Consider the following 71,414-nt stretch of genomic DNA (forward strand, 5'->3'; position numbering starts at 1 on the left):
TTTCAAAGTAAAGATTCTTATTATAATGCATTACCTTTTAGTCTAAAACACAATCTCTTGCCCTGAAACAGTGTTTAAGGCGACTACAAAGCTGTTTCCTAGTGTGAAAAAGGTAAAGAACAGAGTTTCAAAGTAAAGATTCTTATTATAATGCATTACCTTTTAGTCTAAAACACAATCTCTTGCCCTGAAACAGTGTTTAAGGTGACTACAAAGCTGTTTCATAGTGTGAAAAAGGTAAAGAACAGTTTCAAAGTAAAGATTCTTCTTATAAAGGATTAAGTTTTAGTCTAAAACACAATCTCTTGCCCTGAAACAGTGTTTAAGGCGAATACAAAGCTGTTTCATTGTGTGAAAAAGGTAAAGAACAGACTTTCAAAGTAAAGTTTCTTCTTATAATGCATTACCTTTTAGTCTAAAACACAATCTCTTGCCCTGAAACAGTGTTTAAGGTGACTACAAAGCTGTTTCATAGTGTGAAAAAGGTAAAGAACAGTTTCAAAGTAAAGATTCTTCTTATAAAGCATTAAGTTTTAGTCTAAAACACAATCTCTTGACCTGAAACAGTGTTTAAGGTGAATACAAAGCTGTTTCGTAGTGTGAAAAAGGTAAAGAACAGTTTCAAAGTAAAGATTCTTCTTATAATGCATTAAGTTTTAGTCTAAAACACAATCTCTTGCCCTGCAACAGTGTTTAAGGCGACTACAAAGATGTGTCCTACTGTGAAAAAGGTAAAGAACAGAGTTTCAAAGTAAAGATTCTTCTTATAATGCATTACCTTTTAGTCTAAAACACAATCTCTTGCCCTGAAACAGTGTTTAAGGCAAATACAAAGCTGTTTCATAGTGTGAAAAAGGTAAAGAACAGAGTTTCAAAGTAAAGATTCTTCTTATAATGCATTAAGTTTTAGTCTAAAACACAATTTCTTTCCCTGAAACAGTGATTGAGGCGACTACAAAGCTGTTTTCTAGTGTGAAAAAGGTAAAGAACAGAGTTTCAAAGTAAAGATTCTTATTATAATGCATTACCTTTTAGTCTAAAACACAATCTCTTGCCCTGAAACAGTGCTTAAGGTGACTACAAAGCTGTTTCATAGTGTGAAATAGGTAAAGAACAGTTTCAAAGTAAAGATTCTTCTTATAATGCATTACCTTTAAGTCTAAAACACAATCTCTTGCCCTGAAACAGTGTTTAAGGTGAATAGAAAGCTGTTTCATTGTGTGAAAAAGGTAAAGAACAGAGTTTCAAAGTAAAGATTCTTCTTATAAAGCATTAAGTTTTAGTCTAAAACACAATCTCTTGACCTGAAACAGTGTTTAAGGTGAATACAAAGCTGTTTCGTAGTGTGAAAAAGGTAAAGAACAGTTTCAAAGTAAAGATTCTTCTTATAAAGCATTAAGTTTTAGTCTAAAACAAAATCTCTTGCCCTGAAACAGTGTTTAAGGCGAATACAAAGCTGTTTCATTGTGTGAAAAAGGTAAAGAACAGAGTTTCAAAGTAAAGATTCTTCTTATAATGCATTAAGTTTTAGTCTAAAACACAATCTCTTGCCCTGCAACAGTGTTTAAGGCGACTACAAAGCTGTGTCCTACTGTGAAAAAGGTAAAGAACAGAGTTTCAAAGTAAAGATTCTTCTTATAATGCATTACCTTTTAGTCTAAAACACAATCTCTTGCCCTGAAACAGTGTTTAAGGCGAATACAAAGCTGTTTCATAGTGTGAAAAAGGTAAAGAACAGAGTTTCAAAGTAAAGATTCTTCTTATAATGCATTCCCTTTTAGTCTAAAACACAATTTCTTTCCCTGAAACAGTGATTAAGGCGACTACAAAGCTGTTTTCTAGTGTGAAAAAGGTAAAGAACAGAGTTTCAAAGTAAAGATTCTTATTATAATGCATTACCTTTTAGTCTAAAACACAATCTCTTGCCCTGAAACAGTGTTTAAGGTGACTACAAAGCTGTTTCATAGTGTGAAATAGGTAAAGAACAGTTTCAAAGTAAAGATTCTTTTATAAAGGATTAAGTTTTAGTGTAAAACACAATCTCTTGTCCTGAAACAGTGTTTAAGGCGACTACAAAGCTGTTTCCTAGTGTGAAAAAGGTAAAGAACAGAGTTTCAAAGTAAAGATTCTTATTATAATGCATTACCTTTTAGTCTAAAACACAATCTCTTGCCCTGAAACAGTGTTTAAGGTGACTACAAAGCTGTTTCATAGTGTGAAAAAGGTAAAGAACAGTTTCAAAGTAAAGATTCTTCTTATAAAGGATTAAGTTTTAGTCTAAAACACAATCTCTTGCCCTGAAACAGTGTTTAAGGCGAATACAAAGCTGTTTCATTGTGTGAAAAAGGTAAAGAACAGACTTTCAAAGTAAAGTTTCTTCTTATAATGCATTACCTTTTAGTCTAAAACACAATCTCTTGCCCTGAAACAGTGTTTAAGGTGACTACAAAGCTGTTTCATAGTGTGAAAAAGGTAAAGAACAGTTTCAAAGTAAAGATTCTTCTTATAAAGCATTAAGTTTTAGTCTAAAACACAATCTCTTGACCTGAAACAGTGTTTAAGGTGAATACAAAGCTGTTTCGTAGTGTGAAAAAGGTAAAGAACAGTTTCAAAGTAAAGATTCTTCTTATAATGCATTAAGTTTTAGTCTAAAACACAATCTCTTGCCCTGCAACAGTGTTTAAGGCGACTACAAAGATGTGTCCTACTGTGAAAAAGGTAAAGAACAGAGTTTCAAAGTAAAGATTCTTCTTATAATGCATTACCTTTTAGTCTAAAACACAATCTCTTGCCCTGAAACAGTGTTTAAGGCAAATACAAAGCTGTTTCATAGTGTGAAAAAGGTAAAGAACAGAGTTTCAAAGTAAAGATTCTTCTTATAATGCATTAAGTTTTAGTCTAAAACACAATTTCTTTCCCTGAAACAGTGATTGAGGCGACTACAAAGCTGTTTTCTAGTGTGAAAAAGGTAAAGAACAGAGTTTCAAAGTAAAGATTCTTATTATAATGCATTACCTTTTAGTCTAAAACACAATCTCTTGCCCTGAAACAGTGCTTAAGGTGACTACAAAGCTGTTTCATAGTGTGAAATAGGTAAAGAACAGTTTCAAAGTAAAGATTCTTCTTATAATGCATTACCTTTAAGTCTAAAACACAATCTCTTGCCCTGAAACAGTGTTTAAGGTGAATAGAAAGCTGTTTCATTGTGTGAAAAAGGTAAAGAACAGAGTTTCAAAGTAAAGATTCTTCTTATAAAGCATTAAGTTTTAGTCTAAAACACAATCTCTTGACCTGAAACAGTGTTTAAGGTGAATACAAAGCTGTTTCGTAGTGTGAAAAAGGTAAAGAACAGTTTCAAAGTAAAGATTCTTCTTATAAAGCATTAAGTTTTAGTCTAAAACAAAATCTCTTGCCCTGAAACAGTGTTTAAGGCGAATACAAAGCTGTTTCATTGTGTGAAAAAGGTAAAGAACAGAGTTTCAAAGTAAAGATTCTTCTTATAATGCATTAAGTTTTAGTCTAAAACACAATCTCTTGCCCTGCAACAGTGTTTAAGGCGACTACAAAGCTGTGTCCTACTGTGAAAAAGGTAAAGAACAGAGTTTCAAAGTAAAGATTCTTCTTATAATGCATTACCTTTTAGTCTAAAACACAATCTCTTGCCCTGAAACAGTGTTTAAGGCGAATACAAAGCTGTTTCATAGTGTGAAAAAGGTAAAGAACAGAGTTTCAAAGTAAAGATTCTTCTTATAATGCATTCCCTTTTAGTCTAAAACACAATTTCTTTCCCTGAAACAGTGATTAAGGCGACTACAAAGCTGTTTTCTAGTGTGAAAAAGGTAAAGAACAGAGTTTCAAAGTAAAGATTCTTATTATAATGCATTACCTTTTAGTCTAAAACACAATCTCTTGCCCTGAAACAGTGTTTAAGGTGACTACAAAGCTGTTTCATAGTGTGAAATAGGTAAAGAACAGTTTCAAAGTAAAGATTCTTTTATAAAGGATTAAGTTTTAGTGTAAAACACAATCTCTTGTCCTGAAACAGTGTTTAAGGCGACTACAAAGCTGTTTCCTAGTGTGAAAAAGGTAAAGAACAGAGTTTCAAAGTAAAGATTCTTATTATAATGCATTACCTTTTAGTCTAAAACACAATCTCTTGCCCTGAAACAGTGTTTAAGGTGACTACAAAGCTGTTTCATAGTGTGAAAAAGGTAAAGAACAGTTTCAAAGTAAAGATTCTTCTTATAAAGGATTAAGTTTTAGTCTAAAACACAATCTCTTGCCCTGAAACAGTGTTTAAGGCGAATACAAAGCTGTTTCATTGTGTGAAAAAGGTAAAGAACAGACTTTCAAAGTAAAGTTTCTTCTTTTAATGCGTTAAGTTTTAGTCTAAAACACAATCTCTTGCCCTGAAACAGTGTTTAAGGCGACTACAAAGCTGTTTCCTAGTGTGAAAAAGGTAAAGAACAGAGTTTCAAAGTAAAGATTCTTATTATAATGCATTACCTTTTAGTCTAAAACACAATCTCTTGCCCTGAATCAGTGTTTAAGGTGAATAGAAAGCTGTTTCATTGCGTGAAAAAGGTAAAGAATAGTTTCAAAGTAAAGATTCTTCTTATAAAGCATTAAATTTTAGTCTAAAACACAATCTCTTGCCCTGAAACAGTGTTTAAGGCGAATACAAAGCTGTTTCCTAGTATGAAAAAGGTATAGAACAGAGTATCAAAGTAAAGATTCTTCTTATAATGCATTACCTTTAAGTCTAAAACACAATCTCTTGCCCTGAAACAGTGTTTAAGGCAAATACAAAGCTGTTTCATAGTGTGAAAAAGGTAAAGAACAGTTTCAAAGTAAAGATTCTTCTTATAAAGGATTAAGTTTTAGTCTAAAACACAATCTCTTGCCCTGAAACAGTGTTTAAGGTGACTACAAAGCTGTTTCATAGTGTGAAAAAGGTAAAGAACAGTTTCAAAGTAAAGATGCTTCTTATAAAGGATTAAGTTTTAGTCTAAAACACAATCTCTTGCCCTGAAACAGTGTTTAAGACGAATACAAAGCTGTTTCATTGTGTGAAAAAGGTAAAGAACAGACTTTCAAAGTAAAGTTTCTTCTTATAATGCGTTAAGTTTTAGACTAAAACACAATCTCTTGCCCTGAAACAGTGTTTAAGGCGACTACAAAGCTGTTTCCTAGTGTGAAAAAGGTAAAGAACAGAGTTTCAAAGTAAAGATTCTTCTTATAATGCATTACCTTTAAGTCTAAAACACAATCTCTTGCCCTGAAACAGTGTTTAAGGCAAATACAAAGCTGTTTCGTAGTGTGAAAAAGGTAAAGAACAGAGTTTCAAAGTAAAGATTCTTCTTATAAACCATTAAGTTTTAGTCTAAAACACAATCTCTTGCCCTGAAACTGTTTAAGGTGACTACAAAGCTGTTTCATTGTGTGAAAAAGGTAAAGAACAGAGTTTCAAAGTAAAGTTTCTTCTTTTAAAGGATTAAGTTTTAGTCTAAAACACAATCTCTTGCCCTGAAACAGTGTTTAAGACGAATACAAAGCTGTTTCATTGTGTGAAAAAGGTAAAGAACAGAATTTCAAAGTAAAGTTTCTTCTTATAATGCGTTAAGTTTTAGTCTAAAACACAATCTCTTGCCCTGAAACAGTGTTTAAGGCGACTACAAAGCTGTTTCCTAGTGTGAAAAAGGTAAAGAACAGAGTTTCAAAGTAAAGATTCTTCTTATAATGCAATACCTTTAAGTCTAAAACACAATCTCTTGCCCTGAAACAGTGTTTAAGGCAAATACAAAGCTGTTTCGTAGTGTGAAAAAGGTAAAGAACAGAGTTTCAAAGTAAAGATTCTTCTTATAAACCATTAAGTTTTAGTCTAAAACACAATCTCTTGCCCTGAAACTGTTTAAGGTGACTACAAAGCTGTTTCATTGTGTGAAAAAGGTAAAGAACAGAGTTTCAAAGTAAAGTTTCTTCTTTTAAAGGATTAAGTTTTAGTCTAAAACACAATCTCTTGCCCTGAAACAGTGTTTAAGGTGAATACAAAGCTGTTTCATTGTGTGAAAAAGGTAAAGAACAGAGTTTCAAAGTAAAGATTCTTCTTATAATGCATTACCTTTTAGTCTAAAACACAATCTCTTGCCCTGAAACAGTGCTTAAGGTGACTACAAAGCTGTTTCATAGTGTGAAATAGGTAAAGAACAGTTTCAAAGTAAAGATTCTTCTTATAATGCATTACCTTTAAGTCTAAAACACAATCTCTTGCCCTGAAACAGTGTTTAAGGTGAATAGAAAGCTGTTTCATTGTGTGAAAAAGGTAAAGAACAGAGTTTCAAAGTAAAGATTCTTCTTATAAAGCATTAAGTTTTAGTCTAAAACACAATCTCTTGACCTGAAACAGTGTTTAAGGTGAATACAAAGCTGTTTCGTAGTGTGAAAAAGGTAAAGAACAGTTTCAAAGTAAAGATTCTTCTTATAAAGCATTAAGTTTTAGTCTAAAACAAAATCTCTTGCCCTGAAACAGTGTTTAAGGCGAATACAAAGCTGCTTCATTGTGTGAAAAAGGTAAAGAACAGAGTTTCAAAGTAAAGATTCTTCTTATAATGCATTAAGTTTTAGTCTAAAACACAATCTCTTGCCCTGCAACAGTGTTTAAGGCGACTACAAAGCTGTGTCCTACTGTGAAAAAGGTAAAGAACAGAGTTTCAAAGTAAAGATTCTTCTTATAATGCATTACCTTTTAGTCTAAAACACAATCTCTTGCCCTGAAACAGTGTTTAAGGCGAATACAAAGCTGTTTCATAGTGTGAAAAAGGTAAAGAACAGAGTTTCAAAGTAAAGATTCTTCTTATAATGCATTCCCTTTTAGTCTAAAACACAATTTCTTTCCCTGAAACAGTGATTAAGGCGACTACAAAGCTGTTTTCTAGTGTGAAAAAGGTAAAGAACAGAGTTTCAAAGTAAAGATTCTTATTATAATGCATTACCTTTTAGTCTAAAACACAATCTCTTGCCCTGAAACAGTGTTTAAGGTGACTACAAAGCTGTTTCATAGTGTGAAATAGGTAAAGAACAGTTTCAAAGTAAAGATTCTTTTATAAAGGATTAAGTTTTAGTCTAAAACACAATCTCTTGCCCTGAAACAGTGTTTAAGGCGACTACAAAGCTGTTTCCTAGTGTGAAAAAGGTAAAGAACAGAGTTTCAAAGTAAAGATTCTTATTATAATGCATTACCTTTTAGTCTAAAACACAATCTCTTGCCCTGAAACAGTGTTTAAGGTGACTACAAAGCTGTTTCATAGTGTGAAAAAGGTAAAGAACAGTTTCAAAGTAAAGATTCTTCTTATAAAGGATTAAGTTTTAGTCTAAAACACAATCTCTTGCCCTGAAACAGTGTTTAAGGCGAATACAAAGCTGTTTCATTGTGTGAAAAAGGTAAAGAACAGACTTTCAAAGTAAAGTTTCTTCTTATAATGCGTTAAGTTTTAGTCTAAAACACAATCTCTTGCCCTGAAACAGTGTTTAAGGCGACTACAAAGCTGTTTCCTAGTGTGAAAAAGGTAAAGAACAGAGTTTCAAAGTAAAGATTCTTATTATAATGCATTACCTTTTAGTCTAAAACACAATCTCTTGCCCTGAATCAGTGTTTAAGGTGAATAGAAAGCTGTTTCATTGCGTGAAAAAGGTAAAGAATAGTTTCAAAGTAAAGATTCTTCTTATAAAGCATTAAATTTTAGTCTAAAACACAATCTCTTGCCCTGAAACAGTGTTTAAGGCGAATACAAAGCTGTTTCCTAGTATGAAAAAGGTATAGAACAGAGTATCAAAGTAAAGATTCTTCTTATAATGCATTACCTTTAAGTCTAAAACACAATCTCTTGCCCTGAAACAGTGTTTAAGGCAAATACAAAGCTGTTTCATAGTGTGAAAAAGGTAAAGAACAGTTTCAAAGTAAAGATTCTTCTTATAAAGGATTAAGTTTTAGTCTAAAACACAATCTCTTGCCCTGAAACAGTGTTTAAGGTGACTACAAAGCTGTTTCCTAGTGTGAAAAAGGTAAAGAACAGTTTCAAAGTAAAGATTCTTCTTATAAAGGATTAAGTTTTAGTCTAAAACACAATCTCTTGCCCTGAAACAGTGTTTAAGACGAATACAAAGCTGTTTCATTGTGTGAAAAAGGTAAAGAACAGACTTTCAAAGTAAAGTTTCTTCTTATAATGCGTTAAGTTTTAGTCTAAAACACAATCTCTTGCCCTGAAACAGTGTTTAAGGCGACTACAAAGCTGTTTCCTAGTGTGAAAAAGGTAAAGAACAGAGTTTCAAAGTAAAGATTCTTCTTATAATGCATTACCTTTAAGTCTAAAACACAATCTCTTGCCCTGAAACTGTTTAAGGTGACTACAAAGCTGTTTCATTGTGTGAAAAAGGTAAAGAACAGAGTTTCAAAGTAAAGTTTCTTCTTTTAAAGGATTAAGTTTTAGTCTAAAACACAATCTCTTGCCCTGAAACAGTGTTTAAGACGAATACAAAGCTGTTTCATTGTGTGAAAAAGGTAAAGAACAGAATTTCAAAGTAAAGTTTCTTCTTATAATGCGTTAAGTTTTAGTCTAAAACACAATCTCTTGCCCTGAAACAGTGTTTAAGGCGACTACAAAGCTGTTTCCTAGTGTGAAAAAGGTAAAGAACAGAGTTTCAAAGTAAAGATTCTTCTTATAATGCATTACCTTTTAGTCTAAAACACAATCTCTTGCCCTGAAACAGTGTTTAAGTTAAATATAAAGCTGTTTCATAGTGTGAAAAAGGTAAAGAACAGAGTTTCAAAGTAAAGATTCTTCTTATAATGCATTACCTTTAAGTCTAAAACACAATCTCTTGCCCTGAAACAGTGTTTAAGGTGAATAGAAAGCTGTTTCATTGTGTGAAAAAGGTAAAGAACAGAGTTTCAAAGTAAAGATTCTTCTTATAAAGCATTAAGTTTTAGTCTAAAGCACAATCTCTTGACCTGAAACAGTGTTTAAGGCGAATACAAAGCTGTTTCGTAGTGTGAAAAAGGTAAAGAACAGTTTCAAAGTAAAGATTCTTCTTATAAAGCATTAAGTTTTAGTCTAAAACAAAATCTCTTGCCCTGAAACAGTGTTTAAGGCGAATACAAAGCTGTTTCATTGTGTGAAAAAGGTAAAGAACAGAGTTTCAAAGTAAAGATTCTTCTTATAAACCATTAAGTTTTAGTCTAAAACACAATCTCTTGCCCTGAAACTGTTTAAGGTGACTACAAAGCTGTTTCCTAGTGTGAAAAAGGTAAAGAACAGAGTTTCAAAGTAAAGATTCTTATTATAATGCATTACCTTTTAGTCTAAAACACAATCTCTTGCCCTGAAACAGTGTTTAAGGCGACTACAAAGCTGTTTCCTAGTGTGAAAAAGGTAAAGAACAGAGTTTCAAAGTAAAGATTCTTCTTATAATGCATTATCTTTAGGTCTAAAACACAATCTATTGCCCTGAAACAGTGTTTAAGGTGAATACAAAGCTGTTTCATTGTGTGAAAAAGGTAAAGAAGAGAGTTTCAAAGTAAAGTTTCTTCTTTTAAAGGATTAAGTTTTAGTCTAAAACACAATCTCTTGCCCTGAAACAGTGTTTAAGGTGAATACAAAGCTGTTTCATTGTGTGAAAAAGGTAAAGAACAGAGTTTCAAAGTAAAGATTCTTCTTATAATGCATTACCTTTTAGTCTAAAACACAATCTCTTGCCCTGAAACAGTGTTTAAGTTAAATATAAAGCTGTTTCATAGTGTGAAAAAGATAAAGAACAGAGTTTCAAAGTAAAGATTCTTCTTATAATGCATTACCTTTAAGTCTAAAACACAATCTCTTGCCCTGAAACAGTGTTTAAGGTGAATAGAAAGCTGTTTCATTGTGTGAAAAAGGTAAAGAACAGAGTTTCAAAGTAAAGATTCTTCTTATAAAGCATTAAGTTTTAGTCTAAAACACAATCTCTTGACCTGAAACAGTGTTTAAGGCGAATACAAAGCTGTTTCGTAGTGTGAAAAAGGTAAAGAACAGTTTCAAAGTAAAGATTCTTCTTATAAAGCATTAAGTTTTAGTCTAAAACAAAATCTCTTGCCCTGAAACAGTGTTTAAGGCGAATACAAAGCTGTTTCATTGTGTGAAAAAGGTAAAGAACAGAGTTTCAAAGTAAAGATTCTTCTTATAATGCATTACCTTTTAGTCTAAAACACAATCTCTTGCCCTGAAACAGTGTTTAAGGTGACTACAAAGCTGTTTCATAGTGTGAAATAGGTAAAGAACAGTTTCAAAGTAAAGATTCTTCTTATAAAGGATTAACTTTTAGTCTAAAACACAATCTCTTGCCCTGAAACAGTGTTTAAGGTGAATACAAAGCTGTTTCATTGTGTGAAAAAGGTAAAGAACAGAGTTTCAAAGTAAAGATTCTTATTATAATGCATTACCTTTTAGTCTAAAACACAATCTCTTGCCCTGAAACAGTGTTTAAGGCGACTACAAAGCTGTTTCCTAGTGTGAAAAAGGTAAAGAACAGAGTTTCAAAGTAAAGATTCTTATTATAATGCATTACCTTTTAGTCTAAAACACAATCTCTTGCCCTGAAACAGTGTTTAAGGTGACTACAAAGCTGTTTCATAGTGTGAAAAAGGTAAAGAACAGTTTCAAAGTAAAGATTCTTCTTATAAAGGATTAAGTTTTAGTCTAAAACACAATCTCTTGCCCTGAAACAGTGTTTAAGGCGAATACAAAGCTGTTTCATTGTGTGAAAAAGGTAAAGAACAGACTTTCAAAGTAAAGTTTCTTCTTATAATGCATTACCTTTTAGTCTAAAACACAATCTCTTGCCCTGAAACAGTGTTTAAGGTGACTACAAAGCTGTTTCATAGTGTGAAAAAGGTAAAGAACAGTTTCAAAGTAAAGATTCTTCTTATAAAGGATTAAGTTTTAGTCTAAAACACAATCTCTTGCCCTGAAACAGTGTTTAAGGCGAATACAAAGCTGTTTCATTGTGTGAAAAAGGTAAAGAACAGACTTTCAAAGTAAAGTTTCTTCTTATAATGCGTTAAGTTTTACTCTAAAACACAATCTCTTGCCCTGAAACAGTGTTTAAGGCGACTACAAAGCTGTTTCCTAGTGTGAAAAAGGTAAAGAACAGAGTTTCAAAGTAAAGATTCTTATTATAATGCATTACCTTTTAGTCTAAAACACAATCTCTTGCCCTGAATCAGTGTTTAAGGTGAATAGAAAGCTGTTTCATTGCGTGAAAAAGGTAAAGAATAGTTTCAAAGTAAAGATTCTTCTTATAAAGCATTAAATTTTAGTCTAAAACACAATCTCTTGCCCTGAAACAGTGTTTAAGGCGAATACAAAGCTGTTTCCTAGTATGAAAAAGGTATAGAACAGAGTATCAAAGTAAAGATTCTTCTTATAATGCATTAAGTTTTAGTCTAAAACACAATCTCTTGACCTGAAACAGTGTTTAAGGTGAATACAAAGCTGTTTCGTAGTGTGAAAAAGGTAAAGAACAGTTTCAAAGTAAAGATTCTTCTTATAAAGCATTAAGTTTTAGTCTAAAACAAAATCTCTTGCCCTGAAACAGTGTTTAAGGCGAATACAAAGCTGTTTCATTGTGTGAAAAAGGTAAAGAACAGAGTTTCAAAGTAAAGATTCTTCTTATAATGCATTAAGTTTTAGTCTAAAACACAATCTCTTGCCCTGCAACAGTGTTTAAGGCGACTACAAAGCTGTGTCCTACTGTGAAAAAGGTAAAGAACAGAGTTTCAAAGTAAAGATTCTTCTTATAATGCATTACCTTTTAGTCTAAAACACAATCTCTTGCCCTGAAACAGTGTTTAAGGCGAATACAAAGCTGTTTCATAGTGTGAAAAAGGTAAAGAACAGAGTTTCAAAGTAAAGATTCTTCTTATAATGCATTCCCTTTTAGTCTAAAACACAATTTCTTTCCCTGAAACAGTGATTAAGGCGACTACAAAGCTGTTTTCTAGTGTGAAAAAGGTAAAGAACAGAGTTTCAAAGTAAAGATTCTTATTATAATGCATTACCTTTTAGTCTAAAACACAATCTCTTGCCCTGAAACAGTGTTTAAGGTGACTACAAAGCTGTTTCATAGTGTGAAATAGGTAAAGAACAGTTTCAAAGTAAAGATTCTTTTATAAAGGATTAAGTTTTAGTCTAAAACACAATCTCTTGCCCTGAAACAGTGTTTAAGGCGACTACAAAGCTGTTTCCTAGTGTGAAAAAGGTAAAGAACAGAGTTTCAAAGTAAAGATTCTTATTATAATGCATTACCTTTTAGTCTAAAACACAATCTCTTGCCCTGAAACAGTGTTTAAGGTGACTACAAAGCTGTTTCATAGTGTGAAAAAGGTAAAGAACAGTTTCAAAGTAAAGATTCTTCTTATAAAGGATTAAGTTTTAGTCTAAAACACAATCTCTTGCCCTGAAACAGTGTTTAAGGCGAATACAAAGCTGTTTCATTGTGTGAAAAAGGTAAAGAACAGACTTTCAAAGTAAAGTTTCTTCTTATAATGCGTTAAGTTTTAGTCTAAAACACAATCTCTTGCCCTGAAACAGTGTTTAAGGCGACTACAAAGCTGTTTCCTAGTGTGAAAAAGGTAAAGAACAGAGTTTCAAAGTAAAGATTCTTATTATAATGCATTACCTTTTAGTCTAAAACACAATCTCTTGCCCTGAATCAGTGTTTAAGGTGAATAGAAAGCTGTTTCATTGCGTGAAAAAGGTAAAGAATAGTTTCAAAGTAAAGATTCTTCTTATAAAGCATTAAATTTTAGTCTAAAACACAATCTCTTGCCCTGAAACAGTGTTTAAGGCGAATACAAAGCTGTTTCCTAGTATGAAAAAGGTATAGAACAGAGTATCAAAGTAAAGATTCTTCTTATAATGCATTACCTTTAAGTCTAAAACACAATCTCTTGCCCTGAAACAGTGTTTAAGGCAAATACAAAGCTGTTTCATAGTGTGAAAAAGGTAAAGAACAGTTTCAAAGTAAAGATTCTTCTTATAAAGGATTAAGTTTTAGTCTAAAACACAATCTCTTGCCCTGAAACAGTGTTTAAGGTGACTACAAAGCTGTTTCCTAGTGTGAAAAAGGTAAAGAACAGTTTCAAAGTAAAGATTCTTCTTATAAAGGATTAAGTTTTAGTCTAAAACACAATCTCTTGCCCTGAAACAGTGTTTAAGACGAATACAAAGCTGTTTCATTGTGTGAAAAAGGTAAAGAACAGACTTTCAAAGTAAAGTTTCTTCTTATAATGCGTTAAGTTTTAGTCTAAAACACAATCTCTTGCCCTGAAACAGTGTTTAAGGCGACTACAAAGCTGTTTCCTAGTGTGAAAAAGGTAAAGAACAGAGTTTCAAAGTAAAGATTCTTCTTATAATGCATTACCTTTAAGTCTAAAACACAATCTCTTGCCCTGAAACTGTTTAAGGTGACTACAAAGCTGTTTCATTGTGTGAAAAAGGTAAAGAACAGAGTTTCAAAGTAAAGTTTCTTCTTTTAAAGGATTAAGTTTTAGTCTAAAACACAATCTCTTGCCCTGAAACAGTGTTTAAGACGAATACAAAGCTGTTTCATTGTGTGAAAAAGGTAAAGAACAGAATTTCAAAGTAAAGTTTCTTCTTATAATGCGTTAAGTTTTAGTCTAAAACACAATCTCTTGCCCTGAAACAGTGTTTAAGGCGACTACAAAGCTGTTTCCTAGTGTGAAAAAGGTAAAGAACAGAGTTTCAAAGTAAAGATTCTTCTTATAATGCAATACCTTTAAGTCTAAAACACAATCTCTTGCCCTGAAACAGTGTTTAAGGCAAATACAAAGCTGTTTCGTAGTGTGAAAAAGGTAAAGAACAGAGTTTCAAAGTAAAGATTCTTCTTATAAACCATTAAGTTTTAGTCTAAAACACAATCTCTTGCCCTGAAACTGTTTAAGGTGACTACAAAGCTGTTTCATTGTGTGAAAAAGGTAAAGAACAGAGTTTCAAAGTAAAGTTTCTTCTTTTAAAGGATTAAGTTTTAGTCTAAAACACAATCTCTTGCCCTGAAACAGTGTTTAAGGTGAATACAAAGCTGTTTCATTGTGTGAAAAAGGTAAAGAACAGAGTTTCAAAGTAAAGATTCTTCTTATAATGCATTACCTTTTAGTCTAAAACACAATCTCTTGCCCTGAAACAGTGTTTAAGTTAAATATAAAGCTGTTTCATAGTGTGAAAAAGGTAAAGAACAAAGTTTCAAAGTAAAGATTCTTCTTATAATGCATTACCTTTAAGTCTAAAACACAATCTCTTGCCCTGAAACAGTGTTTAAGGTGAATAGAAAGCTGTTTCATTGTGTGAAAAAGGTAAAGAACAGAGTTTCAAAGTAAAGATTCTTCTTATAAAGCATTAAGTTTTAGTCTAAAGCACAATCTCTTGACCTGAAACAGTGTTTAAGGCGAATACAAAGCTGTTTCGTAGTGTGAAAAAGGTAAAGAACAGTTTCAAAGTAAAGATTCTTCTTATAAAGCATTAAGTTTTAGTCTAAAACAAAATCTCTTGCCCTGAAACAGTGTTTAAGGTGAATACAAAGCTGTTTCATTGTTTGAAAAAGGTAAAGAACAGAGTTTCAAAGTAAAGATTCTTCTTATAAACCATTAAGTTTTAGTCTAAAACACAATCTCTTGCCCTGAAACTGTTTAAGGTGACTACAAAGCTGTTTCCTAGTGTGAAAAAGGTAAAGAACAGAGTTTCAAAGTAAAGATTCTTATTATAATGCATTACCTTTTAGTCTAAAACACAATCTCTTGCCCTGAAACAGTGTTTAAGGCGACTACAAAGCTGTTTCCTAGTGTGAAAAAGGTAAAGAACAGAGTTTCAAAGTAAAGATTCTTCTTATAATGCATTATCTTTAGGTCTAAAACACAATCTCTTGCCCTGAAACAGTGTTTAAGGTGAATACAAAGCTGTTTCATTGTGTGAAAAAGGTAAAGAACAGAGTTTCAAAGTAAAGATTCTTCTTATAATGCATTACCTTTTAGTCTAAAACACAATCTCTTGCCCTGAAACAGTGTTTAAGTTAAATATAAAGCTGTTTCATAGTGTGAAAAAGATAAAGAACAGAGTTTCAAAGTAAAGATTCTTCTTATAATGCATTACCTTTAAGTCTAAAACACAATCTCTTGCCCTGAAACAGTGTTTAAGGTGAATAGAAAGCTGTTTCATTGTGTGAAAAAGGTAAAGAACAGAGTTTCAAAGTAAAGATTCTTCTTATAAAGCATTAAGTTTTAGTCTAAAACACAATCTCTTGACCTGAAACAGTGTTTAAGGCGAATACAAAGCTGTTTCGTAGTGTGAAAAAGGTAAAGAACAGTTTCAAAGTAAAGATTCTTCTTATAAAGCATTAAGTTTTAGTCTAAAACAAAATCTCTTGCCCTGAAACAGTGTTTAAGGCGAATACAAAGCTGTTTCATTGTGTGAAAAAGGTAAAGAACAGAGTTTCAAAGTAAAGATTCTTCTTATAATGCATTACCTTTTAGTCTAAAACACAATCTCTTGCCCTGAAACAGTGTTTAAGGTGACTACAAAGCTGTTTCATAGTGTGAAATAGGTAAAGAACAGTTTCAAAGTAAAGATTCTTCTTATAAAGGATTAACTTTTAGTCTAAAACACAATCTCTTGCCCTGAAACAGTGTTTAAGGTGAATACAAAGCTGTTTCATTGTGTGAAAAAGGTAAAGAACAGAGTTTCAAAGTAAAGATTCTTATTATAATGCATTACCTTTTAGTCTAAAACACAATCTCTTGCCCTGAAACAGTGTTTAAGGCGACTACAAAGCTGTTTCCTAGTGTGAAAAAGGTAAAGAACAGAGTTTCAAAGTAAAGATTCTTATTATAATGCATTACCTTTTAGTCTAAAACACAATCTCTTGCCCTGAAACAGTGTTTAAGGTGACTACAAAGCTGTTTCATAGTGTGAAAAAGGTAAAGAACAGTTTCAAAGTAAAGATTCTTCTTATAAAGGATTAAGTTTTAGTCTAAAACACAATCTCTTGCCCTGAAACAGTGTTTAAGGCGAATACAAAGCTGTTTCATTGTGTGAAAAAGGTAAAGAACAGACTTTCAAAGTAAAGTTTCTTCTTATAATGCATTACCTTTTAGTCTAAAACACAATCTCTTGCCCTGAAACAGTGTTTAAGGTGACTACAAAGCTGTTTCATAGTGTGAAAAAGGTAAAGAACAGTTTCAAAGTAAAGATTCTTCTTATAAAGGATTAAGTTTTAGTCTAAAACACAATCTCTTGCCCTGAAACAGTGTTTAAGGCGAATACAAAGCTGTTTCATTGTGTGAAAAAGGTAAAGAACAGACTTTCAAAGTAAAGTTTCTTCTTATAATGCGTTAAGTTTTAGTCTAAAACACAATCTCTTGCCCTGAAACAGTGTTTAAGGCGACTACAAAGCTGTTTCCTAGTGTGAAAAAGGTAAAGAACAGAGTTTCAAAGTAAAGATTCTTATTATAATGCATTACCTTTTAGTCTAAAACACAATCTCTTGCCCTGAATCAGTGTTTAAGGTGAATAGAAAGCTGTTTCATTGCGTGAAAAAGGTAAAGAATAGTTTCAAAGTAAAGATTCTTCTTATAAAGCATTAAATTTTAGTCTAAAACACAATCTCTTGCCCTGAAACAGTGTTTAAGGCGAATACAAAGCTGTTTCCTAGTATGAAAAAGGTATAGAACAGAGTATCAAAGTAAAGATTCTTCTTATAATGCATTACCTTTAAGTCTAAAACACAATCTCTTGCCCTGAAACAGTGTTTAAGGCAAATACAAAGCTGTTTCATAGTGTGAAAAAGGTAAAGAACAGTTTCAAAGTAAAGATTCTTCTTATAAAGGATTAAGTTTTAGTCTAAAACACAATCTCTTGCCCTGAAACAGTGTTTAAGGTGACTACAAAGCTGTTTCATAGTGTGAAAAAGGTAAAGAACAGTTTCAAAGTAAAGATTCTTCTTATAAAGGATTAAGTTTTAGTCTAAAACACAATCTCTTGCCCTGAAACAGTGTTTAAGACGAATACAAAGCTGTTTCATTGTGTGAAAAAGGTAAAGAACAGAGTTTCAAAGAAAAGATTCTTCTTATAATGCATTACCTTTTAGTCTAAAACACAATCTCTTGCCCTGAAACACTGTTTAAGGCGAATACAAAGCTGTTTCATTGTGTGAAAAAGGTAAAGAACAGAGTTTCAAAGTAAAGATTCTTCTTATAATGCATTCCGTTTTAGTCTAAAACACAATTTCTTTCCCTGAAACAGTGATTAAGGCGACTACAAAGCTGTTTCCTAGTGTGAAAAAGGTAAAGAACAGAGTTTCAAAGTAAAGATTCTTATTATAATGCATTACCTTTTAGTCTAAAACACAATCTCTTGCCCTGAAACAGTGTTTAAGGTGACTACAAAGCTGTTTTATAGTGTGAAATAGGTAAAGAACAGTTTCAAAGTAAAGATTCTTCTTATAAAGGATTAAGTTTTAGTCTAAAACACAATCTCTTGCCCTGAAACAGTGTTTAAGGTGAATACAAAGCTGTTTCCTAGTGTGAAAAAGGTAAAGAACAGAGTTTCAAAGTAAAGATTCTTATTATAATGCATTACCTTTTAGTCTAAAACACAATCTCTTGCCCTGAAACAGTGTTTAAGGTGAATACAAAGCTGTTTCATTGTGTGAAAAAGGTAAAGAACAGAGTTTCAAAGTAAAGATTCTTCTTATAATGCATTACCTTTTAGTCTAAAACACAATCTCTTGCCCTGAAACAGTGTTTATGTTAAATATAAAGCTGTTTCATAGTGTGAAAAAGGTAAAGAACAGAGTTTCAAAGTAAAGATTCTTCTTATAATGCATTACCTTTAAGTCTAAAACACAATCTCTTGCCCTGAAACAGTGTTTAAGGTGAATAGAAAGCTGTTTCATTGTGTGAAAAAGGTAAAGAACAGAGTTTCAAAGTAAAGATTCTTCTTATAAAGCATTAAGTTTTAGTCTAAAACACAATCTCTTGACCTGAAACAGTGTTTAAGGTGAATACAAAGCTGTTTCGTAGTGTGAAAAAGGTAAAGAACAGTTTCAAAGTAAAGATTCTTCTTATAAAGCATTAAGTTTTAGTCTAAAACAAAATCTCTTGCCCTGAAACAGTGTTTAAGGCGAATACAAAGCTGTTTCATTGTGTGAAAAAGGTAAAGAACAGAGGTTCAAAGTAAAGATTCTTCTTATAATGCATTAAGTTTTAGTCTAAAACACAATTTCTTTCCCTGAAACAGTGATTGAGGCGACTACAAAGCTGTTTTCTAGTGTGAAAAAGGTAAAGAACAGAGTTTCAAAGTAAAGATTCTTATTATAATGCATTACCTTTTAGTCTAAAACACAATCTCTTGCCCTGAAACAGTGCTTAAGGTGACTACAAAGCTGTTTCATAGTGTGAAATAGGTAAAGAACAGTTTCAAAGTAAAGATTCTTCTTATAAAGCATTAAGTTTTAGTCTAAAACACAATCTCTTGACCTGAAACAGTGTTTAAGGTGAATACAAAGCTGTTTCGTAGTGTGAAAAAGGTAAAGAACAGTTTCAAAGTAAAGATTCTTCTTATAAAGCATTAAGTTTTAGTCTAAAACAAAATCTCTTGCCCTGAAACAGTGTTTAAGGCGAATACAAAGCTGTTTCATTGTGTGAAAAAGGTAAAGAACAGAGTTTCAAAGTAAAGATTCTTCTTATAATGCATTAAGTTTTAGTCTAAAACACAATCTCTTGCCCTGCAACAGTGTTTAAGGCGACTACAAAGCTGTGTCCTACTGTGAAAAAGGTAAAGAACAGAGTTTCAAAGTAAAGATTCTTCTTATAATGCATTACCTTTTAGTCTAAAACACAATCTCTTGCCCTGAAACAGTGTTTAAGGCGAATACAAAGCTGTTTCATAGTGTGAAAAAGGTAAAGAACAGAGTTTCAAAGTAAAGATTCTTCTTATAATGCATTCCCTTTTAGTCTAAAACACAATTTCTTTCCCTGAAACAGTGATTAAGGCGACTACAAAGCTGTTTTCTAGTGTGAAAAAGGTAAAGAACAGAGTTTCAAAGTAAAGATTCTTATTATAATGCATTACCTTTTAGTCTAAAACACAATCTCTTGCCCTGAAACAGTGTTTAAGGTGACTACAAAGCTGTTTCATAGTGTGAAATAGGTAAAGAACAGTTTCAAAGTAAAGATTCTTCTTATAAAGGATTAAGTTTTAGTCTAAAACACAATCTCTTGCCCTGAAACAGTGTTTAAGGCGACTACAAAGCTGTTTCCTAGTGTGAAAAAGGTAAAGAACAGAGTTTCAAAGTAAAGATTCTTATTATAATGCATTACCTTTTAGTCTAAAACACAATCTCTTGCCCTGAAACAGTGTTTAAGGTGACTACAAAGCTGTTTCATAGTGTGAAAAAGGTAAAGAACAGTTTCAAAGTAAAGATTCTTCTTATAAAGGATTAAGTTTTAGTCTAAAACACAATCTCTTGCCCTGAAACAGTGTTTAAGGCGAATACAAAGCTGTTTCATTGTGTGAAAAAGGTAAAGAACAGACTTTCAAAGTAAAGTTTCTTCTTATAATGCGTTAAGTTTTAGTCTAAAACACAATCTCTTGCCCTGAAACAGTGTTTAAGGCGACTACAAAGCTGTTTCCTAGTGTGAAAAAGGTAAAGAACAGAGTTTCAAAGTAAAGATTCTTATTATAATGCATTACCTTTTAGTCTAAAACACAATCTCTTGCCCTGAATCAGTGTTTAAGGTGAATAGAAAGCTGTTTCATTGCGTGAAAAAGGTAAAGAATAGTTTCAAAGTAAAGATTCTTCTTATAAAGCATTAAATTTTAGTCTAAAACACAATCTCTTGCCCTGAAACAGTGTTTAAGGCGAATACAAAGCTGTTTCCTAGTATGAAAAAGGTATAGAACAGAGTATCAAAGTAAAGATTCTTCTTATAATGCATTACCTTTAAGTCTAAAACACAATCTCTTGCCCTGAAACAGTGTTTAAGGCAAATACAAAGCATTTTCATAGTGTGAAAAAGGTAAAGAACAGTTTCAAAGTAAAGATTCTTCTTATAAAGGATTAAGTTTTAGTCTAAAACACAATCTCTTGCCCTGAAACAGTGTTTAAGGTGACTACAAAGCTGTTTCATAGTGTGAAAAAGGTAAAGAACAGTTTCAAAGTAAAGATTCTTCTTATAAAGCATTAAGTTTTAGTCTAAAACACAATCTCTTGCCCTGAAACAGTGTTTAAGGTGAATACAAAGCTGTTTCATTGTGTGAAAAAGGTAAAGAACAGAGTTTCAAAGTAAAGATTCTTCTTATAATGCATTACCTTTTAGTCTAAAACACAATCTCTTGCCCTGAAACAGTGTTTAAGTTAAATATAAAGCTGTTTCATAGTGTGAAAAAGATAAAGAACAGAGTTTCAAAGTAAAGATTCTTCTTATAATGCATTACCTTTAAGTCTAAAACACAATCTCTTGCCCTGAAACAGTGTTTAAGGTGAATAGAAAGCTGTTTCATTGTGTGAAAAAGGTAAAGAACAGAGTTTCAAAGTAAAGATTCTTCTTATAAAGCATTAAGTTTTAGTCTAAAACACAATCTCTTGACCTGAAACAGTGTTTAAGGCGAATACAAAGCTGTTTCGTAGTGTGAAAAAGGTAAAGAACAGTTTCAAAGTAAAGATTCTTCTTATAAAGCATTAAGTTTTAGTCTAAAACAAAATCTCTTGCCCTGAAACAGTGTTTAAGGCGAATACAAAGCTGTTTCATTGTGTGAAAAAGGTAAAGAACAGAGTTTCAAAGTAAAGATTCTTCTTATAATGCATTACCTTTTAGTCTAAAACACAATCTCTTGCCCTGAAACAGTGTTTAAGGTGACTACAAAGCTGTTTCATAGTGTGAAATAGGTAAAGAACAGTTTCAAAGTAAAGATTCTTCTTATAAAGGATTAACTTTTAGTCTAAAACACAATCTCTTGCCCTGAAACAGTGTTTAAGGTGAATACAAAGCTGTTTCATTGTGTGAAAAAGGTAAAGAACAGAGTTTCAAAGTAAAGATTCTTATTATAATGCATTACCTTTTAGTCTAAAACACAATCTCTTGCCCTGAAACAGTGTTTAAGGCGACTACAAAGCTGTTTCCTAGTGTGAAAAAGGTAAAGAACAGAGTTTCAAAGTAAAGATTCTTATTATAATGCATTACCTTTTAGTCTAAAACACAATCTCTTGCCCTGAAACAGTGTTTAAGGTGACTACAAAGCTGTTTCATAGTGTGAAAAAGGTAAAGAACAGTTTCAAAGTAAAGATTCTTCTTATAAAGGATTAAGTTTTAGTCTAAAACACAATCTCTTGCCCTGAAACAGTGTTTAAGGCGAATACAAAGCTGTTTCATTGTGTGAAAAAGGTAAAGAACAGACTTTCAAAGTAAAGTTTCTTCTTATAATGCGTTAAGTTTTAGTCTAAAACACAATCTCTTGCCCTGAAACAGTGTTTAAGGCGACTACAAAGCTGTTTCCTAGTGTGAAAAAGGTAAAGAACAGAGTTTCAAAGTAAAGATTCTTATTATAATGCATTACCTTTTAGTCTAAAACACAATCTCTTGCCCTGAATCAGTGTTTAAGGTGAATAGAAAGCTGTTTCATTGCGTGAAAAAGGTAAAGAATAGTTTCAAAGTAAAGATTCTTCTTATAAAGCATTAAATTTTAGTCTAAAACACAATCTCTTGCCCTGAAACAGTGTTTAAGGCGAATACAAAGCTGTTTCCTAGTATGAAAAAGGTATAGAACAGAGTATCAAAGTAAAGATTCTTCTTATAATGCATTACCTTTAAGTCTAAAACACAATCTCTTGCCCTGAAACAGTGTTTAAGGCAAATACAAAGCATTTTCATAGTGTGAAAAAGGTAAAGAACAGTTTCAAAGTAAAGATTCTTCTTATAAAGGATTAAGTTTTAGTCTAAAACACAATCTCTTGCCCTGAAACAGTGTTTAAGGTGACTACAAAGCTGTTTCATAGTGTGAAAAAGGTAAAGAACAGTTTCAAAGTAAAGATTCTTCTTATAAAGCATTAAGTTTTAGTCTAAAACACAATCTCTTGCCCTGAAACAGTGTTTAAGGTGAATACAAAGCTGTTTCATTGTGTGAAAAAGGTAAAGAACAGAGTTTCAAAGTAAAGATTCTTCTTATAATGCATTACCTTTTAGTCTAAAACACAATCTCTTGCCCTGAAACAGTGTTTAAGTTAAATATAAAGCTGTTTCATAGTGTGAAAAAGATAAAGAACAGAGTTTCAAAGTAAAGATTCTTCTTATAATGCATTACCTTTAAGTCTAAAACACAATCTCTTGCCCTGAAACAGTGTTTAAGGTGAATAGAAAGCTGTTTCATTGTGTGAAAAAGGTAAAGAACAGAGTTTCAAAGTAAAGATTCTTCTTATAAAGCATTAAGTTTTAGTCTAAAACACAATCTCTTGACCTGAAACAGTGTTTAAGGCGAATACAAAGCTGTTTCGTAGTGTGAAAAAGGTAAAGAACAGTTTCAAAGTAAAGATTCTTCTTATAAAGCATTAAGTTTTAGTCTAAAACAAAATCTCTTGCCCTGAAACAGTGTTTAAGGCGAATACAAAGCTGTTTCATTGTGTGAAAAAGGTAAAGAACAGAGTTTCAAAGTAAAGATTCTTCTTATAATGCATTACCTTTTAGTCTAAAACACAATCTCTTGCCCTGAAACAGTGTTTAAGGTGACTACAAAGCTGTTTCATAGTGTGAAATAGGTAAAGAACAGTTTCAAAGTAAAGATTCTTCTTATAAAGGATTAACTTTTAGTCTAAAACACAATCTCTTGCCCTGAAACAGTGTTTAAGGTGAATACAAAGCTGTTTCATTGTGTGAAAAAGGTAAAGAACAGAGTTTCAAAGTAAAGATTCTTATTATAATGCATTACCTTTTAGTCTAAAACACAATCTCTTGCCCTGAAACAGTGTTTAAGGCGACTACAAAGCTGTTTCCTAGTGTGAAAAAGGTAAAGAACAGAGTTTCAAAGTAAAGATTCTTATTATAATGCATTACCTTTTAGTCTAAAACACAATCTCTTGCCCTGAAACAGTGTTTAAGGTGACTACAAAGCTGTTTCATAGTGTGAAAAAGGTAAAGAACAGTTTCAAAGTAAAGATTCTTCTTATAAAGGATTAAGTTTTAGTCTAAAACACAATCTCTTGCCCTGAAACAGTGTTTAAGGTGAATACAAAGCTGTTTCATTGTGTGAAAAAGGTAAAGAACAGACTTTCAAAGTAAAGTTTCTTCTTATAATGCGTTAAGTTTTAGTCTAAAACACAATCTCTTGCCCTAAAACAGTGTTTAAGGCGACTACAAAGCTGTTTCCTAGTGTGAAAAAGGTAAAGAACAGAGTTTCAAAGTAAAGATTCTTATTATAATGCATTACCTTTTAGTCTAAAACACAATCTCTTGCCCTGAATCAGTGTTTAAGGTGAATAGAAAGCTGTTTCATTGCGTGAAAAAGGTAAAGAATAGTTTCAAAGTAAAGATTCTTCTTATAAAGCATTAAGTTTTAGTCTAAAACACAATCTCTTGCCCTGAAACAGTGTTTAAGGCGAATACAAAGCTGTTTCCTAGTATGAAAAAGGTATAGAACAGAGTATCAAAGTAAAGATTCTTCTTATAATGCATTACCTTTAAGTCTAAAACACAATCTCTTGCCCTGAAACAGTGTTTAAGGCAAATACAAAGCTGTTTCATAGTGTGAAAAAGGTAAAGAACAGTTTCAAAGTAAAGATTCTTCTTATAAAGGATTAAGTTTTAGTCTAAAACACAATCTCTTGCCCTGAAACAGTGTTTAAGGCGACTACAAAGCTGTTTCCTAGTGTGAAAAAGGTAAAGAACAGTTTCAAAGTAAAGATTCTTCTTATAAAGCATTAAGTTTTAGTCTAAAACACAATCTCTTGCCCTGAAACAGTGTTTAAGGTGAATACAAAGCTGTTTCATTGTGTGAAAAAGGTAAAGAACAGAGTTTCAAAGTAAAGATTCTTCTTATAATGCATTACCTTTTAGTCTAAAACACAATCTCTTGCCCTGAAACAGTGTTTAAGTTAAATATAAAGCTGTTTCATAGTGTGAAAAAGATAAAGAACAGAGTTTCAAAGTAAAGATTCTTCTTATAAAGCATTAAGTTTTAGTCTAAAACACAATCTCTTGACCTGAAACAGTGTTTAAGGCGAATACAAAGCTGTTTCGTAGTGTGAAAAAGGTAAAGAACAGTTTCAAAGTAAAGATTCTTCTTATAAAGGATTAAGTTTTAGTCTAAAACACAATCTCTTGCCCTGAAACAGTGTTTAAGACGAATACAAAGCTGTTTCATTGTGTGAAAAAGGTAAAGAACAGAGTTTCAAAGAAAAGATTCTTCTTATAATGCATTACCTTTTAGTCTAAAACACAATCTCTTGCCCTGAAACACTGTTTAAGGCGAATACAAAGCTGTTTCATTGTGTGAAAAAGGTAAAGAACAGAGTTTCAAAGTAAAGATTCTTCTTATAATGCATTCCGTTTTAGTCTAAAACACAATTTCTTTCCCTGAAACAGTGATTAAGGCGACTACAAAGCTGTTTCCTAGTGTGAAAAAGGTAAAGAACAGAGTTTCAAAGTAAAGATTCTTATTATAATGCATTACCTTTTAGTCTAAAACACAATCTCTTGCCCTGAAACAGTGTTTAAGGTGACTACAAAGCTGTTTTATAGTGTGAAATAGGTAAAGAACAGTTTCAAAGTAAAGATTCTTCTTATAAAGGATTAAGTTTTAGTCTAAAACACAATCTCTTGCCCTGAAACAGTGTTTAAGGTGAATACAAAGCTGTTTCCTAGTGTGAAAAAGGTAAAGAACAGAGTTTCAAAGTAAAGATTCTTATTATAATGCATTACCTTTTAGTCTAAAACACAATCTCTTGCCCTGAAACAGTGTTTAAGGTGAATACAAAGCTGTTTCATTGTGTGAAAAAGGTAAAGAACAGAGTTTCAAAGTAAAGATTCTTCTTATAATGCATTACCTTTTAGTCTAAAACACAATCTCTTGCCCTGAAACAGTGTTTATGTTAAATATAAAGCTGTTTCATAGTGTGAAAAAGGTAAAGAACAGAGTTTCAAAGTAAAGATTCTTCTTATAATGCATTACCTTTAAGTCTAAAACACAATCTCTTGCCCTGAAACAGTGTTTAAGGTGAATAGAAAGCTGTTTCATTGTGTGAAAAAGGTAAAGAACAGAGTTTCAAAGTAAAGATTCTTCTTATAAAGCATTAAGTTTTAGTCTAAAACACAATCTCTTGACCTGAAACAGTGTTTAAGGTGAATACAAAGCTGTTTCGTAGTGTGAAAAAGGTAAAGAACAGTTTCAAAGTAAAGATTCTTCTTATAAAGCATTAAGTTTTAGTCTAAAACAAAATCTCTTGCCCTGAAACAGTGTTTAAGGCGAATACAAAGCTGTTTCATTGTGTGAAAAAGGTAAAGAACAGAGGTTCAAAGTAAAGATTCTTCTTATAATGCATTAAGTTTTAGTCTAAAACACAATTTCTTTCCCTGAAACAGTGATTGAGGCGACTACAAAGCTGTTTTCTAGTGTGAAAAAGGTAAAGAACAGAGTTTCAAAGTAAAGATTCTTATTATAATGCATTACCTTTTAGTCTAAAACACAATCTCTTGCCCTGAAACAGTGCTTAAGGTGACTACAAAGCTGTTTCATAGTGTGAAATAGGTAAAGAACAGTTTCAAAGTAAAGATTCTTCTTATAAAGCATTAAGTTTTAGTCTAAAACACAATCTCTTGACCTGAAACAGTGTTTAAGGTGAATACAAAGCTGTTTTGTAGTGTGAAAAAGGTAAAGAACAGTTTCAAAGTAAAGATTCTTCTTATAAAGCATTAAGTTTTAGTCTAAAACAAAATCTCTTGCCCTGAAACAGTGTTTAAGGCGAATACAAAGCTGTTTCATTGTGTGAAAAAGGTAAAGAACAGAGTTTCAAAGTAAAGATTCTTCTTATAATGCATTAAGTTTTAGTCTAAAACACAATCTCTTGCCCTGTAACAGTGTTTAAGGCGACTACAAAGCTGTGTCCTACTGTGAAAAAGGTAAAGAACAGAGTTTCAAAGTAAAGATTCTTCTTATAATGCATTACCTTTTAGTCTAAAACACAATCTCTTGCCCTGAAACAGTGTTTAAGGCGAATACAAAGCTGTTTCATAGTGTGAAAAAGGTAAAGAACAGAGTTTCAAAGTAAAGATTCTTCTTATAATGCATTCCCTTTTAGTCTAAAACACAATTTCTTTCCCTGAAACAGTGATTAAGGCGACTACAAAGCTGTTTTCTAGTGTGAAAAAGGTAAAGAACAGAGTTTCAAAGTAAAGATTCTTATTATAATGCATTACCTTTTAGTCTAAAACACAATCTCTTGCCCTGAAACAGTGTTTAAGGTGACTACAAAGCTGTTTCATAGTGTGAAATAGGTAAAGAACAGTTTCAAAGTAAAGATTCTTCTTATAAAGGATTAAGTTTTAGTCTAAAACACAATCTCTTGCCCTGAAACAGTGTTTAAGGCGACTACAAAGCTGTTTCCTAGTGTGAAAAAGGTAAAGAACAGAGTTTCAAAGTAAAGATTCTTATTATAATGCATTACCTTTTAGTCTAAAACACAATCTCTTGCCCTGAAACAGTGTTTAAGGTGACTACAAAGCTGTTTCATAGTGTGAAAAAGGTAAAGAACAGTTTCAAAGTAAAGATTCTTCTTATAAAGGATTAAGTTTTAGTCTAAAACACAATCTCTTGCCCTGAAACAGTGTTTAAGGCGAATACAAAGCTGTTTCATTGTGTGAAAAAGGTAAAGAACAGACTTTCAAAGTAAAGTTTCTTCTTATAATGCGTTAAGTTTTAGTCTAAAACACAATCTCTTGCCCTGAAACAGTGTTTAAGGCGACTACAAAGCTGTTTCCTAGTGTGAAAAAGGTAAAGAACAGAGTTTCAAAGTAAAGATTCTTATTATAATGCATTACCTTTTAGTCTAAAACACAATCTCTTGCCCTGAATCAGTGTTTAAGGTGAATAGAAAGCTGTTTCATTGCGTGAAAAAGGTAAAGAATAGTTTCAAAGTAAAGATTCTTCTTATAAAGCATTAAATTTTAGTCTAAAACACAATCTCTTGCCCTGAAACAGTGTTTAAGGCGAATACAAAGCTGTTTCCTAGTATGAAAAAGGTATAGAACAGAGTATCAAAGTAAAGATTCTTCTTATAATGCATTACCTTTAAGTCTAAAACACAATCTCTTGCCCTGAAACAGTGTTTAAGGCAAATACAAAGCTGTTTCATAGTGTGAAAAAGGTAAAGAACAGTTTCAAAGTAAAGATTCTTCTTATAAAGGATTAAGTTTTAGTCTAAAACACAATCTCTTGCCCTGAAACAGTGTTTAAGGTGACTACAAAGCTGTTTCATAGTGTGAAAAAGGTAAAGAACAGTTTCAAAGTAAAGATTCTTCTTATAAAGCATTAAGTTTTAGTCTAAAACACAATCTCTTGCCCTGAAACAGTGTTTAAGGTGAATACAAAGCTGTTTCATTGTGTGAAAAAGGTAAAGAACAGAGTTTCAAAGTAAAGATTCTTCTTATAATGCATTACCTTTTAGTCTAAAACACAATCTCTTGCCCTGAAACAGTGTTTAAGTTAAATATAAAGCTGTTTCATAGTGTGAAAAAGATAAAGAACAGAGTTTCAAAGTAAAGATTCTTCTTATAATGCATTACCTTTAAGTCTAAAACACAATCTCTTGCCCTGAAACAGTGTTTAAGGTGAATAGAAAGCTGTTTCATTGTGTGAAAAAGGTAAAGAACAGAGTTTCAAAGTAAAGATTCTTCTTATAAAGCATTAAGTTTTAGTCTAAAACACAATCTCTTGACCTGAAACAGTGTTTAAGGCGAATACAAAGCTGTTTCGTAGTGTGAAAAAGGTAAAGAACAGTTTCAAAGTAAAGATTCTTCTTATAAAGCATTAAGTTTTAGTCTAAAACAAAATCTCTTGCCCTGAAACAGTGTTTAAGGCGAATACAAAGCTGTTTCATTGTGTGAAAAAGGTAAAGAACAGAGTTTCAAAGTAAAGATTCTTCTTATAATGCATTACCTTTTAGTCTAAAACACAATCTCTTGCCCTGAAACAGTGTTTAAGGTGACTACAAAGCTGTTTCATAGTGTGAAATAGGTAAAGAACAGTTTCAAAGTAAAGATTCTTCTTATAAAGGATTAACTTTTAGTCTAAAACACAATCTCTTGCCCTGAAACAGTGTTTAAGGTGAATACAAAGCTGTTTCATTGTGTGAAAAAGGTAAAGAACAGAGTTTCAAAGTAAAGATTCTTATTATAATGCATTACCTTTTAGTCTAAAACACAATCTCTTGCCCTGAAACAGTGTTTAAGGCGACTACAAAGCTGTTTCCTAGTGTGAAAAAGGTAAAGAACAGAGTTTCAAAGTAAAGATTCTTATTATAATGCATTACCTTTTAGTCTAAAACACAATCTCTTGCCCTGAAACAGTGTTTAAGGTGACTACAAAGCTGTTTCATAGTGTGAAAAAGGTAAAGAACAGTTTCAAAGTAAAGATTCTTCTTATAAAGGATTAAGTTTTAGTCTAAAACACAATCTCTTGCCCTGAAACAGTGTTTAAGGCGAATACAAAGCTGTTTCATTGTGTGAAAAAGGTAAAGAACAGACTTTCAAAGTAAAGTTTCTTCTTATAATGCGTTAAGTTTTAGTCTAAAACACAATCTCTTGCCCTGAAACAGTGTTTAAGGCGACTACAAAGCTGTTTCCTAGTGTGAAAAAGGTAAAGAACAGAGTTTCAAAGTAAAGATTCTTATTATAATGCATTACCTTTTAGTCTAAAACACAATCTCTTGCCCTGAATCAGTGTTTAAGGTGAATAGAAAGCTGTTTCATTGCGTGAAAAAGGTAAAGAATAGTTTCAAAGTAAAGATTCTTCTTATAAAGCATTAAATTTTAGTCTAAAACACAATCTCTTGCCCTGAAACAGTGTTTAAGGCGAATACAAAGCTGTTTCCTAGTATGAAAAAGGTATAGAACAGAGTATCAAAGTAAAGATTCTTCTTATAATGCATTACCTTTAAGTCTAAAACACAATCTCTTGCCCTGAAACAGTGTTTAAGGCAAATACAAAGCATTTTCATAGTGTGAAAAAGGTAAAGAACAGTTTCAAAGTAAAGATTCTTCTTATAAAGGATTAAGTTTTAGTCTAAAACACAATCTCTTGCCCTGAAACAGTGTTTAAGGTGACTACAAAGCTGTTTCATAGTGTGAAAAAGGTAAAGAACAGTTTCAAAGTAAAGATTCTTCTTATAAAGCATTAAGTTTTAGTCTAAAACACAATCTCTTGCCCTGAAACAGTGTTTAAGGTGAATACAAAGCTGTTTCATTGTGTGAAAAAGGTAAAGAACAGAGTTTCAAAGTAAAGATTCTTCTTATAATGCATTACCTTTTAGTCTAAAACACAATCTCTTGCCCTGAAACAGTGTTTAAGTTAAATATAAAGCTGTTTCATAGTGTGAAAAAGATAAAGAACAGAGTTTCAAAGTAAAGATTCTTCTTATAATGCATTACCTTTAAGTCTAAAACACAATCTCTTGCCCTGAAACAGTGTTTAAGGTGAATAGAAAGCTGTTTCATTGTGTGAAAAAGGTAAAGAACAGAGTTTCAAAGTAAAGATTCTTCTTATAAAGCATTAAGTTTTAGTCTAAAACACAATCTCTTGACCTGAAACAGTGTTTAAGGCGAATACAAAGCTGTTTCGTAGTGTGAAAAAGGTAAAGAACAGTTTCAAAGTAAAGATTCTTCTTATAAAGCATTAAGTTTTAGTCTAAAACAAAATCTCTTGCCCTGAAACAGTGTTTAAGGCGAATACAAAGCTGTTTCATTGTGTGAAAAAGGTAAAGAACAGAGTTTCAAAGTAAAGATTCTTCTTATAATGCATTACCTTTTAGTCTAAAACACAATCTCTTGCCCTGAAACAGTGTTTAAGGTGACTACAAAGCTGTTTCATAGTGTGAAATAGGTAAAGAACAGTTTCAAAGTAAAGATTCTTCTTATAAAGGATTAACTTTTAGTCTAAAACACAATCTCTTGCCCTGAAACAGTGTTTAAGGTGAATACAAAGCTGTTTCATTGTGTGAAAAAGGTAAAGAACAGAGTTTCAAAGTAAAGATTCTTATTATAATGCATTACCTTTTAGTCTAAAACACAATCTCTTGCCCTGAAACAGTGTTTAAGGCGACTACAAAGCTGTTTCCTAGTGTGAAAAAGGTAAAGAACAGAGTTTCAAAGTAAAGATTCTTATTATAATGCATTACCTTTTAGTCTAAAACACAATCTCTTGCCCTGAAACAGTGTTTAAGGTGACTACAAAGCTGTTTCATAGTGTGAAAAAGGTAAAGAACAGTTTCAAAGTAAAGATTCTTCTTATAAAGGATTAAGTTTTAGTCTAAAACACAATCTCTTGCCCTGAAACAGTGTTTAAGGTGAATACAAAGCTGTTTCATTGTGTGAAAAAGGTAAAGAACAGACTTTCAAAGTAAAGTTTCTTCTTATAATGCGTTAAGTTTTAGTCTAAAACACAATCTCTTGCCCTAAAACAGTGTTTAAGGCGACTACAAAGCTGTTTCCTAGTGTGAAAAAGGTAAAGAACAGAGTTTCAAAGTAAAGATTCTTATTATAATGCATTACCTTTTAGTCTAAAACACAATCTCTTGCCCTGAATCAGTGTTTAAGGTGAATAGAAAGCTGTTTCATTGCGTGAAAAAGGTAAAGAATAGTTTCAAAGTAAAGATTCTTCTTATAAAGCATTAAGTTTTAGTCTAAAACACAATCTCTTGCCCTGAAACAGTGTTTAAGGCGAATACAAAGCTGTTTCCTAGTATGAAAAAGGTATAGAACAGAGTATCAAAGTAAAGATTCTTCTTATAATGCATTACCTTTAAGTCTAAAACACAATCTCTTGCCCTGAAACAGTGTTTAAGGCAAATACAAAGCTGTTTCATAGTGTGAAAAAGGTAAAGAACAGTTTCAAAGTAAAGATTCTTCTTATAAAGGATTAAGTTTTAGTCTAAAACACAATCTCTTGCCCTGAAACAGTGTTTAAGGCGACTACAAAGCTGTTTCCTAGTGTGAAAAAGGTAAAGAACAGTTTCAAAGTAAAGATTCTTCTTATAAAGCATTAAGTTTTAGTCTAAAACACAATCTCTTGCCCTGAAACAGTGTTTAAGGTGAATACAAAGCTGTTTCATTGTGTGAAAAAGGTAAAGAACAGAGTTTCAAAGTAAAGATTCTTCTTATAATGCATTACCTTTTAGTCTAAAACACAATCTCTTGCCCTGAAACAGTGTTTAAGTTAAATATAAAGCTGTTTCATAGTGTGAAAAAGATAAAGAACAGAGTTTCAAAGTAAAGATTCTTCTTATAAAGCATTAAGTTTTAGTCTAAAACACAATCTCTTGACCTGAAACAGTGTTTAAGGCGAATACAAAGCTGTTTCGTAGTGTGAAAAAGGTAAAGAACAGTTTCAAAGTAAAGATTCTTCTTATAAAGGATTAAGTTTTAGTCTAAAACACAATCTCTTGCCCTGAAACAGTGTTTAAGACGAATACAAAGCTGTTTCATTGTGTGAAAAAGGTAAAGAACAGAGTTTCAAAGAAAAGATTCTTCTTATAATGCATTACCTTTTAGTCTAAAACACAATCTCTTGCCCTGAAACACTGTTTAAGGCGAATACAAAGCTGTTTCATTGTGTGAAAAAGGTAAAGAACAGAGTTTCAAAGTAAAGATTCTTCTTATAATGCATTCCGTTTTAGTCTAAAACACAATTTCTTTCCCTGAAACAGTGATTAAGGCGACTACAAAGCTGTTTCCTAGTGTGAAAAAGGTAAAGAACAGAGTTTCAAAGTAAAGATTCTTATTATAATGCATTACCTTTTAGTCTAAAACACAATCTCTTGCCCTGAAACAGTGTTTAAGGTGACTACAAAGCTGTTTTATAGTGTGAAATAGGTAAAGAACAGTTTCAAAGTAAAGATTCTTCTTATAAAGGATTAAGTTTTAGTCTAAAACACAATCTCTTGCCCTGAAACAGTGTTTAAGGTGAATACAAAGCTGTTTCCTAGTGTGAAAAAGGTAAAGAACAGAGTTTCAAAGTAAAGATTCTTATTATAATGCATTACCTTTTAGTCTAAAACACAATCTCTTGCCCTGAAACAGTGTTTAAGGTGAATACAAAGCTGTTTCATTGTGTGAAAAAGGTAAAGAACAGAGTTTCAAAGTAAAGATTCTTCTTATAATGCATTACCTTTTAGTCTAAAACACAATCTCTTGCCCTGAAACAGTGTTTATGTTAAATATAAAGCTGTTTCATAGTGTGAAAAAGGTAAAGAACAGAGTTTCAAAGTAAAGATTCTTCTTATAATGCATTACCTTTAAGTCTAAAACACAATCTCTTGCCCTGAAACAGTGTTTAAGGTGAATAGAAAGCTGTTTCATTGTGTGAAAAAGGTAAAGAACAGAGTTTCAAAGTAAAGATTCTTCTTATAAAGCATTAAGTTTTAGTCTAAAACACAATCTCTTGACCTGAAACAGTGTTTAAGGTGAATACAAAGCTGTTTCGTAGTGTGAAAAAGGTAAAGAACAGTTTCAAAGTAAAGATTCTTCTTATAAAGCATTAAGTTTTAGTCTAAAACAAAATCTCTTGCCCTGAAACAGTGTTTAAGGCGAATACAAAGCTGTTTCATTGTGTGAAAAAGGTAAAGAACAGAGGTTCAAAGTAAAGATTCTTCTTATAATGCATTAAGTTTTAGTCTAAAACACAATTTCTTTCCCTGAAACAGTGATTGAGGCGACTACAAAGCTGTTTTCTAGTGTGAAAAAGGTAAAGAACAGAGTTTCAAAGTAAAGATTCTTATTATAATGCATTACCTTTTAGTCTAAAACACAATCTCTTGCCCTGAAACAGTGCTTAAGGTGACTACAAAGCTGTTTCATAGTGTGAAATAGGTAAAGAACAGTTTCAAAGTAAAGATTCTTCTTATAAAGCATTAAGTTTTAGTCTAAAACACAATCTCTTGACCTGAAACAGTGTTTAAGGTGAATACAAAGCTGTTTTGTAGTGTGAAAAAGGTAAAGAACAGTTTCAAAGTAAAGATTCTTCTTATAAAGCATTAAGTTTTAGTCTAAAACAAAATCTCTTGCCCTGAAACAGTGTTTAAGGCGAATACAAAGCTGTTTCATTGTGTGAAAAAGGTAAAGAACAGAGTTTCAAAGTAAAGATTCTTCTTATAATGCATTAAGTTTTAGTCTAAAACACAATCTCTTGCCCTGTAACAGTGTTTAAGGCGACTACAAAGCTGTGTCCTACTGTGAAAAAGGTAAAGAACAGAGTTTCAAAGTAAAGATTCTTCTTATAATGCATTACCTTTTAGTCTAAAACACAATCTCTTGCCCTGAAACAGTGTTTAAGGCGAATACAAAGCTGTTTCATAGTGTGAAAAAGGTAAAGAACAGAGTTTCAAAGTAAAGATTCTTCTTATAATGCATTCCCTTTTAGTCTAAAACACAATTTCTTTCCCTGAAACAGTGATTAAGGCGACTACAAAGCTGTTTTCTAGTGTGAAAAAGGTAAAGAACAGAGTTTCAAAGTAAAGATTCTTATTATAATGCATTACCTTTTAGTCTAAAACACAATCTCTTGCCCTGAAACAGTGTTTAAGGTGACTACAAAGCTGTTTCATAGTGTGAAATAGGTAAAGAACAGTTTCAAAGTAAAGATTCTTCTTATAAAGGATTAAGTTTTAGTCTAAAACACAATCTCTTGCCCTGAAACAGTGTTTAAGGCGACTACAAAGCTGTTTCCTAGTGTGAAAAAGGTAAAGAACAGAGTTTCAAAGTAAAGATTCTTATTATAATGCATTACCTTTTAGTCTAAAACACAATCTCTTGCCCTGAAACAGTGTTTAAGGTGACTACAAAGCTGTTTCATAGTGTGAAAAAGGTAAAGAACAGTTTCAAAGTAAAGATTCTTCTTATAAAGGATTAAGTTTTAGTCTAAAACACAATCTCTTGCCCTGAAACAGTGTTTAAGGCGAATACAAAGCTGTTTCATTGTGTGAAAAAGGTAAAGAACAGACTTTCAAAGTAAAGTTTCTTCTTATAATGCGTTAAGTTTTAGTCTAAAACACAATCTCTTGCCCTGAAACAGTGTTTAAGGCGACTACAAAGCTGTTTCCTAGTGTGAAAAAGGTAAAGAACAGAGTTTCAAAGTAAAGATTCTTATTATAATGCATTACCTTTTAGTCTAAAACACAATCTCTTGCCCTGAATCAGTGTTTAAGGTGAATAGAAAGCTGTTTCATTGCGTGAAAAAGGTAAAGAATAGTTTCAAAGTAAAGATTCTTCTTATAAAGCATTAAATTTTAGTCTAAAACACAATCTCTTGCCCTGAAACAGTGTTTAAGGCGAATACAAAGCTGTTTCCTAGTATGAAAAAGGTATAGAACAGAGTATCAAAGTAAAGATTCTTCTTATAATGCATTACCTTTAAGTCTAAAACACAATCTCTTGCCCTGAAACAGTGTTTAAGGCAAATACAAAGCTGTTTCATAGTGTGAAAAAGGTAAAGAACAGTTTCAAAGTAAAGATTCTTCTTATAAAGGATTAAGTTTTAGTCTAAAACACAATCTCTTGCCCTGAAACAGTGTTTAAGGTGACTACAAAGCTGTTTCATAGTGTGAAAAAGGTAAAGAACAGTTTCAAAGTAAAGATTCTTCTTATAAAGCATTAAGTTTTAGTCTAAAACACAATCTCTTGCCCTGAAACAGTGTTTAAGGTGAATACAAAGCTGTTTCATTGTGTGAAAAAGGTAAAGAACAGAGTTTCAAAGTAAAGATTCTTCTTATAATGCATTACCTTTTAGTCTAAAACACAATCTCTTGCCCTGAAACAGTGTTTAAGTTAAATATAAAGCTGTTTCATAGTGTGAAAAAGATAAAGAACAGAGTTTCAAAGTAAAGATTCTTCTTATAATGCATTACCTTTAAGTCTAAAACACAATCTCTTGCCCTGAAACAGTGTTTAAGGTGAATAGAAAGCTGTTTCATTGTGTGAAAAAGGTAAAGAACAGAGTTTCAAAGTAAAGATTCTTCTTATAAAGCATTAAGTTTTAGTCTAAAACACAATCTCTTGACCTGAAACAGTGTTTAAGGCGAATACAAAGCTGTTTCGTAGTGTGAAAAAGGTAAAGAACAGTTTCAAAGTAAAGATTCTTCTTATAAAGCATTAAGTTTTAGTCTAAAACAAAATCTCTTGCCCTGAAACAGTGTTTAAGGCGAATACAAAGCTGTTTCATTGTGTGAAAAAGGTAAAGAACAGAGTTTCAAAGTAAAGATTCTTCTTATAATGCATTACCTTTTAGTCTAAAACACAATCTCTTGCCCTGAAACAGTGTTTAAGGTGACTACAAAGCTGTTTCATAGTGTGAAATAGGTAAAGAACAGTTTCAAAGTAAAGATTCTTCTTATAAAGGATTAACTTTTAGTCTAAAACACAATCTCTTGCCCTGAAACAGTGTTTAAGGTGAATACAAAGCTGTTTCATTGTGTGAAAAAGGTAAAGAACAGAGTTTCAAAGTAAAGATTCTTATTATAATGCATTACCTTTTAGTCTAAAACACAATCTCTTGCCCTGAAACAGTGTTTAAGGCGACTACAAAGCTGTTTCCTAGTGTGAAAAAGGTAAAGAACAGAGTTTCAAAGTAAAGATTCTTATTATAATGCATTACCTTTTAGTCTAAAACACAATCTCTTGCCCTGAAACAGTGTTTAAGGTGACTACAAAGCTGTTTCATAGTGTGAAAAAGGTAAAGAACAGTTTCAAAGTAAAGATTCTTCTTATAAAGGATTAAGTTTTAGTCTAAAACACAATCTCTTGCCCTGAAACAGTGTTTAAGGTGAATACAAAGCTGTTTCATTGTGTGAAAAAGGTAAAGAACAGAGTTTCAAAGTAAAGATTCTTATTATAATGCATTACCTTTTAGTCTAAAACACAATCTCTTGCCCTGAAACAGTGTTTAAGGCGACTACAAAGCTGTTTCCTAGTGTGAAAAAGGTAAAGAACAGAGTTTCAAAGTAAAGATTCTTATTATAATGCATTACCTTTTAGTCTAAAACACAATCTCTTGCCCTGAAACAGTGTTTAAGGTGACTACAAAGCTGTTTCATAGTGTGAAAAAGGTAAAGAACAGTTTCAAAGTAAAGATTCTTCTTATAAAGGATTAAGTTTTAGTCTAAAACACAATCTCTTGCCCTGAAACAGTGTTTAAGGTGAATACAAAGCTGTTTCATTGTGTGAAAAAGGTAAAGAACAGACTTTCAAAGTAAAGTTTCTTCTTATAATGCGTTAAGTTTTAGTCTAAAACACAATCTCTTGCCCTAAAACAGTGTTTAAGGCGACTACAAAGCTGTTTCCTAGTGTGAAAAAGGTAAAGAACAGAGTTTCAAAGTAAAGATTCTTATTATAATGCATTACCTTTTAGTCTAAAACACAATCTCTTGCCCTGAATCAGTGTTTAAGGTGAATAGAAAGCTGTTTCATTGCGTGAAAAAGGTAAAGAATAGTTTCAAAGTAAAGATTCTTCTTATAAAGCATTAAGTTTTAGTCTAAAACACAATCTCTTGCCCTGAAACAGTGTTTAAGGCGAATACAAAGCTGTTTCCTAGTATGAAAAAGGTATAGAACAGAGTATCAAAGTAAAGATTCTTCTTATAATGCATTACCTTTAAGTCTAAAACACAATCTCTTGCCCTGAAACAGTGTTTAAGGCAAATACAAAGCTGTTTCATAGTGTGAAAAAGGTAAAGAACAGTTTCAAAGTAAAGATTCTTCTTATAAAGGATTAAGTTTTAGTCTAAAACACAATCTCTTGCCCTGAAACAGTGTTTAAGGCGACTACAAAGCTGTTTCCTAGTGTGAAAAAGGTAAAGAACAGTTTCAAAGTAAAGATTCTTCTTATAAAGCATTAAGTTTTAGTCTAAAACACAATCTCTTGCCCTGAAACAGTGTTTAAGGTGAATACAAAGCTGTTTCATTGTGTGAAAAAGGTAAAGAACAGAGTTTCAAAGTAAAGATTCTTCTTATAATGCATTACCTTTTAGTCTAAAACACAATCTCTTGCCCTGAAACAGTGTTTAAGTTAAATATAAAGCTGTTTCATAGTGTGAAAAAGATAAAGAACAGAGTTTCAAAGTAAAGATTCTTCTTATAAAGCATTAAGTTTTAGTCTAAAACACAATCTCTTGACCTGAAACAGTGTTTAAGGCGAATACAAAGCTGTTTCGTAGTGTGAAAAAGGTAAAGAACAGTTTCAAAGTAAAGATTCTTCTTATAAAGCATTAAGTTTTAGTCTAAAACAAAATCTCTTGCCCTGAAACAGTGTTTAAGGCGAATACAAAGCTGTTTCATTGTGTGAAAAAGGTAAAGAACAGAGTTTCAAAGTAAAGATTCTTCTTATAATGCATTAAGTTTTAGTCTAAAACACAATCTCTTGCCCTGCAACAGTGTTTAAGGCGACTACAAAGCTGTTTCATTGTGTGAAAAAGGTAAAGAAGAGAGTTTCAAAGTAAAGATTCTTCTTATAATGCATTACCTTTAAGTCTAAAACACAATCTCTTGCCCTGAAACAGTGTTTAAGGTGACTACAAAGCTGTTTCATAGTGTGAAATAGGTAAAGAACAGTTTCAAAGTAAAGATTCTTCTTATAAAGGATTAAGTTTTAGTCTAAAACACAATCTCTTGCCCTGAAACAGTGTTTAAGGCGACTACAAAGCTGTTTCCTAGTGTGAAAAAGGTAAAGAACAGAGTTTCAAAGTAAAGATTCTTATTATAATGCATTACCTTTTAGTCTAAAACACAATCTCTTGCCCTGAAACAGTGTTTAAGGTGACTACAAAGCTGTTTCATAGTGTGAAAAAGGTAAAGAACAGTTTCAAAGTAAAGATTCTTCTTATAAAGGATTAAGTTTTAGTCTAAAACACAATCTCTTGCCCTGAAACAGTGTTTAAGGCGAATACAAAGCTGTTTCATTGTGTGAAAAAGGTAAAGAACAGACTTTCAAAGTAAAGTTTCTTCTTATAATGCGTTAAGTTTTAGTCTAAAACACAATCTCTTGCCCTGAAACAGTGTTTAAGGCGACTACAAAGCTGTTTCCTAGTGTGAAAAAGGTAAAGAACAGAGTTTCAAAGTAAAGATTCTTATTATAATGCATTACCTTTTAGTCTAAAACACAATCTCTTGCCCTGAATCAGTGTTTAAGGTGAATAGAAAGCTGTTTCATTGCGTGAAAAAGGTAAAGAATAGTTTCAAAGTAAAGATTCTTCTTATAAAGCATTAAATTTTAGTCTAAAACACAATCTCTTGCCCTGAAACAGTGTTTAAGGCGAATACAAAGCTGTTTCCTAGTATGAAAAAGGTATAGAACAGAGTATCAAAGTAAAGATTCTTCTTATAATGCATTACCTTTAAGTCTAAAACACAATCTCTTGCCCTGAAACAGTGTTTAAGGCAAATACAAAGCTGTTTCATAGTGTGAAAAAGGTAAAGAACAGTTTCAAAGTAAAGATTCTTCTTATAAAGGATTAAGTTTTAGTCTAAAACACAATCTCTTGCCCTGAAACAGTGTTTAAGGTGACTACAAAGCTGTTTCATAGTGTGAAAAAGGTAAAGAACAGTTTCAAAGTAAAGATTCTTCTTATAAAGCATTAAGTTTTAGTCTAAAACACAATCTCTTGCCCTGAAACAGTGTTTAAGGTGAATACAAAGCTGTTTCATTGTGTGAAAAAGGTAAAGAACAGAGTTTCAAAGTAAAGATTCTTCTTATAATGCATTACCTTTTAGTCTAAAACACAATCTCTTGCCCTGAAACAGTGTTTAAGTTAAATATAAAGCTGTTTCATAGTGTGAAAAAGATAAAGAACAGAGTTTCAAAGTAAAGATTCTTCTTATAATGCATTACCTTTAAGTCTAAAACACAATCTCTTGCCCTGAAACAGTGTTTAAGGTGAATAGAAAGCTGTTTCATTGTGTGAAAAAGGTAAAGAACAGAGTTTCAAAGTAAAGATTCTTCTTATAAAGCATTAAGTTTTAGTCTAAAACACAATCTCTTGACCTGAAACAGTGTTTAAGGCGAATACAAAGCTGTTTCGTAGTGTGAAAAAGGTAAAGAACAGTTTCAAAGTAAAGATTCTTCTTATAAAGCATTAAGTTTTAGTCTAAAACAAAATCTCTTGCCCTGAAACAGTGTTTAAGGCGAATACAAAGCTGTTTCATTGTGTGAAAAAGGTAAAGAACAGAGTTTCAAAGTAAAGATTCTTCTTATAATGCATTACCTTTTAGTCTAAAACACAATCTCTTGCCCTGAAACAGTGTTTAAGGTGACTACAAAGCTGTTTCATAGTGTGAAATAGGTAAAGAACAGTTTCAAAGTAAAGATTCTTCTTATAAAGGATTAACTTTTAGTCTAAAACACAATCTCTTGCCCTGAAACAGTGTTTAAGGTGAATACAAAGCTGTTTCATTGTGTGAAAAAGGTAAAGAACAGAGTTTCAAAGTAAAGATTCTTATTATAATGCATTACCTTTTAGTCTAAAACACAATCTCTTGCCCTGAAACAGTGTTTAAGGCGACTACAAAGCTGTTTCCTAGTGTGAAAAAGGTAAAGAACAGAGTTTCAAAGTAAAGATTCTTATTATAATGCATTACCTTTTAGTCTAAAACACAATCTCTTGCCCTGAAACAGTGTTTAAGGTGACTACAAAGCTGTTTCATAGTGTGAAAAAGGTAAAGAACAGTTTCAAAGTAAAGATTCTTCTTATAAAGGATTAAGTTTTAGTCTAAAACACAATCTCTTGCCCTGAAACAGTGTTTAAGGTGAATAGAAAGCTGTTTCATTGTGTGAAAAAGGTAAAGAACAGAGTTTCAAAGTAAAGATTCTTCTTATAAAGCATTAAGTTTTAGTCTAAAACACAATCTCTTGACCTGAAACAGTGTTTAAGGCGAATACAAAGCTGTTTCGTAGTGTGAAAAAGGTAAAGAACAGTTTCAAAGTAAAGATTCTTCTTATAAAGCATTAAGTTTTAGTCTAAAACAAAATCTCTTGCCCTGAAACAGTGTTTAAGGCGAATACAAAGCTGTTTCATTGTGTGAAAAAGGTAAAGAACAGAGTTTCAAAGTAAAGATTCTTCTTATAATGCATTACCTTTTAGTCTAAAACACAATCTCTTGCCCTGAAACAGTGTTTAAGGTGACTACAAAGCTGTTTCATAGTGTGAAATAGGTAAAGAACAGTTTCAAAGTAAAGATTCTTCTTATAAAGGATTAAGTTTTAGTCTAAAACACAATCTCTTGCCCTGAAACAGTGTTTAAGGTGAATACAAAGCTGTTTCATTGTGTGAAAAAGGTAAAGAACAGAGTTTCAAAGTAAAGATTCTTATTATAATGCATTACCTTTTAGTCTAAAACACAATCTCTTGCCCTGAAACAGTGTTTAAGGTGAATACAAAGCTGTTTCATTGTGTGAAAAAGGTAAAGAACAGAGTTTCAAAGTAAAGATTCTTCTTATAATGCATTACCTTTTAGTCTAAAACACAATCTCTTGCCCTGAAACAGTGTTTAAGTTAAATATAAAGCTGTTTCATAGTGTGAAAAAGATAAAGAACAGAGTTTCAAAGTAAAGATTCTTCTTATAATGCATTACCTTTAAGTCTAAAACACAATCTCTTGCCCTGAAACAGTGTTTAAGGTGAATAGAAAGCTGTTTCATTGTGTGAAAAAGGTAAAGAACAGAGTTTCAAAGTAAAGATTCTTCTTATAAAGCATTAAGTTTTAGTCTAAAACACAATCTCTTGACCTGAAACAGTGTTTAAGGCGAATACAAAGCTGTTTCTTAGTGTGAAAAAGGTAAAGAACAGTTTCAAAGTAAAGATTCTTCTTATAAAGCATTAAGTTTTAGTCTAAAACAAAATCTCTTGCCCTGAAACAGTGTTTAAGGCGAATACAAAGCTGTTTCATTGTGTGAAAAAGGTAAAGAACAGAGTTTCAAAGTAAAGATTCTTCTTATAATGCATTACCTTTTAGTCTAAAACACAATCTCTTGCCCTGAAACAGTGTTTAAGGTGACTACAAAGCTGTTTCATAGTGTGAAATAGGTAAAGAACAGTTTCAAAGTAAAGATTCTTCTTATAAAGGATTAACTTTTAGTCTAAAACACAATCTCTTGCCCTGAAACAGTGTTTAAGGTGAATACAAAGCTGTTTCATTGTGTGAAAAAGGTAAAGAACAGAGTTTCAAAGTAAAGATTCTTATTATAATGCATTACCTTTTAGTCTAAAACACAATCTCTTGCCCTGAAACAGTGTTTAAGGCGACTACAAAGCTGTTTCCTAGTGTGAAAAAGGTAAAGAACAGAGTTTCAAAGTAAAGATTCTTATTATAATGCATTACCTTTTAGTCTAAAACACAATCTCTTGCCCTGAAACAGTGTTTAAGGTGACTACAAAGCTGTTTCATAGTGTGAAAAAGGTAAAGAACAGTTTCAAAGTAAAGATTCTTCTTATAAAGGATTAAGTTTTAGTCTAAAACACAATCTCTTGCCCTGAAACAGTGTTTAAGGTGAATAGAAAGCTGTTTCATTGTGTGAAAAAGGTAAAGAACAGAGTTTCAAAGTAAAGATTCTTCTTATAAAGCATTAAGTTTTAGTCTAAAACACAATCTCTTGACCTGAAACAGTGTTTAAGGCGAATACAAAGCTGTTTCGTAGTGTGAAAAAGGTAAAGAACAGTTTCAAAGTAAAGATTCTTCTTATAAAGCATTAAGTTTTAGTCTAAAACAAAATCTCTTGCCCTGAAACAGTGTTTAAGGCGAATACAAAGCTGTTTCATTGTGTGAAAAAGGTAAAGAACAGAGTTTCAAAGTAAAGATTCTTCTTATAATGCATTACCTTTTAGTCTAAAACACAATCTCTTGCCCTGAAACAGTGTTTAAGGTGACTACAAAGCTGTTTCATAGTGTGAAATAGGTAAAGAACAGTTTCAAAGTAAAGATTCTTCTTATAAAGGATTAACTTTTAGTCTAAAACACAATCTCTTGCCCTGAAACAGTGTTTAATGTGAATACAAAGCTGTTTCATTGTGTGAAAAAGGTAAAGAACAGAGTTTCAAAGTAAAGATTCTTATTATAATGCATTACCTTTTAGTCTAAAACACAATCTCTTGCCCTGAAACAGTGTTTAAGGCGACTACAAAGCTGTTTCCTAGTGTGAAAAAGGTAAAGAACAGAGTTTCAAAGTAAAGATTCTTATTATAATGCATTACCTTTTAGTCTAAAACACAATCTCTTGCCCTGAAACAGTGTTTAAGGTGACTACAAAGCTGTTTCATAGTGTGAAAAAGGTAAAGAACAGTTTCAAAGTAAAGATTCTTCTTATAAAGGATTAAGTTTTAGTCTAAAACACAATCTCTTGCCCTGAAACAGTGTTTAAGGCGAATACAAAGCTGTTTCATTGTGTGAAAAAGGTAAAGAACAGACTTTCAAAGTAAAGTTTCTTCTTATAATGCGTTAAGTTTTAGTCTAAAACACAATCTCTTGCCCTAAAACAGTGTTTAAGGCGACTACAAAGCTGTTTCCTAGTGTGAAAAAGGTAAAGAACAGAGTTTCAAAGTAAAGATTCTTATTATAATGCATTACCTTTTAGTCTAAAACACAATCTCTTGCCCTGAATCAGTGTTTAAGGTGAATAGAAAGCTGTTTCATTGCGTGAAAAAGGTAAAGAATAGTTTCAAAGTAAAGATTCTTCTTATAAAGCATTAAGTTTTAGTCTAAAACACAATCTCTTGCCCTGAAACAGTGTTTAAGGCGAATACAAAGCTGTTTCCTAGTATGAAAAAGGTATAGAACAGAGTATCAAAGTAAAGATTCTTCTTATAATGCATTACCTTTAAGTCTAAAACACAATCTCTTGCCCTGAAACAGTGTTTAAGGCAAATACAAAGCTGTTTCATAGTGTGAAAAAGGTAAAGAACAGTTTCAAAGTAAAGATTCTTCTTATAAAGGATTAAGTTTTAGTCTAAAACACAATCTCTTGCCCTGAAACAGTGTTTAAGGCGACTACAAAGCTGTTTCCTAGTGTGAAAAAGGTAAAGAACAGTTTCAAAGTAAAGATTCTTCTTATAAAGCATTAAGTTTTAGTCTAAAACACAATCTCTTGCCCTGAAACAGTGTTTAAGGTGAATACAAAGCTGTTTCATTGTGTGAAAAAGGTAAAGAACAGAGTTTCAAAGTAAAGATTCTTCTTATAATGCATTACCTTTTAGTCTAAAACACAATCTCTTGCCCTGAAACAGTGTTTAAGTTAAATATAAAGCTGTTTCATAGTGTGAAAAAGATAAAGAACAGAGTTTCAAAGTAAAGATTCTTCTTATAAAGCATTAAGTTTTAGTCTAAAACACAATCTCTTGACCTGAAACAGTGTTTAAGGCGAATACAAAGCTGTTTCGTAGTGTGAAAAAGGTAAAGAACAGTTTCAAAGTAAAGATTCTTCTTATAAAGCATTAAGTTTTAGTCTAAAACAAAATCTCTTGCCCTGAAACAGTGTTTAAGGCGAATACAAAGCTGTTTCATTGTGTGAAAAAGGTAAAGAACAGAGTTTCAAAGTAAAGATTCTTCTTATAATGCATTAAGTTTTAGTCTAAAACACAATCTCTTGCCCTGCAACAGTGTTTAAGGCGACTACAAAGCTGTTTCATTGTGTGAAAAAGGTAAAGAAGAGAGTTTCAAAGTAAAGTTTCTTCTTTTAAAGGATTAAGTTTTAGTCTAAAACACAATCTCTTGCCCTGAAACAGTGTTTAAGTTGAATATAAAGCTGTTTCATAGTGTGAAAAAGGTAAAGAACAGTTTCAAAGTAAAGATTCTTCTTATAAAGCATTAAGTTTTAGTCTAAAACAAAATCTCTTGCCCTGAAACAGTGTTTAAGGCGAATACAAAGCTGTTTCATTGTGTGAAAAAGGTAAAGAACAGAGTTTCAAAGTAAAGATTCTTCTTATAATGCATTAAGTTTTAGTCTAAAACACAATCTCTTGCCCTGCAACAGTGTTTAAGGCGACTACAAAGCTGTTTCCTAGTGTGAAAAAGGTAAAGAACAGTTTCAAAGTAAAGATTCTTCTTATAAAGCATTAAGTTTTAGTCTAAAACACAATCTCTTGCCCTGAAACAGTGTTTAAGTTGAATACAAAGCTGTTTCATAGTGTCACAAAGGTAAAGAACAGAGTTTCAAAGTAAAGATTCTTCTTATAATGCATTACCTTTAGGTCTAAAACACAATCTCTTGCCCTGAAACAGTGTTTAAGGCGACTACAAAGCTGTTTCCTAGTGTGAAAAAGGTAAAGAACAGAGTTTCAAAGTAAAGATTCTTCTTATAATGCATTAAGTTTTAGTCTAAAACACAATCTCTTGCCCTGCAACAGTGTTTAAGGCGAATACAAAGCTGTTTCCTAGTGTGAAAAAGGTAAAGAACAGACTTTTAAAGTAAAGTTTCTTCTTATAATGCGTTAAGTTTTAGTCTAAAACACAATCTCTTGACCTGAAACAGTGTTTAAGGCGACTACAAAGCTGTGTCCTAGTGTGAAAAAGGTAAAGAACAGAGTTTCAAAGTAAAGATTCTTATTATAATGCATTACCTTTTAGTCTAAAACACAATCTCTTGCCCTGAAACAGTGTTTAAGGCGACTACAAAGCTGTTTCCTAGTGTGAAAAAGGTAAAGAATAGTTTCAAAGTAAAGATTCTTCTTATAAAGCATTAAGTTTTAGTCTAAAACACAATCTCTTGCCCTGAAACAGTGTTTAAGGCGAATACAAAGCTGTTTCCTAGTATGAAAAAGGTATAGAACAGAGTATCAAAGTAAAGATTCTTCTTATAATGCATTACCTTTAAGTCTAAAACACAATCTCTTGCCCTGAAACAGTGTTTAAGGCAAATACAAAGCTGTTTCATAGTGTGAAAAAGGTAAAGAACAGTTTCAAAGTAAAGATTCTTCTTATAAAGGATTAAGTTTTAGTCTAAAACACAATCTCTTGCCCTGAAACAGTGTTTAAGGCGACTACAAAGCTGTTTCCTAGTGTGAAAAAGGTAAAGAACAGTTTCAAAGTAAAGATTCTTCTTATAAAGCATTAAGTTTTAGTCTAAAACACAATCTCTTGCCCTGAAACAGTGTTTAAGGTGAATACAAAGCTGTTTCATTGTGTGAAAAAGGTAAAGAACAGAGTTTCAAAGTAAAGATTCTTCTTATAATGCATTACCTTTTAGTCTAAAACACAATCTCTTGCCCTGAAACAGTGTTTAAGTTAAATATAAAGCTGTTTCATAGTGTGAAAAAGATAAAGAACAGAGTTTCAAAGTAAAGATTCTTCTTATAAAGCATTAAGTTTTAGTCTAAAACACAATCTCTTGACCTGAAACAGTGTTTAAGGCGAATACAAAGCTGTTTCGTAGTGTGAAAAAGGTAAAGAACAGTTTCAAAGTAAAGATTCTTCTTATAAAGCATTAAGTTTTAGTCTAAAACAAAATCTCTTGCCCTGAAACAGTGTTTAAGGCGAATACAAAGCTGTTTCATTGTGTGAAAAAGGTAAAGAACAGAGTTTCAAAGTAAAGATTCTTCTTATAATGCATTAAGTTTTAGTCTAAAACACAATCTCTTGCCCTGCAACAGTGTTTAAGGCGACTACAAAGCTGTTTCATTGTGTGAAAAAGGTAAAGAAGAGAGTTTCAAAGTAAAGTTTCTTCTTTTAAAGGATTAAGTTTTAGTCTAAAACACAATCTCTTGCCCTGAAACAGTGTTTAAGTTAAATATAAAGCTGTTTCATAGTGTGAAAAAGGTAAAGAACAGAGTTTCAAAGTAAAGATTCTTCTTATAATGCATTACCTTTAAGTCTAAAACACAATCTCTTGCCCTGAAACAGTGTTTAAGGTGAATAGAAAGCTGTTTCATTGTGTGAAAAAGGTAAAGAACAGAGTTTCAAAGTAAAGATTCTTCTTATAAAGCATTAAGTTTTAGTCTAAAACACAATCTCTTGACCTGAAAAAGTGTTTAAGGCGAATACAAAGCTGTTTCGTAGTGTGAAAAAGGTAAAGAACAGTTTCAAAGTAAAGATTCTTCTTATAAAGCATTAAGTTTTAGTCTAAAACAAAATCTCTTGCCCTGAAACAGTGTTTAAGGCGAATACAAAGCTGTTTCATTGTGTGAAAAAGGTAAAGAACAGAGTTTCAAAGTAAAGATTCTTCTTATAATGCATTAAGTTTTAGTCTAAAACACAATCTCTTGCCCTGCAACAGTGTTTAAGGCGACTACAAAGCTGTTTCCTAGTGTGAAAAAGGTAAAGAACAGTTTCAAAGTAAAGATTCTTCTTATAAAGCATTAAGTTTTAGTCTAAAACACAATCTCTTGCCCTGAAACAGTGTTTAAGGTGAATACAAAGCTGTTTCATTGTGTGAAAAAGGTAAAGAACAGAGTTTCAAAGTAAAGATTCTTCTTATAATGCATTACCTTTTAGTCTAAAACACAATCTCTTGCCCTGAAACAGTGTTTAAGTTAAATATAAAGCTGTTTCATAGTGTGAAAAAGATAAAGAACAGAGTTTCAAAGTAAAGATTCTTCTTATAAAGCATTAAGTTTTAGTCTAAAACACAATCTCTTGACCTGAAACAGTGTTTAAGGCGAATACAAAGCTGTTTCGTAGTGTGAAAAAGGTAAAGAACAGTTTCAAAGTAAAGATTCTTCTTATAAAGCATTAAGTTTTAGTCTAAAACAAAATCTCTTGCCCTGAAACAGTGTTTAAGGCGAATACAAAGCTGTTTCATTGTGTGAAAAAGGTAAAGAACAGAGTTTCAAAGTAAAGATTCTTCTTATAATGCATTAAGTTTTAGTCTAAAACACAATCTCTTGCCCTGCAACAGTGTTTAAGGCGACTACAAAGCTGTTTCATTGTGTGAAAAAGGTAAAGAAGAGAGTTTCAAAGTAAAGTTTCTTCTTTTAAAGGATTAAGTTTTAGTCTAAAACACAATCTCTTGCCCTGAAACAGTGTTTAAGTTAAATATAAAGCTGTTTCATAGTGTGAAAAAGGTAAAGAACAGAGTTTCAAAGTAAAGATTCTTCTTATAATGCATTACCTTTAAGTCTAAAACACAATCACTTGCCCTGAAACAGTGTTTAAGGTGAATAGAAAGCTGTTTCATTGTGTGAAAAAGGTAAAGAACAGAGTTTCAAAGTAAAGATTCTTCTTATAAAGCATTAAGTTTTAGTCTAAAACACAATCTCTTGACCTGAAAAAGTGTTTAAGGCGAATACAAAGCTGTTTCGTAGTGTGAAAAAGGTAAAGAACAGTTTCAAAGTAAAGATTCTTCTTATAAAGCATTAAGTTTTAGTCTAAAACAAAATCTCTTGCCCTGAAACAGTGTTTAAGGCGAATACAAAGCTGTTTCATTGTGTGAAAAAGGTAAAGAACAGAGTTTCAAAGTAAAGATTCTTCTTATAATGCATTAAGTTTTAGTCTAAAACACAATCTCTTGCCCTGCAACAGTGTTTAAGGCGACTACAAAGCTGTTTCCTAGTGTGAAAAAGGTAAAGAACAGTTTCAAAGTAAAGATTCTTCTTATAAAGCATTAAGTTTTAGTCTAAAACACAATCTCTTGCCCTGAAACAGTGTTTAAGGTGAATACAAAGCTGTTTCATTGTGTGAAAAAGGTAAAGAACAGAGTTTCAAAGTAAAGATTCTTCTTATAATGCATTACCTTTTAGTCTAAAACACAATCTCTTGCCCTGAAACAGTGTTTAAGTTAAATATAAAGCTGTTTCATAGTGTGAAAAAGATAAAGAACAGAGTTTCAAAGTAAAGATTCTTCTTATAAAGCATTAAGTTTTAGTCTAAAACACAATCTCTTGACCTGAAACAGTGTTTAAGGCGAATACAAAGCTGTTTCGTAGTGTGAAAAAGGTAAAGAACAGTTTCAAAGTAAAGATTCTTCTTATAAAGCATTAAGTTTTAGTCTAAAACAAAATCTCTTGCCCTGAAACAGTGTTTAAGGCGAATACAAAGCTGTTTCATTGTGTGAAAAAGGTAAAGAACAGAGTTTCAAAGTAAAGATTCTTCTTATAATGCATTAAGTTTTAGTCTAAAACACAATCTCTTGCCCTGCAACAGTGTTTAAGGCGACTACAAAGCTGTTTCATTGTGTGAAAAAGGTAAAGAAGAGAGTTTCAAAGTAAAGTTTCTTCTTTTAAAGGATTAAGTTTTAGTCTAAAACACAATCTCTTGCCCTGAAACAGTGTTTAAGTTAAATATAAAGCTGTTTCATTGTGTGAAAAAGGTAAAGAACAGTTTCAAAGTAAAGATTCTTCTTATAAAGCATTAAGTTTTAGTCTAAAACAAAATCTCTTGCCCTGAAACAGTGTTTAAGGCGAATACAAAGCTGTTTCATTGTGTGAAAAAGGTAAAGAACAGTTTCAAAGTAAAGATTCTTCTTATAAAGCATTAAGTTTTAGTCTAAAACACAATCTCTTGCCCTGAAACAGTGTTTAAGTTGAATACAAAGCTGTTTCATAGTGTCACAAAGGTAAAGAACAGAGTTTCAAAGTAAAGATTCTTCTTATAATGCATTACCTTTAGGTCTAAAACACAATCTCTTGCCCTGAAACAGTGTTTAAGGCGACTACAAAGCTGTTTCCTAGTGTGAAAAAGGTAAAGAACAGAGTTTCAAAGTAAAGATTCTTCTTATAATGCATTAAGTTTTAGTCTAAAACACAATCTCTTGCCCTGCAACAGTGTTTAAGGCGAATACAAAGCTGTTTCCTAGTGTGAAAAAGGTAAAGAACAGACTTTCAAAGTAAAGTTTCTTCTTATAATGCGTTAAGTTTTAGTCTAAAACACAATCTCTTGACCTGAAACAGTGTTTAAGGCGACTACAAAGCTGTGTCCTAGTGTGAAAAAGGTAAAGAACAGAGTTTCAAAGTAAAGATTCTTATTATAATGCATTACCTTTTAGTCTAAAACACAATCTCTTGCCCTGAAACAGTGTTTAAGGCGACTACAAAGCTGTTTCCTAGTGTGAAAAAGGTAAAGAATAGTTTCAAAGTAAAGATTCTTCTTATAAAGCATTAAGTTTTAGTCTAAAACACAATCTCTTGCCCTGAAACAGTGTTTAAGGCGAATACAAAGCTGTTTCCTAGTATGAAAAAGGTATAGAACAGAGTATCAAAGTAAAGATTCTTCTTATAATGCATTACCTTTAAGTCTAAAACACAATCTCTTGCCCTGAAACAGTGTTTAAGTTAAATATAAAGCTGTTTCATAGTGTGAAAAAGATAAAGAACAGAGTTTCAAAGTAAAGATTCTTCTTATAAAGCATTAAGTTTTAGTCTAAAACACAATCTCTTGACCTGAAACAGTGTTTAAGGCGAATACAAAGCTGTTTCGTAGTGTGAAAAAGGTAAAGAACAGTTTCAAAGTAAAGATTCTTCTTATAAAGCATTAAGTTTTAGTCTAAAACAAAATCTCTTGCCCTGAAACAGTGTTTAAGGCGAATACAAAGCTGTTTCATTGTGTGAAAAAGGTAAAGAACAGAGTTTCAAAGTAAAGATTCTTCTTATAATGCATTAAGTTTTAGTCTAAAACACAATCTCTTGCCCTGCAACAGTGTTTAAGGCGACTACAAAGCTGTTTCATTGTGTGAAAAAGGTAAAGAAGAGAGTTTCAAAGTAAAGTTTCTTCTTTTAAAGGATTAAGTTTTAGTCTAAAACACAATCTCTTGCCCTGAAACAGTGTTTAAGTTAAATATAAAGCTGTTTCATAGTGTGAAAAAGGTAAAGAACAGAGTTTCAAAGTAAAGATTCTTCTTATAATGCATTACCTTTAAGTCTAAAACACAATCTCTTGCCCTGAAACAGTGTTTAAGGTGAATAGAAAGCTGTTTCATTGTGTGAAAAAGGTAAAGAACAGAGTTTCAAAGTAAAGATTCTTCTTATAAAGCATTAAGTTTTAGTCTAAAACACAATCTCTTGACCTGAAAAAGTGTTTAAGGCGAATACAAAGCTGTTTCGTAGTGTGAAAAAGGTAAAGAACAGTTTCAAAGTAAAGATTCTTCTTATAAAGCATTAAGTTTTAGTCTAAAACAAAATCTCTTGCCCTGAAACAGTGTTTAAGGCGAATACAAAGCTGTTTCATTGTGTGAAAAAGGTAAAGAACAGAGTTTCAAAGTAAAGATTCTTCTTATAATGCATTAAGTTTTAGTCTAAAACACAATCTCTTGCCCTGCAACAGTGTTTAAGGCGACTACAAAGCTGTTTCCTAGTGTGAAAAAGGTAAAGAACAGTTTCAAAGTAAAGATTCTTCTTATAAAGCATTAAGTTTTAGTCTAAAACACAATCTCTTGCCCTGAAACAGTGTTTAAGTTGAATACAAAGCTGTTTCATAGTGTCACAAAGGTAAAGAACAGAGTTTCAAAGTAAAGATTCTTCTTATAATGCATTACCTTTAGGTCTAAAACACAATCTCTTGCCCTGAAACAGTGTTTAAGGCGACTACAAAGCTGTTTCCTAGTGTGAAAAAGGTAAAGAACAGAGTTTCAAAGTAAAGATTCTTCTTATAATGCATTAAGTTTTAGTCTAAAACACAATCTCTTGCCCTGCAACAGTGTTTAAGGCGAATACAAAGCTGTTTCCTAGTGTGAAAAAGGTAAAGAACAGACTTTCAAAGTAAAGTTTCTTCTTATAATGCGTTAAGTTTTAGTCTAAAACACAATCTCTTGACCTGAAACAGTGTTTAAGGCGACTACAAAGCTGTTTCCTAGTGTGAAAAAGGTAAAGAACAGAGTTTCAAAGTAAAGATTCTTATTATAATGCATTACCTTTTAGTCTAAAACACAATCTCTTCCCCTGAAACAGTGTTTAAGGTGACTACAAAGCTGTTTCATATTGTGAAAAAGGTAAATAATAGTTTCAAAGTAAAGATTTTTCTTATAAAGCATTAAGTTTTAGTCTAAAACACAATCTCTTGCCCTGAAACAGTGTTTAAGGCGAATACAAAGCTGTTTCCTAGTATGAAAAAGGTAAAGAACAGAGTATCAAAGTAAAGATTCTTCTTATAATGCATTACCTTTAAGTCTAAAACACAATCTCTTGCCCTGAAATAGTGTTTAAGGTGAATACAAAGCTGTTTCATTGTGTGAAAAAGGTAAAGAACAGTTTCAAAGTAAAGATTCTTCTTATAATGCATTAAGTTTTAGTCTAAAACACAATCTCTTGCCCTGAAACAGTGTTTAAGGCGACTACAAAGCTGTGTCCTAGTGTGAAAAAGGTAAAGAACAGAGTTTCAAAGTAAAGATTCTTCTTATAATGCATTACCTTTAAGTCTAAAACACAATCTCTTGCCCTGAATCAGTGTTTAAGGTGAATAGAAAGCTGTTTCATTGTGTGAAAAAGGTAAAGTATAGTTTCAAAGTAAAGATTCTTCTTATAAAGCATTAAGTTTTAGTCTAAAACACAATCTCTTGCCCTGAAACAGTGTTTAAGGTGAATACAAAGCTGTTTCCTAGTATGAAAAAGGTATAGAACAGAGTATCAAAGTAAAGATTCTTCTTATAATGCATTACCTTTAAGTCTAAAACACAATCTCTTGCACTGAAACAGTGTTTAAGGCAAATACAAAGCTGTTTCGTAGTGTGAAAAAGGTAAAGAACAGAGTTTCAAAGTAAAGATTCTTCTTATAAACCATTAAGTTTTAGTCTAAAACACAATCTCTTGCCCTGAAACTGTTTAAGGTGACTACAAAGCTGTTTCCTAGTGTGAAAAAGGTAAAGAACAGAGTTTCAAAGTAAAGATTCTTATTATAATGCATTACCTTTTAGTCTAAAACACAATCTCTTGCCCTGAAACAGTGTTTAAGGCGACTACAAAGCTGTTTCCTAGTGTGAAAAAGGTAAAGAACAGAGTTTCAAAGTAAAGATTCTTCTTATAATGCATTATCTTTAGGTCTAAAACACAATCTATTGCCCTGAAACAGTGTTTAAGGTGAATACAAAGCTGTTTCATTGTGTGAAAAAGGTAAAGAAGAGAGTTTCAAAGTAAAGTTTCTTCTTTTAAAGGATTAAGTTTTAGTCTAAAACACAATCTCTTGCCCTGAAACAGTGTTTAAGGTGAATACAAAGCTGTTTCATTGTGTGAAAAAGGTAAAGAACAGAGTTTCAAAGTAAAGATTCTTCTTATAATGCATTAAGTTTTAGTCTAAAACACAATCTCTTGCCCTGCAACAGTGTTTAAGGCGACTACAAAGCTGTTTCCTAGTGTGAAAAAGGTAAAGAACAGTTTCAAAGTAAAGATTCTTCTTATAAAGCATTAAGTTTTAGTCTAAAACACAATCTCTTGCCCTGAAACAGTGTTTAAGTTGAATACAAAGCTGTTTCATAGTGTCACAAAGGTAAAGAACAGAGTTTCAAAGTAAAGATTCTTCTTATAATGCATTACCTTTAGGTCTAAAACACAATCTCTTGCCCTGAAACAGTGTTTAAGGCGACTACAAAGCTGTTTCCTAGTGTGAAAAAGGTAAAGAACAGAGTTTCAAAGTAAAGATTCTTCTTATAATGCATTAAGTTTTAGTCTAAAACACAATCTCTTGCCCTGCAACAGTGTTTAAGGCGAATACAAAGCTGTTTCCTAGTGTGAAAAAGGTAAAGAACAGACTTTCAAAGTAAAGTTTCTTCTTATAATGCGTTAAGTTTTAGTCTAAAACACAATCTCTTGACCTGAAACAGTGTTTAAGGCGACTACAAAGCTGTTTCCTAGTGTGAAAAAGGTAAAGAACAGAGTTTCAAAGTAAAGATTCTTATTATAATGCATTACCTTTTAGTCTAAAACACAATCTCTTCCCCTGAAACAGTGTTTAAGGTGACTACAAAGCTGTTTCATATTGTGAAAAAGGTAAATAATAGTTTCAAAGTAAAGATTTTTCTTATAAAGCATTAAGTTTTAGTCTAAAACACAATCTCTTGCCCTGAAACAGTGTTTAAGGCGAATACAAAGCTGTTTCCTAGTATGAAAAAGGTAAAGAACAGAGTATCAAAGTAAAGATTCTTCTTATAATGCATTACCTTTAAGTCTAAAACACAATCTCTTGCCCTGAAATAGTGTTTAAGGTGAATACAAAGCTGTTTCCTAGTATGAAAAAGGTATAGAACAGAGTATCAAAGTAAAGATTCTTCTTATAATGCATTACCTTTAAGTCTAAAACACAATCTCTTGCCCTGAAACAGTGTTTAAGGCAAATACAAAGCTGTTTCGTAGTGTGAAAAAGGTAAAGAACAGAGTTTCAAAGTAAAGATTCTTCTTATAAACCATTAAGTTTTAGTCTAAAACACAATCTCTTGCCCTGAAACTGTTTAAGGTGACTACAAAGCTGTTTCCTAGTGTGAAAAAGGTAAAGAACAGAGTTTCAAAGTAAAGTTTCTTCTTTTAAAGGATTAAGTTTTAGTCTAAAACACAATCTCTTGCCCTGAAACAGTGTTTAAGGCGAATACAAAGCTGTTTCATTGTGTGAAAAAGGTAAAGAACAGAGTTTCAAAGTAAAGATTCTTCTTATAATGCATTAAGTTTTAGTCTAAAACACAATCTCTTGCCCTGCAACAGTGTTTAAGGCGACTACAAAGCTGTTTCATTGTGTGAAAAAGGTAAAGAAGAGAGTTTCAAAGTAAAGTTTCTTCTTTTAAAGGATTAAGTTTTAGTCTAAAACACAATCTCTTGCCCTGAAACAGTGTTTAAGTTAAATATAAAGCTGTTTCATAGTGTGAAAAAGGTAAAGAACAGAGTTTCAAAGTAAAGATTCTTCTTATAATGCATTACCTTTAAGTCTAAAACACAATCTCTTGCCCTGAAACAGTGTTTAAGGTGAATAGAAAGCTGTTTCATTGTGTGAAAAAGGTAAAGAACAGAGTTTCAAAGTAAAGATTCTTCTTATAAAGCATTAAGTTTTAGTCTAAAACACAATCTCTTGACCTGAAAAAGTGTTTAAGGCGAATACAAAGCTGTTTCGTAGTGTGAAAAAGGTAAAGAACAGTTTCAAAGTAAAGATTCTTCTTATAAAGCATTAAGTTTTAGTCTAAAACAAAATCTCTTGCCCTGAAACAGTGTTTAAGGCGAATACAAAGCTGTTTCATTGTGTGAAAAAGGTAAAGAACAGAGTTTCAAAGTAAAGATTCTTCTTATAATGCATTAAGTTTTAGTCTAAAACACAATCTCTTGCCCTGCAACAGTGTTTAAGGCGACTACAAAGCTGTTTCCTAGTGTGAAAAAGGTAAAGAACAGTTTCAAAGTAAAGATTCTTCTTATAAAGCATTAAGTTTTAGTCTAAAACACAATCTCTTGCCCTGAAACAGTGTTTAAGGTGAATACAAAGCTGTTTCATTGTGTGAAAAAGGTAAAGAACAGAGTTTCAAAGTAAAGATTCTTCTTATAATGCATTACCTTTTAGTCTAAAACACAATCTCTTGCCCTGAAACAGTGTTTAAGTTAAATATAAAGCTGTTTCATAGTGTGAAAAAGATAAAGAACAGAGTTTCAAAGTAAAGATTCTTCTTATAAAGCATTAAGTTTTAGTCTAAAACACAATCTCTTGACCTGAAACAGTGTTTAAGGCGAATACAAAGCTGTTTCGTAGTGTGAAAAAGGTAAAGAACAGTTTCAAAGTAAAGATTCTTCTTATAAAGCATTAAGTTTTAGTCTAAAACAAAATCTCTTGCCCTGAAACAGTGTTTAAGGCGAATACAAAGCTGTTTCATTGTGTGAAAAAGGTAAAGAACAGAGTTTCAAAGTAAAGATTCTTCTTATAATGCATTAAGTTTTAGTCTAAAACACAATCTCTTGCCCTGCAACAGTGTTTAAGGCGACTACAAAGCTGTTTCATTGTGTGAAAAAGGTAAAGAAGAGAGTTTCAAAGTAAAGTTTCTTCTTTTAAAGGATTAAGTTTTAGTCTAAAACACAATCTCTTGCCCTGAAACAGTGTTTAAGTTAAATATAAAGCTGTTTCATAGTGTGAAAAAGGTAAAGAACAGTTTCAAAGTAAAGATTCTTCTTATAAAGCATTAAGTTTTAGTCTAAAACAAAATCTCTTGCCCTGAAACAGTGTTTAAGGCGAATACAAAGCTGTTTCATTGTGTGAAAAAGGTAAAGAACAGTTTCAAAGTAAAGATTCTTCTTATAAAGCATTAAGTTTTAGTCTAAAACACAATCTCTTGCCCTGAAACAGTGTTTAAGTTGAATACAAAGCTGTTTCATAGTGTCACAAAGGTAAAGAACAGAGTTTCAAAGTAAAGATTCTTCTTATAATGCATTACCTTTAGGTCTAAAACACAATCTCTTGCCCTGAAACAGTGTTTAAGGCGACTACAAAGCTGTTTCCTAGTGTGAAAAAGGTAAAGAACAGAGTTTCAAAGTAAAGATTCTTCTTATAATGCATTAAGTTTTAGTCTAAAACACAATCTCTTGCCCTGCAACAGTGTTTAAGGCGAATACAAAGCTGTTTCCTAGTGTGAAAAAGGTAAAGAACAGACTTTCAAAGTAAAGTTTCTTCTTATAATGCGTTAAGTTTTAGTCTAAAACACAATCTCTTGACCTGAAACAGTGTTTAAGGCGACTACAAAGCTGTGTCCTAGTGTGAAAAAGGTAAAGAACAGAGTTTCAAAGTAAAGATTCTTATTATAATGCATTACCTTTTAGTCTAAAACACAATCTCTTGCCCTGAAACAGTGTTTAAGGCGACTACAAAGCTGTTTCCTAGTGTGAAAAAGGTAAAGAATAGTTTCAAAGTAAAGATTCTTCTTATAAAGCATTAAGTTTTAGTCTAAAACACAATCTCTTGCCCTGAAACAGTGTTTAAGGCGAATACAAAGCTGTTTCCTAGTATGAAAAAGGTATAGAACAGAGTATCAAAGTAAAGATTCTTCTTATAATGCATTACCTTTAAGTCTAAAACACAATCTCTTGCCCTGAAACAGTGTTTAAGGCAAATACAAAGCTGTTTCATAGTGTGAAAAAGGTAAAGAACAGTTTCAAAGTAAAGATTCTTCTTATAAAGGATTAAGTTTTAGTCTAAAACACAATCTCTTGCCCTGAAACAGTGTTTAAGGCGACTACAAAGCTGTTTCCTAGTGTGAAAAAGGTAAAGAACAGTTTCAAAGTAAAGATTCTTCTTATAAAGCATTAAGTTTTAGTCTAAAACACAATCTCTTGCCCTGAAACAGTGTTTAAGGTGAATACAAAGCTGTTTCATTGTGTGAAAAAGGTAAAGAACAGAGTTTCAAAGTAAAGATTCTTCTTATAATGCATTACCTTTTAGTCTAAAACACAATCTCTTGCCCTGAAACAGTGTTTAAGTTAAATATAAAGCTGTTTCATAGTGTGAAAAAGATAAAGAACAGAGTTTCAAAGTAAAGATTCTTCTTATAAAGCATTAAGTTTTAGTCTAAAACACAATCTCTTGACCTGAAACAGTGTTTAAGGCGAATACAAAGCTGTTTCGTAGTGTGAAAAAGGTAAAGAACAGTTTCAAAGTAAAGATTCTTCTTATAAAGCATTAAGTTTTAGTCTAAAACAAAATCTCTTGCCCTGAAACAGTGTTTAAGGCGAATACAAAGCTGTTTCATTGTGTGAAAAAGGTAAAGAACAGAGTTTCAAAGTAAAGATTCTTCTTATAATGCATTAAGTTTTAGTCTAAAACACAATCTCTTGCCCTGCAACAGTGTTTAAGGCGACTACAAAGCTGTTTCATTGTGTGAAAAAGGTAAAGAAGAGAGTTTCAAAGTAAAGTTTCTTCTTTTAAAGGATTAAGTTTTAGTCTAAAACACAATCTCTTGCCCTGAAACAGTGTTTAAGTTAAATATAAAGCTGTTTCATAGTGTGAAAAAGGTAAAGAACAGAGTTTCAAAGTAAAGATTCTTCTTATAATGCATTACCTTTAAGTCTAAAACACAATCTCTTGCCCTGAAACAGTGTTTAAGGTGAATAGAAAGCTGTTTCATTGTGTGAAAAAGGTAAAGAACAGAGTTTCAAAGTAAAGATTCTTCTTATAAAGCATTAAGTTTTAGTCTAAAACACAATCTCTTGACCTGAAAAAGTGTTTAAGGCGAATACAAAGCTGTTTCGTAGTGTGAAAAAGGTAAAGAACAGTTTCAAAGTAAAGATTCTTCTTATAAAGCATTAAGTTTTAGTCTAAAACAAAATCTCTTGCCCTGAAACAGTGTTTAAGGCGAATACAAAGCTGTTTCATTGTGTGAAAAAGGTAAAGAACAGAGTTTCAAAGTAAAGATTCTTCTTATAATGCATTAAGTTTTAGTCTAAAACACAATCTCTTGCCCTGCAACAGTGTTTAAGGCGACTACAAAGCTGTTTCCTAGTGTGAAAAAGGTAAAGAACAGTTTCAAAGTAAAGATTCTTCTTATAAAGCATTAAGTTTTAGTCTAAAACACAATCTCTTGCCCTGAAACAGTGTTTAAGTTGAATACAAAGCTGTTTCATAGTGTCACAAAGGTAAAGAACAGAGTTTCAAAGTAAAGATTCTTCTTATAATGCATTACCTTTAGGTCTAAAACACAATCTCTTGCCCTGAAACAGTGTTTAAGGCGACTACAAAGCTGTTTCCTAGTGTGAAAAAGGTAAAGAACAGAGTTTCAAAGTAAAGATTCTTCTTATAATGCATTAAGTTTTAGTCTAAAACACAATCTCTTGCCCTGCAACAGTGTTTAAGGCGAATACAAAGCTGTTTCCTAGTGTGAAAAAGGTAAAGAACAGACTTTCAAAGTAAAGTTTCTTCTTATAATGCGTTAAGTTTTAGTCTAAAACACAATCTCTTGACCTGAAACAGTGTTTAAGGCGACTACAAAGCTGTTTCCTAGTGTGAAAAAGGTAAAGAACAGAGTTTCAAAGTAAAGATTCTTATTATAATGCATTACCTTTTAGTCTAAAACACAATCTCTTCCCCTGAAACAGTGTTTAAGGTGACTACAAAGCTGTTTCATATTGTGAAAAAGGTAAATAATAGTTTCAAAGTAAAGATTTTTCTTATAAAGCATTAAGTTTTAGTCTAAAACACAATCTCTTGCCCTGAAACAGTGTTTAAGGCGAATACAAAGCTGTTTCCTAGTATGAAAAAGGTAAAGAACAGAGTATCAAAGTAAAGATTCTTCTTATAATGCATTACCTTTAAGTCTAAAACACAATCTCTTGCCCTGAAATAGTGTTTAAGGTGAATACAAAGCTGTTTCATTGTGTGAAAAAGGTAAAGAACAGTTTCAAAGTAAAGATTCTTCTTATAATGCATTAAGTTTTAGTCTAAAACACAATCTCTTGCCCTGAAACAGTGTTTAAGGCGACTACAAAGCTGTGTCCTAGTGTGAAAAAGGTAAAGAACAGAGTTTCAAAGTAAAGATTCTTCTTATAATGCATTACCTTTAAGTCTAAAACACAATCTCTTGCCCTGAATCAGTGTTTAAGGTGAATAGAAAGCTGTTTCATTGTGTGAAAAAGGTAAAGTATAGTTTCAAAGTAAAGATTCTTCTTATAAAGCATTAAGTTTTAGTCTAAAACACAATCTCTTGCCCTGAAACAGTGTTTAAGGTGAATACAAAGCTGTTTCCTAGTATGAAAAAGGTATAGAACAGAGTATCAAAGTAAAGATTCTTCTTATAATGCATTACCTTTAAGTCTAAAACACAATCTCTTGCACTGAAACAGTGTTTAAGGCAAATACAAAGCTGTTTCGTAGTGTGAAAAAGGTAAAGAACAGAGTTTCAAAGTAAAGATTCTTCTTATAAACCATTAAGTTTTAGTCTAAAACACAATCTCTTGCCCTGAAACTGTTTAAGGTGACTACAAAGCTGTTTCCTAGTGTGAAAAAGGTAAAGAACAGAGTTTCAAAGTAAAGATTCTTATTATAATGCATTACCTTTTAGTCTAAAACACAATCTCTTGCCCTGAAACAGTGTTTAAGGCGACTACAAAGCTGTTTCCTAGTGTGAAAAAGGTAAAGAACAGAGTTTCAAAGTAAAGATTCTTCTTATAATGCATTATCTTTAGGTCTAAAACACAATCTATTGCCCTGAAACAGTGTTTAAGGTGAATACAAAGCTGTTTCATTGTGTGAAAAAGGTAAAGAAGAGAGTTTCAAAGTAAAGTTTCTTCTTTTAAAGGATTAAGTTTTAGTCTAAAACACAATCTCTTGCCCTGAAACAGTGTTTAAGGTGAATACAAAGCTGTTTCATTGTGTGAAAAAGGTAAAGAACAGAGTTTCAAAGTAAAGATTCTTCTTATAATGCATTAAGTTTTAGTCTAAAACACAATCTCTTGCCCTGCAACAGTGTTTAAGGCGACTACAAAGCTGTTTCCTAGTGTGAAAAAGGTAAAGAACAGTTTCAAAGTAAAGATTCTTCTTATAAAGCATTAAGTTTTAGTCTAAAACACAATCTCTTGCCCTGAAACAGTGTTTAAGTTGAATACAAAGCTGTTTCATAGTGTCACAAAGGTAAAGAACAGAGTTTCAAAGTAAAGATTCTTCTTATAATGCATTACCTTTAGGTCTAAAACACAATCTCTTGCCCTGAAACAGTGTTTAAGGCGACTACAAAGCTGTTTCCTAGTGTGAAAAAGGTAAAGAACAGAGTTTCAAAGTAAAGATTCTTCTTATAATGCATTAAGTTTTAGTCTAAAACACAATCTCTTGCCCTGCAACAGTGTTTAAGGCAAATACAAAGCTGTTTCCTAGTGTGAAAAAGGTAAAGAACAGACTTTCAAAGTAAAGTTTCTTCTTATAATGCGTTAAGTTTTAGTCTAAAACACAATCTCTTGACCTGAAACAGTGTTTAAGGCGACTACAAAGCTGTTTCCTAGTGTGAAAAAGGTAAAGAACAGAGTTTCAAAGTAAAGATTCTTATTATAATGCATTACCTTTTAGTCTAAAACACAATCTCTTCCCCTGAAACAGTGTTTAAGGTGACTACAAAGCTGTTTCATATTGTGAAAAAGGTAAATAATAGTTTCAAAGTAAAGATTTTTCTTATAAAGCATTAAGTTTTAGTCTAAAACACAATCTCTTGCCCTGAAACAGTGTTTAAGGCGAATACAAAGCTGTTTCCTAGTATGAAAAAGGTAAAGAACAGAGTATCAAAGTAAAGATTCTTCTTATAATGCATTACCTTTAAGTCTAAAACACAATCTCTTGCCCTGAAATAGTGTTTAAGGTGAATACAAAGCTGTTTCCTAGTATGAAAAAGGTATAGAACAGAGTATCAAAGTAAAGATTCTTCTTATAATGCATTACCTTTAAGTCTAAAACACAATCTCTTGCCCTGAAACAGTGTTTAAGGCAAATACAAAGCTGTTTCGTAGTGTGAAAAAGGTAAAGAACAGAGTTTCAAAGTAAAGATTCTTCTTATAAACCATTAAGTTTTAGTCTAAAACACAATCTCTTGCCCTGAAACTGTTTAAGGTGACTACAAAGCTGTTTCCTAGTGTGAAAAAGGTAAAGAACAGAGTTTCAAAGTAAAGTTTCTTCTTTTAAAGGATTAAGTTTTAGTCTAAAACACAATCTCTTGCCCTGAAACAGTGTTTAAGGTGAATACAAAGCTGTTTCATTGTGTGAAAAAGGTAAAGAACAGAGTTTCAAAGTAAAGATTCTTCTTATAATGCATTACCTTTTAGTCTAAAACACAATCTCTTGCCCTGAAACAGTGTTTAAGGTGAATAGAAAGCTGTTTCATTGTGTGAAAAAGGTAAAGAACAGAGTTTCAAAGTAAAGATTCTTCTTATAAAGCATTAAGTTTTAGTCTAAAACACAATCTCTTGACCTGAAACAGTGTTTAAGGCGAATACAAAGCTGTTTCGTAGTGTGAAAAAGGTAAAGAACAGTTTCAAAGTAAAGATTCTTCTTATAAAGCATTAAGTTTTAGTCTAAAACAAAATCTCTTGCCCTGAAACAGTGTTTAAGGCGAATACAAAGCTGTTTCATAGTGTGAAAAAGGTAAAGAACAGAGTTTCAAAGTAAAGATTCTTCTTATAATGCATTCCCTTTTAGTCTAAAACACTATCTCTTGCCCTGAAACAGTGTTTAAGGCGAATACAAAGCTGTTTCATTGTGTGAAAAAGGTAAAGAACAGAGTTTCAAAGTAAAGATTCTTCTTATAATGCATTAAGTTTTAGTCTAAAACACAATTTCTTTCCCTGAAACAGTGATTAAGGCGACTACAAAGCTGTTTCCTAGTGTGAAAAAGGTAAAGAACAGAGTTTCAAAGTAAAGATTCTTATTATAATGCATTACCTTTTAGTCTAAAACACAATCTCTTGCCCTGAAACAGTGTTTAGGGTGACTACAAAGCTGTTTCATAGTGTGAAATAGGTAAAGAACAGTTTCAAAGTAAAGATTCTTCTTATAAAGGATTAAGTTTTAGTCTAAAACACAATCTCTTGCCCTGAAACAGTGTTTAAGGTGAATACAAAGCTGTTTCATTGTGTGAAAAAGGTAAAGAACAGAGTTTCAAAGTAAAGATTCTTATTATAATGCATTACCTTTTAGTCTAAAACACAATCTCTTGCCCTGAAACAGTGTTTAAGGCGACTACAAAGCTGTTTCCTAGTGTGAAAAAGGTAAAGAACAGAGTTTCAAAGTAAAGATTCTTATTATAATGCATTACCTTTTAGTCTAAAACACAATCTCTTGCCCTGAAACAGTGTTTAAGGCGACTACAAAGCTGTTTCCTAGTGTGAAAAAGGTAAAGAACAGAGTTTCAAAGTAAAGATTCTTATTATAATGCATTACCTTTAAGTCTAAAACACAATCTCTTGCCCTGAAACAGTGTTTAAGGCGAATACAAAGCTGTTTCCTAGTATGAAAAAGGTATAGAACAGAGTATCAAAGTAAAGATTCTTCTTATAATGCATTACCTTTAAGTCTAAAACACAATCTCTTGCCCTGAAACAGTGTTTAAGGTGAATAGAAAGCTGTTTCATTGTGTGAAAAAGGTAAAGAACAGAGTTTCAAAGTAAAGATTCTTCTTATAAAGCATTAAGTTTTAGTCTAAAGCACAATCTCTTGACCTGAAACAGTGTTTAAGGCGAATACAAAGCTGTTTCGTAGTGTGAAAAAGGTAAAGAACAGTTTCAAAGTAAAGATTCTTCTTATAAAGCATTAAGTTTTAGTCTAAAACAAAATCTCTTGCCCTGAAACAGTGTTTAAGGCGAATACAAAGCTGTTTCATTGTGTGAAAAAGGTAAAGAACAGAGTTTCAAAGTAAAGATTCTTCTTATAATGCATTAAGTTTTAGTCTAAAACACAATCTCTTGCCCTGCAACAGTGTTTAAGGCGACTACAAAGCTGTTTCCTAGTGTGAAAAAGGTAAAGAACAGTTTCAAAGTAAAGATTCTTCTTATAAAGCATTAAGTTTTAGTCTAAAACACAATCTCTTGCCCTGAAACAGTGTTTAAGGTGAATACAAAGCTGTTTCATTGTGTGAAAAAGGTAAAGAACAGAGTTTCAAAGTAAAGATTCTTCTTATAATGCATTACCTTTTAGTCTAAAACACAATCTCTTGCCCTGAAACAGTGTTTAAGGTGAATACAAAGCTGTTTCCTAGTATGAAAAAGGTATAGAACAGAGTATCAAAGTAAAGATTCTTCTTATAATGCATTACCTTTAAGTCTAAAACACAATCTCTTGCCCTGAAACAGTGTTTAAGGCAAATACAAAGCTGTTTCGTAGTGTGAAAAAGGTAAAGAACAGAGTTTCAAAGTAAAGATTCTTCTTATAAACCATTAAGTTTTAGTCTAAAACACAATCTCTTGCCCTGAAACTGTTTAAGGTGACTACAAAGCTGTTTCCTAGTGTGAAAAAGGTAAAGAACAGAGTTTCAAAGTAAAGATTCTTATTATAATGCATTACCTTTTAGTCTAAAACACAATCTCTTGCCCTGAAACAGTGTTTAAGGCGACTACAAAGCTGTTTCCTAGTGTGAAAAAGGTAAAGAACAGAGTTTCAAAGTAAAGATTCTTCTTATAATGCATTATCTTTAGGTCTAAAACACAATCTATTGCCCTGAAACAGTGTTTAAGGTGAATACAAAGCTGTTTCATTGTGTGAAAAAGGTAAAGAAGAGAGTTTCAAAGTAAAGTTTCTTCTTTTAAAGGATTAAGTTTTAGTCTAAAACACAATCTCTTGCCCTGAAACAGTGTTTAAGGTGAATACAAAGCTGTTTCATTGTGTGAAAAAGGTAAAGAACAGAGTTTCAAAGTAAAGATTCTTCTTATAATGCATTAAGTTTTAGTCTAAAACACAATCTCTTGCCCTGCAACAGTGTTTAAGGCGACTACAAAGCTGTTTCCTAGTGTGAAAAAGGTAAAGAACAGTTTCAAAGTAAAGATTCTTCTTATAAAGCATTAAGTTTTAGTCTAAAACACAATCTCTTGCCCTGAAACAGTGTTTAAGTTGAATACAAAGCTGTTTCATAGTGTCACAAAGGTAAAGAACAGAGTTTCAAAGTAAAGATTCTTCTTATAATGCATTACCTTTAGGTCTAAAACACAATCTCTTGCCCTGAAACAGTGTTTAAGGCGACTACAAAGCTGTTTCCTAGTGTGAAAAAGGTAAAGAACAGAGTTTCAAAGTAAAGATTCTTCTTATAATGCATTAAGTTTTATTCTAAAACACAATCTCTTGCCCTGCAACAGTGTTTAAGGCGAATACAAAGCTGTTTCCTAGTGTGAAAAAGGTAAAGAACAGACTTTCAAAGTAAAGTTTCTTCTTATAATGCGTTAAGTTTTAGTCTAAAACACAATCTCTTGACCTGAAACAGTGTTTAAGGCGACTACAAAGCTGTTTCCTAGTGTGAAAAAGGTAAAGAACAGAGTTTCAAAGTAAAGATTCTTATTATAATGCATTACCTTTTAGTCTAAAACACAATCTCTTCCCCTGAAACAGTGTTTAAGGTGACTACAAAGCTGTTTCATATTGTGAAAAAGGTAAATAATAGTTTCAAAGTAAAGATTTTTCTTATAAAGCATTAAGTTTTAGTCTAAAACACAATCTCTTGCCCTGAAACAGTGTTTAAGGCGAATACAAAGCTGTTTCCTAGTATGAAAAAGGTAAAGAACAGAGTATCAAAGTAAAGATTCTTCTTATAATGCATTACCTTTAAGTCTAAAACACAATCTCTTGCCCTGAAATAGTGTTTAAGGTGAATACAAAGCTGTTTCCTAGTATGAAAAAGGTATAGAACAGAGTATCAAAGTAAAGATTCTTCTTATAATGCATTACCTTTAAGTCTAAAACACAATCTCTTGCCCTGAAACAGTGTTTAAGGCAAATACAAAGCTGTTTCGTAGTGTGAAAAAGGTAAAGAACAGAGTTTCAAAGTAAAGATTCTTCTTATAAACCATTAAGTTTTAGTCTAAAACACAATCTCTTGCCCTGAAACTGTTTAAGGTGACTACAAAGCTGTTTCCTAGTGTGAAAAAGGTAAAGAACAGAGTTTCAAAGTAAAGATTCTTATTATAATGCATTACCTTTTAGTCTAAAACACAATCTCTTGCCCTGAAACAGTGTTTAAGGCGACTACAAAGCTGTTTCCTAGTGTGAAAAAGGTAAAGAACAGAGTTTCAAAGTAAAGATTCTTCTTATAATGCATTATCTTTAGGTCTAAAACACAATCTATTGCCCTGAAACAGTGTTTAAGGTGAATACAAAGCTGTTTCATTGTGTGAAAAAGGTAAAGAAGAGAGTTTCAAAGTAAAGTTTCTTCTTTTAAAGGATTAAGTTTTAGTCTAAAACACAATCTCTTGCCCTGAAACAGTGTTTAAGGTGAATACAAAGCTGTTTCATTGTGTGAAAAAGGTAAAGAACAGAGTTTCAAAGTAAAGATTCTTCTTATAATGCATTACCTTTTAGTCTAAAACACAATCTCTTGCCCTGAAACAGTGTTTAAGTTAAATATAAAGCTGTTTCATAGTGTGAAAAAGGTAAAGAACAGAGTTTCAAAGTAAAGATTCTTCTTATAATGCATTACCTTTAAGTCTAAAACACAATCTCTTGCCCTGAAACAGTGTTTAAGGTGAATAGAAAGCTGTTTCATTGTGTGAAAAAGGTAAAGAACAGAGTTTCAAAGTAAAGATTCTTCTTATAAAGCATTAAGTTTTAGTCTAAAACACAATCTCTTGCCCTGAAACAGTGTTTAAGTTGAATACAAAGCTGTTTCATAGTGTCACAAAGGTAAAGAACAGAGTTTCAAAGTAAAGATTCTTCTTATAATGCATTACCTTTAGGTCTAAAACACAATCTCTTGCCCTGAAACAGTGTTTAAGTTAAATATAAAGCTGTTTCATAGTGTGAAAAAGGTAAAGAACAGAGTTTCAAAGTAAAGATTCTTCTTATAATGCATTACCTTTAAGTCTAAAACACAATCTCTTGCCCTGAAACAGTGTTTAAGGTGAATAGAAAGCTGCTTCATTGTGTGAAAAAGGTAAAGAACAGAGTTTCAAAGTAAAGATTCTTCTTATAAAGCATTAAGTTTTAGTCTAAAACACAATCTCTTGACCTGAAACAGTGTTTAAGGCGACTACAAAGCTGTGTCCTACTGTGAAAAAGGTAAAGAACAGAGTTTCAAAGTAAAGATTCTTCTTATAATGCATTACCTTTTAGTCTAAAACACAATCTCTTGCCCTGAAACAGTGTTTAAGGCGAATACAAAGCTGTTTCATAGTGTGAAAAAGGTAAAGAACAGAGTTTCAAAGTAAAGATTCTTCATATAATGCATTCCCTTTTAGTCTAAAACACTATCTCTTGCCCTGAAACAGTGTTTAAGGCGAATACAAAGCTGTTTCATTGTGTGAAAAAGGTAAAGAACAGAGTTTCAAAGTAAAGATTCTTCTTATAATGCATTAAGTTTTAGTCTAAAACACAATTTCTTTCCCTGAAACAGTGATTAAGGCGACTACAAAGCTGTTTCCTAGTGTGAAAAAGGTAAAGAACAGAGTTTCAAAGTAAAGATTCTTATTATAATGCATTACCTTTTAGTCTAAAACACAATCTCTTGCCCTGAAACAGTGTTTAGGGTGACTACAAAGCTGTTTCATAGTGTGAAATAGGTAAAGAACAGTTTCAAAGTAAAGATTCTTCTTATAAAGGATTAAGTTTTAGTCTAAAACACAATCTCTTGCCCTGAAACAGTGTTTAAGGTGAATACAAAGCTGTTTCATTGTGTGAAAAAGGTAAAGAACAGAGTTTCAAAGTAAAGATTCTTATTATAATGCATTACCTTTTAGTCTAAAACACAATCTCTTGCCCTGAAACAGTGTTTAAGGCGACTACAAAGCTGTTTCCTAGTGTGAAAAAGGTAAAGAACAGAGTTTCAAAGTAAAGATTCTTATTATAATGCATTACCTTTTAGTCTAAAACACAATCTCTTGCCCTGAAACAGTGTTTAAGGCGACTACAAAGCTGTTTCCTAGTGTGAAAAAGGTAAAGAACAGAGTTTCAAAGTAAAGATTCTTATTATAATGCATTACCTTTAAGTCTAAAACACAATCTCTTGCCCTGAAACAGTGTTTAAGGCGAATACAAAGCTGTTTCCTAGTATGAAAAAGGTATAGAACAGAGTATCAAAGTAAAGATTCTTCTTATAATGCATTACCTTTAAGTCTAAAACACAATCTCTTGCCCTGAAACAGTGTTTAAGGTGAATAGAAAGCTGTTTCATTGTGTGAAAAAGGTAAAGAACAGAGTTTCAAAGTAAAGATTCTTCTTATAAAGCATTAAGTTTTAGTCTAAAGCACAATCTCTTGACCTGAAACAGTGTTTAAGGCGAATACAAAGCTGTTTCGTAGTGTGAAAAAGGTAAAGAACAGTTTCAAAGTAAAGATTCTTCTTATAAAGCATTAAGTTTTAGTCTAAAACAAAATCTCTTGCCCTGAAACAGTCTTTAAGGCGAATACAAAGCTGTTTCATTGTGTGAAAAAGGTAAAGAACAGAGTTTCAAAGTAAAGATTCTTCTTATAATGCATTAAGTTTTAGTCTAAAACACAATCTCTTGCCCTGCAACAGTGTTTAAGGCGACTACAAAGCTGTTTCCTAGTGTGAAAAAGGTAAAGAACAGTTTCAAAGTAAAGATTCTTCTTATAAAGCATTAAGTTTTAGTCTAAAACACAATCTCTTGCCCTGAAACAGTGTTTAAGGTGAATACAAAGCTGTTTCATTGTGTGAAAAAGGTAAAGAACAGAGTTTCAAAGTAAAGATTCTTCTTATAATGCATTACCTTTTAGTCTAAAACACAATCTCTTGCCCTGAAACAGTGTTTAAGGTGAATACAAAGCTGTTTCCTAGTATGAAAAAGGTATAGAACAGAGTATCAAAGTAAAGATTCTTCTTATAATGCATTACCTTTAAGTCTAAAACACAATCTCTTGCCCTGAAACAGTGTTTAAGGCAAATACAAAGCTGTTTCGTAGTGTGAAAAAGGTAAAGAACAGAGTTTCAAAGTAAAGATTCTTCTTATAAACCATTAAGTTTTAGTCTAAAACACAATCTCTTGCCCTGAAACTGTTTAAGGTGACTACAAAGCTGTTTCCTAGTGTGAAAAAGGTAAAGAACAGAGTTTCAAAGTAAAGATTCTTATTATAATGCATTACCTTTTAGACAAAAACACAATCTCTTGCCCTGAAACAGTGTTTAAGGCGACTACAAAGCTGTTTCCTAGTGTGAAAAAGGTAAAGAACAGAGTTTCAAAGTAAAGATTCTTCTTATAATGCATTATCTTTAGGTCTAAAACACAATCTATTGCCCTGAAACAGTGTTTAAGGTGAATACAAAGCTGTTTCATTGTGTGAAAAAGGTAAAGAAGAGAGTTTCAAAGTAAAGTTTCTTCTTTTAAAGGATTAAGTTTTAGTCTAAAACACAATCTCTTGCCCTGAAACAGTGTTTAAGGTGAATACAAAGCTGTTTCATTGTGTGAAAAAGGTAAAGAACAGAGTTTCAAAGTAAATATTCTTCTTATAATGCATTAAGTTTTAGTCTAAAACACAATCTCTTGCCCTGCAACAGTGTTTAAGGCGACTACAAAGCTGTTTCCTAGTGTGAAAAAGGTAAAGAACAGTTTCAAAGTAAAGATTCTTCTTATAAAGCATTAAGTTTTAGTCTAAAACACAATCTCTTGCCCTGAAACAGTGTTTAAGTTGAATACAAAGCTGTTTCATAGTGTCACAAAGGTAAAGAACAGAGTTTCAAAGTAAAGATTCTTCTTATAATGCATTACCTTTAGGTCTAAAACACAATCTCTTGCCCTGAAACAGTGTTTAAGGCGACTACAAAGCTGTTTCCTAGTGTGAAAAAGGTAAAGAACAGAGTTTCAAAGTAAAGATTCTTCTTATAATGCATTAAGTTTTAGTCTAAAACACAATCTCTTGCCCTGCAACAGTGTTTAAGGCGAATACAAAGCTGTTTCCTAGTGTGAAAAAGGTAAAGAACAGACTTTCAAAGTAAAGTTTCTTCTTATAATGCGTTAAGTTTTAGTCTAAAACACAATCTCTTGACCTGAAACAGTGTTTAAGGCGACTACAAAGCTGTTTCCTAGTGTGAAAAAGGTAAAGAACAGAGTTTCAAAGTAAAGATTCTTATTATAATGCATTACCTTTTAGTCTAAAACACAATCTCTTGCCCTGAAACAGTGTTTAAGGCGACTACAAAGCTGTTTCCTAGTGTGAAAAAGGTAAAGAACAGAGTTTCAAAGTAAAGATTCTTCTTATAATGCATTATCTTTAGGTCTAAAACACAATCTATTGCCCTGAAACAGTGTTTAAGGTGAATACAAAGCTGTTTCATTGTGTGAAAAAGGTAAAGAAGAGAGTTTCAAAGTAAAGTTTCTTCTTTTAAAGGATTAAGTTTTAGTCTAAAACACAATCTCTTGCCCTGAAACAGTGTTTAAGGTGAATACAAAGCTGTTTCATTGTGTGAAAAAGGTAAAGAACAGAGTTTCAAAGTAAAGATTCTTCTTATAATGCATTACCTTTTAGTCTAAAACACAATCTCTTGCCCTGAAACAGTGTTTAAGTTAAATATAAAGCTGTTTCATAGTGTGAAAAAGGTAAAGAACAGAGTTTCAAAGTAAAGATTCTTCTTATAATGCATTACCTTTAAGTCTAAAACACAATCTCTTGCCCTGAAACAGTGTTTAAGGTGAATAGAAAGCTGTTTCATTGTGTGAAAAAGGTAAAGAACAGAGTTTCAAAGTAAAGATTCTTCTTATAAAGCATTAAGTTTTAGTCTAAAACACAATCTCTTGCCCTGAAACAGTGTTTAAGTTGAATACAAAGCTGTTTCATAGTGTCACAAAGGTAAAGAACAGAGTTTCAAAGTAAAGATTCTTCTTATAATGCATTACCTTTAGGTCTAAAACACAATCTCTTGCCCTGAAACAGTGTTTAAGTTAAATATAAAGCTGTTTCATAGTGTGAAAAAGGTAAAGAACAGAGTTTCAAAGTAAAGATTCTTCTTATAATGCATTACCTTTAAGTCTAAAACACAATCTCTTGCCCTGAAACAGTGTTTAAGGTGAATAGAAAGCTGCTTCATTGTGTGAAAAAGGTAAAGAACAGAGTTTCAAAGTAAAGATTCTTCTTATAAAGCATTAAGTTTTAGTCTAAAACACAATCTCTTGACCTGAAACAGTGTTTAAGGCGACTACAAAGCTGTGTCCTACTGTGAAAAAGGTAAAGAACAGAGTTTCAAAGTAAAGATTCTTCTTATAATGCATTACCTTTTAGTCTAAAACACAATCTCTTGCCCTGAAACAGTGTTTAAGGCGAATACAAAGCTGTTTCATAGTGTGAAAAAGGTAAAGAACAGAGTTTCAAAGTAAAGATTCTTCATATAATGCATTCCCTTTTAGTCTAAAACACTATCTCTTGCCCTGAAACAGTGTTTAAGGCGAATACAAAGCTGTTTCATTGTGTGAAAAAGGTAAAGAACAGAGTTTCAAAGTAAAGATTCTTCTTATAATGCATTAAGTTTTAGTCTAAAACACAATTTCTTTCCCTGAAACAGTGATTAAGGCGACTACAAAGCTGTTTCATAGTGTGAAAAAGGTAAAGAACAGAGTTTCAAAGTAAAGATTCTTATTATAATGCATTACCTTTTAGTCTAAAACACAATCTCTTGCCCTGAAACAGTGTTTAGGGTGACTACAAAGCTGTTTCATAGTGTGAAATAGGTAAAGAACAGTTTCAAAGTAAAGATTCTTCTTATAAAGGATTAAGTTTTAGTCTAAAACACAATCTCTTGCCCTGAAACAGTGTTTAAGGTGAATACAAAGCTGTTTCATTGTGTGAAAAAGGTAAAGAACAGAGTTTCAAAGTAAAGATTCTTATTATAATGCATTACCTTTTAGTCTAAAACACAATCTCTTGCCCTGAAACAGTGTTTAAGGCGACTACAAAGCTGTTTCCTAGTGTGAAAAAGGTAAAGAACAGAGTTTCAAAGTAAAGATTCTTATTATAATGCATTACCTTTTAGTCTAAAACACAATCTCTTGCCCTGAAACAGTGTTTAAGGCGACTACAAAGCTGTTTCCTAGTGTGAAAAAGGTAAAGAACAGAGTTTCAAAGTAAAGATTCTTATTATAATGCATTACCTTTAAGTCTAAAACACAATCTCTTGCCCTGAAACAGTGTTTAAGGCGAATACAAAGCTGTTTCCTAGTATGAAAAAGGTATAGAACAGAGTATCAAAGTAAAGATTCTTCTTATAATGCATTACCTTTAAGTCTAAAACACAATCTCTTGCCCTGAAACAGTGTTTAAGGTGAATAGAAAGCTGTTTCATTGTGTGAAAAAGGTAAAGAACAGAGTTTCAAAGTAAAGATTCTTCTTATAAAGCATTAAGTTTTAGTCTAAAGCACAATCTCTTGACCTGAAACAGTGTTTAAGGCGAATACAAAGCTGTTTCGTAGTGTGAAAAAGGTAAAGAACAGTTTCAAAGTAAAGATTCTTCTTATAAAGCATTAAGTTTTAGTCTAAAACAAAATCTCTTGCCCTGAAACAGTGTTTAAGGCGAATACAAAGCTGTTTCATTGTGTGAAAAAGGTAAAGAACAGAGTTTCAAAGTAAAGATTCTTCTTATAATGCATTAAGTTTTAGTCTAA

This window comes from Electrophorus electricus, chromosome 18 (assembly GCF_041902795.1).
Source record: "Electrophorus electricus isolate QZ-2024a chromosome 18, ASM4190279v1, whole genome shotgun sequence".
Lineage (NCBI taxonomy): Eukaryota > Metazoa > Chordata > Actinopteri > Gymnotiformes > Gymnotidae > Electrophorus > Electrophorus electricus.